Genomic DNA, 72,089 nt, shown 5'->3' with positions numbered 1-72,089 from the left:
CTTTAATTAATTAAAATCAAATTAAATCTCGACAACCGATCACCACATTTTAATGAACAATTCATTTAAAATCAATGTCGCTTTTCGCATCAACACTTGATACTTTTAAAGCACTGAGTTAGCCGAACGGGTGAATTTTGCCTTGCGTTAACCGGTTAACCATATGCGTTAACCGGTCAACACTGTTTCAAATCTGTTCAAAAATTGTTTTCTGCCTCGCGTTAACCGGTTAACCAAATGCGTTAACCGGTTAACACTGTTTGAAAATGTCTTGGAAAACTGTTTTCCGTCTTGCATTAACCGGTTAACCAAATGCGTTAACCGGTTAACACTGTTTGAAAAATAAAATAAAAAATTATTTCGTATTGCGTTAACCGGTTAACCATACGCGTTAACCGGTTAACACTGTTCCAAAAAGTGTTTAGAAAGCACAACTCTTGTGCAGTCACAACCCCAATCGCATAACTCTCTGACAACACAACCCTTGTGCCGTCACTAACCCTGATGCACCAATTTCAGACTGTCAAACACATCTCGATTGTTAATTCAGTATGATTGATCAACACGTCATTGCTTCACCATACTAATGTCGGATCAAGAAGCAAACGACCATTAATCGCTCAAAGGAAAACAATCATTGAGTGTTTGAATGAACGAAACGAGAACACTATATCACATATAATGTATTTTGCATCAGGATTACATATATCATATATATGTAACTTGATCGATCTCAAATTAATCTTTGATTCATTCTGTCTTTAATCATATTATTAATGAACAAAAACAGTTATCAGATTCATGGTTTTGTAAGTGGCTCTGATACCACTGAAGGAGAATTGCCATCCAAGGCGCAGCGGAATTTAAAAATTTCTCCATTTATTGATCCTTACGAATGGGCATGATCAATGATAGAATCGTTACCTCTTGTGGCAATTCAAACCTTTGGTGCAGATCTCTTGTAACGATCAATACCTTGGATACAAATCCACGGAGCGACCACGAACGTTGAACGATGACAACGTCTCTACTCAGTCCACACGAACGGATTCCTTCAATCTCAGTGCTAGCTGGTACGAATGAAAGCTTTGAGTGAGAGAGAGTGGCAAACGAAATTCCAAGTCTTTACTTGAGTTTCAGTCTGAGTGGAGTGACAATGCTTCTACCCAAGGGGTTCTATTTATAGAACCACTTGTGTGGGCTTCAAGCTAAAAAGCCCACTTAAGTGTATTTTGGCCCATATCTCATAATATGCCAAAATCACTTAAGTATTTGGTACCTTACCATATTTCGTATTCCACTTAAGTGCATCGTACCTTACGGTGTTCCTTAGTTACTCTATTTCCCATCAATCCGTCCTTTGTGTGTGACCCTGTAGGTTTTCGCGACGTTGGCAATTATATTAAATCACGCATTTAACATAATAAACAGTGAGCGGTATCTAGCAACACATCACTGCTACCCAAGTCACGAAAATGTCATGTGATCTGACAAAACCTCTTGTGATAATAATTATGTGTATAATTACCCCTTTGCCCTTATGTCTATATTTAACACAAGGTATAGACCGTGTCATCCTTGTCCAGTTCAATATTGGGCCCATAGACATTTATCCTGTTATGCAGGATGGGCAAATTCCATCTAGGACACTCATGTCCCTCAGCATGCTTTGTGGAGTACCCATCAACTGTCTTTATGGTTATCCAGTTACGGACAATGTTGGATCAACAATAAAGCACTCGACTCTACATCTAGGATCCATAGTGGTTTCAGGTCGAAGAGTGGTATACACTATTATCACCATGAGAATAACTTATGACACTTTGCATAACTTTCTATATAGTATTCTCATAGCGGGTCAATCCGGTATAAATATTACTCTTAATATTCATACCTATGTTTAAGACTTGATAACTCTTTATCCATGATCCATGAGATGTGATCATCAGTCTACAAACATAATAGTCTTAATGCTTTAATGTTATCCCACTTCACACTAAAGGTCGACTACGGATACTTTAAGAATAGTGCCCTTATGTTTAATGTGTTCTCATGATCAAGTCACACTTGATACATTAAACGGACTATCTATTCCAGGGACTTTATTAAACAACCATAATAAAGAAAATTCCTTTTATTATTAATAAATAATTCGATACAAGTACCAAAAGTATTGGCCTCTATGGCTTACACCAACACAAGGGTCAACAAGTGTTGATCATCAATTATTAACTATGGAACTGTGAGACTTTTACATGGTGCTTCTTCTACCAATTCAGGAATAACTTCGTCATCATCTCTAACTCATTAGCTCCCTGTGAATTATATTGGCTATTAGGTTGGGATATAACAAAAAAATTCTACAATGTATAACATTTGTTGTGGCTGGTTGGTGCCACATATTATCTTGAGGGATTTGGAAACCATGTTAAAGTTGAACCTAAGGTGGGGAATTTCCTCATGGCTTCTCTTGGTTCATCTGTGATCCATGGAAGTACACCAACGTAGCTAATGGTTGCTCGAGGTGTCGTCAAACCCACCAGGGTTGTACAAATACATCAGTTTATGGCATGTATGTTGTAGGATTAGACGACACAAGTGGGAAACATGCCCATGACTACATAATTGGATAGTCTTTGAATTCATTCTTCTAGGTCGAAGGTGTGTTTCCTAGTGGAAAATATGTTGTTCAACTACAAATTACTACCATAAGGTGATACTCACGAAATACCAATTTTCATTGTTGCCATAAGTGGCCTCATTTCCATATACTTGTATAGGTTGCATTTTTTTTTTATGTATCATTTGCCATTGGTTTCCCCTAGATGATTACTGTGGAAACAATACTAGGTTGTTAATAAAAGGGAGTAAAATATACATATTATATATAAATCAACTTGACCTAGGAAGGACACAACATCATATAAGTTATTTGGTTTTGGATAACAACTTCTTACTGGCATTGGCTCCCTTGACCTTCTTGATTAGTTGACTTGTAATAATTGTCATGTGAGTGTCGTGCCGTTGTTAGCTCATATTTTCGACGTCCATCTTAAATTATCAAAATTGGAAAATATGCACAGTTAGTTTCGACCAAAAAGTAATATTCGATCAGCTGGAGGTGAATCAGCTTGGCTAGTTGGATAAAGATCAAATTCATAGTTGAAATTTCGGAGCAGTTCTTTAGAGAAGCGGTTAAAAAACGGTTTTCGATCAAAGATTAAAAATTTAAATAAATGAGGGAATTTCGCCTTCGTCAGAAACCGCAAGAGCACACGTGGAGCAGGATGAACGAATGCGCGCATGCAGGGCGCCACGTGTATCAACATGATTGAAGGACCATCAAAACGGTTATTTCGATCCAGTATAAATATAGGATCGTAGTGTTAGAAAAGTGTGTGTCAAATTGTGTACAAAATCTGCAAATTTACTAAGTATTCGTGTGAAGAAGAATTGTAAAACGCAGAATGTACGTTGTCTACACCATTGTTATTTATTTCAAAGCAATCTAAATTTGTCTTTACTTGCTTTCCAGAAACATACTTCCTTGCTTCTTCCTTTCAAACACTTTATTTTTACTTTGTCATTTGCAATTTTAAAATCCTTTCGTTCCTTTCCCTACATTCAACGTTTACTTTACAGTCTCTAGATTCCGGTACTTGCAAACCTTACTTTACCATTTTAAACCCTTTATAATTCTTGTCGTTTACTTCGTTTTTCTTTACTAGTTCCAAACGCCAATTTAAGATCTTTTTCATTCAAGTCCCCTTTGTCCTTAGTTTCCTTTCAAACTCTAATCTGACGTTTAGTCTTGATTATTTATTACTATCACGTTTACAAAACACTTAGCACATGTCCTAGGATCAATCTGATCGATCCTGCGAGCAACCAAATTTAGAACTTTGGAAGATCAATGGTTGTTTACCAATTTTCAAGGTAAACAAATTGGCATGCCCAGTGGGACCAGTGCTAACGTCACGTATCGTGTAAGATTTTGATTGCTAAGTTTTGTTTGGGAAAAGATTCATTGTATGCTTTTAAGAAGTGGTAAAATAGCCACAAACGACGAACGACGAACAGGGAGAGAATCCTAGACGAGGATGGCAAATATGAATCCGCCAGACACTCAAAATTTTCAAAATCCATCAACTAGCAACATAGCGCCCCCTTCTTCTGTGATAGGGGCAAACACGACCACAACGCATGCGTCCGAAGTAGTTCCGTCTATGGTGAGTTTGATGCCTACGCATTCGATCTCCCGTTCTGAACCAAATTTAACTTACATTGGACCTAGGGGACCTCCTCACACCCCTTCACCAATTAGGGATATCCCAAATAGGTCGTTGGTGCCCCCTGGTTTCTCAATACCATTTAGTGGTCGAGAGCAGCCATATGGAATGTGAACTTCAGTGATGGCTAATCTATAGAATGGGGTTCTACTTTTTCGGAGCCGGCGGTTAACATAAATTCACCGGTGCAAGGGTCCGGGATAAACGTGGGTCGAACCAATCAATCGTTAGGTCTGAGACACCCAGCACAACTACCTAATCTTATTAATAATTCTGCAGCGGCATGGAGGCAACAGATGGACGAAAGCAATCATGAAATGGTCCAAATGTTAACTCAGACTTTGACCACTGTGCTAAATCCTATAATTCAGAATACGACTCATTCGAATCAACAGATGACAGCACAAGTGGCTCAAATGTCTGAGTTTCTTGGTATACCTCAGCACCAGCGTCCCCTTCCTAGGGATTGGGTAAGAGAGAATCAAGAGCCCACGTTTGAGGAAGACCTCACCATTAACCAGATCCCACAAAACCAAGGGGGAGTAGTAGTACCCCCTAGGATTGAACCACATATACCCAGGGAACCAAAGGTGTTAATGGTAAATAGGAATCAAAATGCTGATGATATTATACGTCAAGTTCAACATGATGATTTAGCAGCAGATAATAACCTAGCAGCTATAGTCGAAAGAATTATGGTTCGAAATGGGGTAAATTTTGGCCTTAGAAGACCAAATTATACGTCGCCTTTAGCAGAGTATATCTTACAAGCGGAAGCACCCCTAAGGACCAAAATCCCCAAATTCACCAAGTTTGTTGGGGATACTACTAAGTCTATTGTTGAACACGTGGTGAGATACTTAATCGAGGCTGGAGATATGTCAAATAATGAGAGCCTTCGATTGAAATTTTTTCCAAGTTCTCTTACAAAGAATGCTTTCACATGGTTCACAATTTTGCCCCAAAATTCGATCCACTCATGGAACCAACTGGAAAGAATGTTCCATGAACAGTTCTACATGGGGCAAACGAAGATAAGTTTGAAAGAGTTTGCTAGTGTCAGACAAAAATTCACTGAGCCAATCGATGACTATCTGAACAGATTTCGACTACTCAAAGCCGAGTGTTTTACGTAAGTGCCAGAGCATGAACTGGTCGAAATGGCCGCTGGGGGTCTTGACTATTCGATTAGAGTTCGACAGGTAGAACGTTTAAAAGAAGAAAAGGCTAGGACGAACAAAGGTAAAAGGGTAGCCTATGTCGAGTTCAGGAAAGATGACGAAGGTTCATGTCATGAAGTTCTAGACTTCGATGACAATGAGATCGACCTTGCCGAACTAACACAAGGACCACCATATGCGTGCAAAGTTTTAGCTCCTTCGAATGGAAAAAACCCTGTCGAACCTGAAAAGAATGACAAGTTTCCTAAGAAAACATATATCTTCGACGTTACAAAATGTGACGAAATTTTTGACTTACTAGTCAAAGATGGTCAGATGATAGTACCTTCGGGTGCTAAAGTACCCCCTTTAGAACAAAGAAAGAAACGAGGGTTTTGTAAATACCATAGTTTTTGGGTCATAAAACATCTCAATGTTTTATTTTCAGGGATCTTGTGCAGAGTGTCATCCAGGAAGAAAGACTCAAGTTCGATGACAAGACACGGAGCCAGATGAAAATCGACTTCGATCCTCTACAGATAGCTAAGGCTCATTATACTGAGCCAGAGGAGGTGAACCTCATTGAAGTTGCTGATGATTTCTGTATGACCGAAGTCACTGAAGATTTTGTCAATGGGCCTGTCATGGCTAGACTTCGTGAGTACTTCGAGCAAGCGCCTCTTGGCAATTTCGCCCAAAAGGATACAGAGGATGTCAGCAAAGAAAATGTTGAAGTCTCAGATATCGAGGGTGCTGGAAATTTAAAGTTAATGATGATCACTAAAGAAACCGCTGATAATTTCATTCAGATGGACAAGGCTACTGATGGCCTTCAAAAACAATTCCAAAGGTTGGATATTATTGAGGATATCCACATGGAAGTTAACATGGTGGAGTTATTTCGAGAAATCTCCATGGAGGTCGATGATTAATGTCGACAAGAGGAGTATAACAAGGTCGCCTTCCCTAAGGGGGAAGAAACGCTGTCGGACTTCCTCCGAATGTGTCAGAAAAAGAAATCGGAAGTCATGTTATGCCCCAGGTGCAGTGTTGTCTTCGACAAAAAGGCAGCTCAGAATCTGGAAGGAGTTAGGAGAGTGAATCACCAAGATGGCCATAAAGTCATCCATAATAATCAAGCGGGTAAGCCAGAAAGGTTTTTTGATCCCAGGAGATATCCTGATCCTAGGCGCCTCATGGTGAAGTTGAGCGAAACCAAGCAAGTTGGGTGAAATTTCAAACCCATGACTTTTAAGCCAAGCATCGAAGGATCAAATGGAAAGTGGGTCAAGAAAACTGATGGCAGGAAACGTGGTCATGGAAAGTGGCAGAACTTCGAGGTCGAAAGAGGTTCGTCGCTGGCGTACCGCCCAGAATTTCGGTCCGATAAAAGGACTTCACATGTGTCCGAAAACTATAAAGGAAAGAATCCCATGACGAGATCTCAGTGGAAAAGAGAACAAAGAAGGAGAAAAGCCAAAAGAGAAGTTGGCGAGATGGACCAAGCTGAATCAAGTACCAACGTGATGGTGAAGAAAAAGGATGGCCCAAACTTCACCAAAAGAGATCCCAAGATTTCAAGTAAGACGGCCGAAGAAAATCAGGTGGTTGCCGAAGATGAATTATTAACTGACAACTTTGACTCTAGTTTGGAGGATTCCTTATACATTTTAGTCGGAGTAGTATCCATAATTCCTAGAGAATTCGATCGGATTACTAAAGTCGGCGACAATGACAGTATCACCGAGAAGGAAATGGCCGCTCACAAGCCGGTATGTTACTATGTAATGAACAATAGCTATGTCGAGGAGCAGAATTCTTTTTTCGAAAGACCCAATAAAACCATGAAGAGCCACTTGAAACCCCTCTTTATCACTGGAAAAGTCGAAAAAATTCCAGTTAATAAAATATTGGTAGATTGTGGAGCGACTGTGAATTTGATGCCCCATCGCATGTTGGCGAAAATTGGCAAATATGATACTGATGTCAAACCTCATAATATGGTGTTAACCAATTATGAAGGTAAAGTAGGTTCCACCCTGGGGGCTATCCAAGTCGAATTGACTGTGGGGACGGTCACTAGGTCCACAATGTTCATGATTATGGAAACAAAGGCAAACTACAATTTGTTGCTGGGAAGAGAATGGATCCATGGAGTCAGAGTCGTCCCATCTTCGATGTACCAGAGAATTATAATTTGGCGCCTAGATGGCATCGTCGAAAATCTAGAGGCGGATCAGGGGTACTTTAAAACCCCTATCAATCATGTTGACAGGCGCCAATTTGACAAGCACTTAGCCACTATAGCTTCTTGTAATTCGGCTGAGTTTGCATTTACCCTTGACGACAACGCCTATTGTTCCTTGTCACTACACCCTCAATATGGTTTTCGGTGGGACAGAGAGATAGTAGGCGAAGACAACTTCGGATATTTAGGAGTATCTGGAATCGACCCCATCGGATGGGGAAGTGAATTCAGTGATGATGACTGAGTTTGCAGCTTTAAAGAGGATTTAGGATTACATAGCTGAAAGCAAGCAACAATTGGCCTTAGAGGCCGAAGTAAAAAATATGGATGTTGAAGCCAGTGAAGTTTCCCCATCAATAGGTCCCAGGAAAGAGTTTTACCCAAGGCCACCTGACGAAGGTCAAGACGAAGAGCAATACCAGAAGCTTGATACGATCTACAACGATGAGCCTTTGGGTTTCGAGAAGGATCTGCTAGCAGCAAATATTAAGATGTTGGCTCAGGATCTCCTTGAAGAAATGGACTTGGGAGAAGGGGTACTAAGAAGGCCAACTTACATCAGCACCAACCTTCATCCTCAACTCAAGAGCGAAGTGGTCTAGTTGCTGAAAGAGTTTAAAGACTGTTTCGCATGGGACTATGAAGAAATGCCTGGTTTAAGCAGGGAGTTAGTCGAATTGAAGTTGCCGATCAAACCTGGAAAAAAGCCGGTGAAGTAGAATCCAAGGCGATTTGCTCCACCAATACTGTCGAAGATCAAGGAGGAGGTTGAAATGCTCCTTTGTTGTAATTTCATTCGCACTACCAGGTATGTCGAATGGTTAGCTAACATTGTGCTAGTTGTAAAAAACAATGGTACTTTAAGGGTTTGCATAGATTTTAGAGATTTAAATACTGCAACCCCAATAGATGAATATTCGATGCCAGTGGCGGAAATGTTGGTCGATTCTGCCGCAGGCTATGAATATCTAAGCATGCTTGACGGGTATTCTGGGTATAATAAAATATTCATTGCTAAAGAGGATGTCCCAAACACGACATTTCGTTGCCCCGGAGCCTTAGGCACCTACGAATGGGTAGTAATGCCTTTCGGTTTGAAAAATGTTGGGGAGACCTACCAAAGAGCGATGAATTCGATCTTCCATGATTTCATAGAAACTTTTATGCAAATCTATATAGACGATATTGATATTCTGGTATCATATATGAGATGTCGAATGTAATGTCACGACACTACTATCTGAATTACACTAACAGAAGAAAGATATAGAAAGGTAAAGCAAAAAACACAAGCAATTGTTAACCCAGTTCAGTGCAACTCACCTACGTCTGGGGGCTACCAAGCCAGGAAGGAAATTCACTAAAATAGAATCAGTTCAAAGACTCTCCGTACACTTCAACAAGTTACAGTCTTTCTCACCTAATCTCTACCCGTGCAATTTCTACCTAAGCACTTTTAGATATGAGAACCCACTAACTTCCCTACAATCACACATGTGATGTTAAAAAACAATCCCTTGAGAAAAGAAAACTCTTTTCAATAACACACTCTTGATTTTACTTCACAGTTTCAATCAAGAAGACACACTCTCGATCTTGCTTCACAGCTTTGATCAAGAAGACACACACTTGATCTTGCTTCACAGCTTTGATCAAGTAGACACACACTCTTGCTTAACAGCTTTAGAGTGACAATTTACAACCACAAATCAGTCCAATTCAATCATCAAGAGATGACTTGAATGGCTTACAAGTCTCACGACTAAACAAACACAAACCCTAGCTCTCTCACTATATTTCGCTCAGTATTGGTTGTGTGTGAAAACAGGTTTTCTAAGTCCCTTTTTATAGAAGCTTTCAGCTGGGCTTGGACATCTTGAAAACCCTAAATCTGTTTTCCAATCAAATCTTTTTATAACAGCTGGTTAGATCTCCTTGGAAAATAAGTAAATCAGGTTGTAATCCATGATTGAATGCGCCAGCTAATCAGATCTTCAATCATACATAGATTGCCATTAATTGTGCAATCACAAAACACCAGGCATTCACACTGAATGTTCTGTGTACAGGATGTCATGACATCGGGTCTGACATCCTGGAAAAATCCTGCATAATTCCATAATTCCTTTTATAACTTCCAACAGGTACAACCATATCAGATGCCATGACCTTGAGTATGACATCTTGAAACAATCCTGCATGAACATGTCTTTCATTTAGGCTCCAGCAGGTACATACTATATCAGATGCCATGACCTTGTGTATGACATTCTGAAACAATCATATATGAACATGTTCTTGAACTCCAGCAGGTACATAGGATATCTTATGTTAAGACATCACACATAACATCTTGTGAACACTCTTTGTTTTACCAAAATTGCTGCCAACACTTAGAATCAACAAACTCCCCCTTTGGCAAATTTTGGCTAAAACATATATTTGTCCTTTTTGTTCACAAGGTAAACTATTAGCAGTTAAACAACATAACAGTAGTTTAAACAGCAGCAGAAGCAACACAATTACTAGTTTATACTTACTAGTAATACACACATGCACAAGGGTACTTCTCCTCCCCCTAAATTTATGCAACAAAAATAGAATTACTAGTTATGGATGCAACTAGTAAGACACACAAATGCACAAGGGTACTCCTTCTCCCCCTAAATCTGTGCACACATCAAGCATCTTCCATGAACATAACAGCTACTGTAACCACAACACCTGTACCAGCCAGAATGTCATTCTGACATCTGCTTCAACATCAACACCTGTGCACCATCTCAGACATCCTCTTTGACATCTGTAAACAGAACAACATTCTGTTTTAACACCTGTGCACTTCCTTCAATAATAGTTGTCCTTCAGTTCAGCTACATACATTTCACAACTCCACATCAACAACTGCTTCCACATTAACACTTTTCTCCCCCTTTTTAGTCAAAATTGACCAAAGGTGACCAATTAGACAAAATAAATTTCAATTAGCCTAGCAGAGAATGTCAGATCAGATGTTATAACATTAAACATGTTAAAACATAATAGTTAAGCAGTACAAACCATCATTATACACAGCTGTGATAGCTGAGATAATGAACAAATCCAAGGAACTCATTAAGAGCCCAAAATATTACAAACAGGCATCAATGAGGACTGCTACAAAATACATATTGTCAAAAACCAATAAAACTTCAGCATCTAAACAGCAGCACCAGAACAGCTTCCTAAATATCATCCACCACAATCTTCACAACACCATCTTCAGTCTTCAACACACAAGGGGGGGAACCATCAATCAGAGGAAGAAGTATCACCTTCACCTTCAGAGCTTTCAGAGTTGCCACTGGATTGGGCTTTTGCATCTGAATCCTTACCAGCCTTCTCCATTTCTTCCTTTTCCAGGCTACAAATAAGAACCTCCAAAGCTTCTTTTCTTGCCTTGGCCACCCTTATACCATTATCCAATTCCTTGCAGGTATCTTTTAGTTGATCAATTAAGCTCCCTTGAGATGCAGGCTCCCTTCTGGCAGATGTCATGACAACATCATTGACATGACTACCCTCAAACAGCTTATAATGAATGGATAGAGGGGGTTTTCTTCTGCTTGGCATGTCCTTTGCATTGAGTATGCCTGGTTGTTGACTCAAGATAATACCACAAATAATGGATGGGAAGGCAATGGGTAACTTTACAGCATTTGTGGAGGCATGTCTGATGGTTTGATCAAATATAAACTTTCCAAAGTCATAGTTTATCTTGGTTCCAATTGCATGAATGACTCTTCCAAGACTGATGGAGATGGTATAGATATGATTAGTAGGCACCCAATTAGCTGAACCAATCTTGTGCAAGATGGCATATTTGACAGTTAGCTTGCTAGCTGAAAGGTGATTCCTACTAGGCCATTCCTTAACTTGTCCAGCTGTAATGATCCTACAGACCTCATTGTCTGTAGTCTCTAGATCCATTCCTCCATCAGTTCCTCTCCCTAGGAACTTATTGATGATGCTTGGTGAGAATCTCACACACCTACCTCTTACAAAAAATTTGCAAAATTCTCTGCTTCTCCTTTCAGAAATCTCCTCAAGGATATTTACAACAAATTCTTTCACCAACCCCTCATAGCATTGGGGCAGAGCAACCACAATCTTTATTAATCCAACATTCTTGATTAAATCCATGACTTCCTTTACTTCAACATCCTCTTTTCCCAGCTCTCTCTCAACCGCTACCCTCCTCTGAATGACAAACTTCCATTTAGCAGCACCGTCTTCTAACTGAAAATAAATGTTGTCTAAATGTACAGCTGCAGCTTTGCCTGGACACTTCTTAACAGCCTGCCTTTTTGCAGGGGAGATGTCTGGAACATCGTCTTCGACATCCTCATCAGACTCAGAACTCTTACTTTCTTTCCTCTTCTTAATCTCAACCTTGCTCCATGATTTGGAGGGTCATACACCAGCAGTCTTCCTCCTAGTCCTGGATGCCATCATTTCAGCCACGATTTTTCCTTTCCTACTCTTCAATTTCCTAGCAGCACTTGGTTTCACATGGTGAACCAAAGTGTCCTCCTCTTTGAAATTCTGGTATCAGATATAAGATGTCGAAGGTAATGTCACGACACTAATATCTGTTAACACACAATGGATAAAAAACAGAATGGTAAAGCAAATAACACAAGCAATTGTAAACTCAGTTCGGTGCAACTCACCTACGTCTGGAGGCTACCAAGCCAGGAAGGAAATTCACTAAAATATAATTAGTTCAAAGACTCTCCGTACTCTTCAACAAGTTACAGTCTTTCTCACCTAATCTCTACCCGTGCAATTTCTACCTAAGCACTCTTAGATATGAGAACCCACTCACTTCCCTACAATCACACACCAGTGATTTTAAACAACAATCCCTTGTGAAAAGAAAATACTTTTCAATTACACCCTCTTGATTTTACTTCACAATTTCAATCAAGAAGACACACTCTTGATCTTGCTTCACATCTTTGATCAAGAAGACACACACTCTTGCTTAACAGCTTTAGAGTTACAAATTACAACCACAAATCAGTCAAATTCAATCATCAATGGATGACTTGAATGACCTACAAGTCTTACGACTAAACAGATATAAACCCTAGCTCTCTCTCTATATTTCGCTCAGTATTGGTTGTGTGTTCAAACAGGTTTTCTAAGTCCCTTTTCATAGAAGCTTTCAGCTGGGCTTGGACATCTCGAAAACCCTAAATCTATTTTCCAATCAAATCTTTTTATAACAGCTGGTTAGATCTCCTTGGAAAATAAGTAAATCTGGTTGTAATCCATGATTGAATGCGCCAGCTAATCATATCTTCAATCATACAAAGATTGCCATTAATTGTGCAATCACAAAACACCAAACATTCATACTGAATGTTTTGTGTACAGGATGTCATGACATCGGGTCTGACATCCTGGAAAAATCCTGCATAATCCAATAATTCCTTTTATAACTTCCAACAGGTACATCCATATCAGATTCCATGACCTTGTGTATGTCATCTGAAACAATCCTGCATGAACATGTCTTTCATTTAAGATCCAGCAGGTACATCCAATATCAGAAGCCTTGTCATTGTATGTGGCATTCTGAAACAATCCTGCATGCACATGTTCTTGAACTCCAGCAGGTACATAGGATATCTTATGTTAAGACATCACACATAACATCTTGTGAACACTCTTTATTTTACCAAAATTGCTGCCAACACTTAGAATCAACAAACTCCCCCTTTGGCAAATTTTGGCTAAAACATATATCTGTCCTTTTTGTTCACAAGGTAAACTATCAACAGTTAAACAACTTAACAGTAGTTTAATCAGCAGCAGAAGCAAAAACAATTACTAACTATGGCTACTAGTAATACACACATGCACAAGGGTACTTCTCCTCCCCCTAAATCTGTGCAACAAACAGAATTACTAGTTATGGATGCAACTAGTAAGACACACAAATGCACAAGGGTACTTCTTCTCCCCCTAAATTTGTGCACACAACAAACAGTCTTTATGAACGTAACAGCTACTGTAACTCCAGCACCTGTACCAGCCAGAATGTCATTCTGACATCTGCTTCAACAACAACACTTGTGCACCAAATCAGACATCCTCTTTGACATCTGTAAACAGAATAGCATTCTATTTTAACACCTCCTGTGCACTAACAATAGTTGTCCTTCTGTCCAGCCACATACATATCACAACTTCCATATATCCACTTCTCCCCCTTTTTAGTCAAAATTGACCAAAGGTGACCAATCAGACAAAATAAATGTCTATTAGCCTAGCAGAGAATGTTAGATCAGATGTTATAACATTAAGCATGTTAAAACATAATATTCAGGAAGTACAAACCATCTTTATACACAGCTGTGATAGCTGAGATAATGAACAAATCCAAGAAACTCTTTAAGAGCCCTAAATATTACAAAACAGGCATCAAAGAGGACTGCCACACATTACATTTTTCAAAAAAACAGTAAAAACATCAGCCTTCCAAACAGCAGACCAACTTCCATCACTCTTTCCAGCACTCCTCACAGACTTCACCTTACCAGTCTTCAACACAGTCAGGAACCATTAATCAGAAGAAGAAGTATCACCTTCACCTTCACTTTCACCTTCAGAGCCTTCAGAACTTTCAGATCTGCCACTGGATTGGGCTTTGGCAACTGAATTTCTAGCAGCCTTCTCCATTTCTTCCTTTTCCATGCTGCAGATAAGAACTTCCAAAGCTTCTTTTCTTGCCTTGGCTACTCTTATTCCATTTTCCAGTTCCTTGCAAGTCTCTTTCAGTTGATCAATTAAGCTTCCTTGAGATGCAGGCTCTCTTCTGGAAGATGTCATGACAACATCATTTACATGACTTCCCTCAAACAGCTTATAATGAATGGATAGAGGAGTTTTTCTTCTGCTTGGCATGTCATTTGTATTGAGTATGCATGGTTGTTGACTTAAGATAATACCACAAATAATGGATGGGAAAGCAATGGGTAACTTCACAGCATTTGTGGAGGCATGTCTGATGGTTTGGTCAAACAAAAACTTTCCAAAATCATAGTTTATCTTGGTTCCAATTGCATGAATGATCCTTCCAAGAACAATGGAGATGGTAGAGACATGATTAGTAGGTACCCAATTTGCTGAACCAATCTTGTGTAGGATGGCATATTTGACAGTTAGTTTACTAGCTGATAGGTGTTTCCTACTAGGCCATTCCTTAACTTGGCCAGCTGTAATAATCCTACAGACCTCATTGTCTGTGGTCTCTAGATCTACTCCTTCATCAATTCCTCTCCCTAGGAACTTGTTGATGATGGTTGGTGAAAGTTTCACACACTTACCTCTCACAAAAACTTTGCAGACCTCCCTGCTGCTCCTTTCACAAATCTCCTCAGGGATGTTCACAATGAATTCTTTTACTAACCCCTCATAGCACTGAGGCAGAGTAGTCACAGTTTTCATAAGACCAGCTTCCTTAATTAACTCCATTACTTCCTTTACTTCCACTGCCTCTTTTCCCAATTCTCTTTCAACTGCTACCCTTCTTTGAGTCACAAACTTCCATTTGGCAGCACCATCTTCTACGTGAAAAGAGATATTGTCTAGATGAACAGCAGTCACTTTGTTTGGAGACTTCTTTACAACCTTCCTTTTAACAGGGGAGATGTCTGGGACATCGTCTTCGACATCCTCATCATATTCAGAGCTTTCACTTTCTTTCCTCTTCCTGACCTCTACTTTACTCCAAGACTTGGAGGGACCTATACCAGCAACCTTTTTATCTCTCCTAGCTGTCCTTATCTCAGCCATACTCTTCCTTTTTCTCAGTTTATTAGCTACACTTGTTTTCACAAGATTGACCAAAGTGTCATCTTCTTCCTCAGACCTTTTTTCCTCAATATCCTGAGCAGTACCAGGAGACCTGCTAGGTAAGTTTTTTCCAAGAGAACATAGTCCCTCAGCGGCTACTTCCTTTTCAGTCTTAGATGAGTCATCATCTTTCTCAGCTTGGGTTTCCTCCTCAGGAGAGGGATCCCTTCTGAACAGAGGGGTAAACATATCCTTGACTCCATTTTCTTCATTTAGTATCCTAGTAACTAGGTTTCTTATGGTGTGATCAGTAAAGTACATGTCCTCTTTATCAGAAGATTTTTCAGGAGTGTTACCTTGCTTAGCTCCAGCCATGGAAGAGGAGCCTGGGACACCACCTGGTATCATACGCAGAGGAGTCACGTCCATCAAGTCTTCATCTAGAAACTCCATGGAGGGAGTTCTTGTATGAAGGGGTTTTGAGCTAGATGATGATGGATGTTGAGACATTTTGTTGAACTTTTGAGGAAAATTTCTTCGCCCTAGCAGAGGTTCTCTGAGTAGTTTGACGAAGATGGAAAGAATTGTGTTCAGGCAGAGTGTGCAAATGAAATAGATATTATTTCCAATACTAGGTGATGATTCATTTTTAATGTGGCTTTTTCTTTTCATTGGGCAGACAATATTTTTGTTACCTTTTCCACTCCACATTAATTGCCATATTTTCTCAAGAAATCAAGCACCTAATTTCCCCCTTTCATATTTTAGTTGGACATCATACAAATCCCTTGCAGCCTTGTTAGTTAGTTGCATTTCATGTTGTAGAACTATGAGTTTGTTTTCCACATATTTTCTAAATGAGTGATGACAACAAATAATGTACTTGGTCCAGTTGTGCTGAATATGATCTTTGGACATAGTTGTACCATACAGGTTGTCATAATACAATGTCATGACATCGAGTGTGACATTGTATATAATTATCAGTAGTTTCATCCAACCTAGTTGAGAATTGCTGCTTTCATCTGATATACTTTCTATCTCAATAGCCCCTTGTGTCCCAGTTCCAACAAAGCTCTCACTAACTTCAGACTGCATACAACCAGTCACATGTTCCCTTTTTTTAGATGTTTGGGCCATCATGACCTTCTCTTCCTTGAAGTTAGATCTTAGCTTCTGGTGTAACATCCTTGTTTGACATTTTTCATTTCCCTTGAAGGTTCTTCTAGCAACTGTACTCATCTTAGAGTGGTCATCCATTTGAGAGCTCCACATGTAACAGTTATTTTTGGTCCTGATTCCTTCCATAATTACTTCACTGTCTTTGTTAACAATCATACATTCAGTTTTAGTGAAGATGATATTCAGACCTTGATCCCCTAGCTGACTGATGCTTATTAGATTTGAAGTTAAGCCCTTGACCAGTAGAATATTGTCAAGTTTAGGAGCTCTAGGACACTCAAGCTTGCCTATCCCCTTTATTTCACCCTTTGCTCCATCACCAAAGGTTACATAACTTATGTCATGAGGATGAAGATCAGTTATCAAGTCTGAGTTTCCAGTCATGTGTCTAGAACATCCACTATCAAAATACCACTCTTCTTTGTGAGCTATTAGACTTGTAACATTAGTCTTAGGAACCCATTGCTTCTTGTTGATAGGCCTGTGCTGTTTGGGTCTGAGTTGATAGTGAGTTTGTTGATGAACAGGGGTAGGGTAACCATAAGGGCCTTGAGTGTCCAAATTTCCCACAGTAATGACATCTCCATCTTTGGTGTTTGCCTTTCTGCTGTTTTCTCTTCTGATGATGTGACATATGATGTGACATCTTATGACTGCTCTTACTATTGCTGCATTTAGGTTTAGCTTGAGGTTTGCAACCAGTGTAACTGCTTTCAGCCTTAGATTTATGGTACCCTATTCCAGATTTGGCTCCTGTGATTAGTCCAGTTTGGAGAATCTTGTCTAAGGAGTCAGATCCATTGTTTAGCATCCTTACATACTTGGTTGTCTCTTCTAGTCTTGAGTTTAAGAGCATAACTTCAGTTTTTAGCTTGGAGATGGTTTCCACATGTTCTGCCTTTTCATTCTCCATTTGTATTATCTTCTGGCTCTCAACTTGTTGACTCTCATCTAGCTTGACTTTCAGAGCCACAACTTCTGTTTTCAATTTGGAGATGGTTTCCAAGTATTCTACATTCTCATTCTCAAGTTGAGTTATTTCTTTCTTCTGGTTTAAAACCTGCTTGTTCAGCTCTACACTTTTATGACACAGCTCTCTATAGGTAGAGGCCAATTCCTCAAAGGTTACTTCACCATCACTTGAGTCTTCATCAGATCCCCATCTTCCTGTCAAAGAAGTCACAAGATTTGCAGCCTCCTCTGTATCACTCTCATCTGACCAGGTGGCAGCAAGACTCATCTTCTGCTTCTTGAGGTAGGTTCCACATTCTGTTCTAATGTGTCCATACCCATCACATTCATAGCACTTTACTTCTTTTCCTTCTTTGGGCTTCTCCTCTGACCTTACTCTTCTTCCATTGCTGATGTCAGATGAGATGTTCTTGACATTTTCCTTGGATCTTACATCCATTTTCTTTAACAATCTGTTGAACTGTCTCCCCAACATTGCAACTTCATTGGCCCATTCTTTATCCACATCTTGATTGTCTTCCTCTTCTGTGTTTGATATGAAGGCAATGCTTTTGGTTTTCTTTTCAGTTCCATCATTCAATCCCATCTCAAAGGTTTGGAGGGAACCAATTAGCTCATCTACCCTTCTGTTGGAAATGTCTTGAGACTCTTCTATGGCAGTCACCTTCATTGCAAATCTCTTAGGGAGTGACCTGAGTATTTTTCTTACCAGCTTTTCATCTGTCATCTTCTCTCCCAGGGCCCCTGAAGCATTAGCAATTTCAAGGATACTCATGTGAAATTCATGAATGTTTTCATCTTCCTTCATCCTTAAGTTTTCAAACTTGGAGGTGAGCAGCTGAAGTCTAGACATCTTTACCCTAGAGGTGCCTTCATGAGTGGTCTTGAGAATGTCCAAGCATCTTTGGCCACTTCACAGTTGTTTACCAACCTGAAAATATTCTTGTCTACCCCATTGAATATTGCATTCAAGGCTTTAGAGTTTCCAAGAGCAAGATCATCCTCCTCCTTGGACCATTGTTCTTCAGGCTTCTTCTCAGTAGTGGCTTCTCCTTCTTTAGAAATAACAGGATGCATCCAACCTGTTAACACAGCTTTCCAAGCCTTGTTATCAAGGGATTTCAAAAACTCTACCATTCGAGGTTTCCAATAGTCATAGTTAGAACCATCCAAAATTGGTGGCCTATGAACAGATCCTCCATCTCTCTCCATTGTACCAGAAAGTATTTCCCCTAGATCTCACCCAGAACCAGAGCAGGATGCCTGCTCTGATACCAATTGAAATTCTGGTATCAGATATAAGATGTCGAAGGTAATGTCACGACACTAATATATGTTAACACACAATGGATAAAAAACAGAATGGTAAAGCAAATAACACAAGCAATTGTTAACCCAGTTCGGTGCAACTCACCTACGTCTGGGGGCTACCAAGCCAGGAAGGAAATTCACTAAAATAGAATTAGTTCAAAGACTCTCCGTACACTTCAACAAGTTACAGTCTTTCTCACCTAATCTCTACCCGTGCAATTTCTACCTAAGCACTCTTAGATATGAGAACCCACTCACTTCCCTACAATCACACACCAGTGATTTTAAACAACAATCCCTTGTGAAAAGAAAATACTTTTCAATTACACACTCTTGATTTTACTTCACGGTTTCAATCAAGAAGACACACTCTTGATCTTGCTTCACAACTTTGATCAAGAAGACACACACTATTGCTTAACAGCTTTAGAGTGACAAATTACAACCACAAATCAGTCCAATTCGATCATCAATGGATGACTTAAATGACCTACAAGTCTTACGACTAAACAAACACAAACCCTAGCTCTCTCTCTATATTTCGCTTAATATTGGTTGTGTGTTCAAACAGGTTTTCTAAGTCCCTTTTTATAGAAGCTTTCAGCTGGGCTTGGACATCTTGAAAACCCTAAATCTATTTTCCAATCAAATCTTTTTATAACAGCTGGTTAGATCTCCTTGGAAAATAAGTAAATCTGGTTGTAATCCATGATTGAATGCGCCAGCTAATCATATCTTCAATCATACAAAGATTGCCATTAATTGTGCAATCACAAAACACCAGACATTCATACTGAATGTTCTGTGTACAGGATGTCATGACATCGGGTCTGACATCCTGGAAAAATCCTGCATAATCCAATAATTCCTTTTATAACTTCCAGCAGGTACAACCATATCAGATGCCATGACCTTGTGTATATCATCTGAAACAATCCTGCATGAACATGTCTTTCATTTAAGATCCAGCAGGTACATCCAATATCAGAAGCCTTATCATTGTATGTGGCATTCTGAAACAATCCTGCATGCACATGTTCTTGAACTCCAGCAGGTACATAGGATATCTTATGTTAAGACATCACACATAACATCTCGTGAACACTATTTGTTTTACCAAAATTCCTGCCAACACTTAGAATCAACACTCTTCCTCTGAGCTTTCTTCCTCCAAATCAATACTATCCTCAGTAGTATCAGGAGACATGCTAGCTGGTTTCTTGCTAGGTAAAATTTTCCCAAGAGAACATAATCCCTCGGCAGCTACTTCCTTTTCTGTCTTAGATGGGTCATCATCTTTCTCAGCTTGGGTTTCCACCTCAGGAGAGGGGTCCCTTCTGGACAGAGGGGTAAAAGTATCCTTGACTCCATGTTCTTCATTCAGAATCCTAGTAACTAGGTTTCTTATGGTGCAATCAGTAAAATGCATGTCTTCTTTATCAGGAGATTCTTCAGGAATGTTACCTTGCTTAGTTCCAGCCATGGAAGAGGGGTCTGGGACGTCACCTGGTATCATACGCAGAGGAGTCACGTCCATTAAATCTTCATCTAGAAACTCCATGGAGGGAGTTCTTGTATTAAAGGGTTTTGAGCTAGATGATGATGGATGTTGAGACATGTTGTTGAACTTTTGAGGAAAATTTCTTTGCCCTAGCAGAGGTTCTCTGAGTAGTTTGATGAAGATGGAAAGAGTTGTGTTCAGGTAGAGCGTGCAAATGGAATAGATACTATTTCCAATACTAGGGAATGATTCATTATTAATGTGGCTCTTTCTTTTAATTGGGCAGACAATATTTTTGTTACCTTTTCCACTCCACATTAATTGCCATATTTTCTCAAGAATCCAAGTCTCTAATTTCCCCCTTACATATTCAAGTTGGATATCATCCAAATCCCTTGCAGCCTTGTCAGTTAGTTGCATTTCATGTTGTAGAACTATGAACTTGTTTTCCACATATTTTCTAATTGAGTGATGACAGCAAATAATGTACTTGGTCCAGCTGTGCTGAATATGATTTTTGGACATAGTTGCAACATACAGGTTATCATAATACAATGTCATGACATCGTGTGTGACTTTGTATGCAATTATCAGTAGTTTCATCCAACCTAGTTGAGAACAACTGCTTTCATCTGATATACTTTCATCATCAACATCATTTTTATCTTTCTCATGTGTAGGATCAGGAGTCCTATCACTCTTCATCTCAATCCTCTCCACATTGTTCTTGGCACACATAGCCCCTTTTTGCTCAGTCACATGTCCACCTATTTGATCTAACCTCTCAGCCATTTGGGCCATCATGACCTTTTCTCCCTTGAGAGTAAGGTTAAGTCTGAGCTTCTGGTGTGACATCCTTGTCTGACATTTCCCACAGGCTTGGCTTTCATTACTCTTGAGGGTTCTTCTAGCAACTATACTTATCTTCATCCCTTTGTCATAGGTACACTTTGAGAAATGATCCAATTGAGAGATCCATATGTAACAATTATCTTTGGTCCTGATTCCTTTCATAATCACTTCACTGTCTTTGTTACTAATCAGACAATCAGTTTTAGTGAAGTTGACATTCAGGCCTTGATCACATAGCTGACTGATGCTTATTAGATTTGCAGTCAAACCCTTAACAAGTAGAACCTTGTCAAGTTCAGGAACTCCAGGACAATCAAGCTTACCTGTTCCCTTGATTTCACCTTCTGCTCCATCTCCAAAGGTTACATGGCTTATGGCATGATGCTGCAGGTCAGTTAGCAGGTCTTGATTTCCAGTCATGTGTCTGGAACATCCACTATCAAAGTACCACTCTTCTTTGGCTGAGACTCTGAGGGGAATGTGAGCTATTAGACTTGTAACATTAGCCTTAGGAACCCATTTCTTCTTGATGATAGGTATGTGCTGTTTGGGTCTGGGTTGATAGTGATTCTGATGATGAACAAGGATTGGGTAACCATATAGCTTATAGCAGAAAGGCTTTAGGTGACCAAATTTCCCACAGTAATGGCATCTCCATCTTTGGTGTTTCCTTTTCTGCTGTCTTCTCCTCTAATGTTGTGACATCTCAGGACTGATCTTACTATTGCTGCATTTAGGTTTGGCTTCAGGTTTGTAACTAGTGTAACTGATATCAGCCTTGGATTTATTATATCCTATTCCAGATTTGTCTCTTGTGATTAGTCCAGTTTGGAGAATCTTGTCTAAGGAGTCAGATCCATTATTTAATATCCTTACATACTTGGTCATCTCTTCTAGTTTTGAGTTCAAGAACAAAGCTTCTGTTTTTAACTTGGAGATGGTTTCCACATGTTCAGCCTTTTCATTCTCCAGTTGTACTATCTTCTGGCTTTCAACTTGTTGACTTTCATCTAGCTTGACCTTCAAAGCTACTGCTTCTATTTTTAATTTGGAGATGGTTTCCAATTGTTCTACCTTCTCTTTCTCAAGTTGAGTTATCCCTTTCTTCTGGTTTTCAACCTGTTTACACAGCTCTACACTTTTGTGGCACAACTTTCTGTAGGTAGAGGCCAACTCTTCAAAAGTCACTTCTTCATCACTTGAGTCTCCATCAGAACCCCATTTTCCTGTCAAATCAGTCACCAGATTTGCAACCTCCTCTGTATCACTCTCATCAGACCAGGTGGCAGCAAGACTCATCTTCTGCTTCTTGAGATAGGTTCCACATTCAGTTCTATTGTGTCCATACCCATCACATTCATAGCAATTTACGTCTTTTCCTTCTTTGGGCTTTTCATCTGACCTTGCTCTTCTTTCATTGCTGATGTCAGATGAGATGTTCTTGACATTTGCCTTGGATCTTACATCCATCTTTTTTAACAATCTATTGAACTGTCTCCCCAGCATTGCAACTTCATTGGTCAAATCTTCATCAACATCCTGACTATTTTCCTCTTCTGTGTTTGATATGAAGGCAATGCTTTTGGTTTTCTTCTCAGAACCATCATTTAATCCCATTTCAAAGGTTTGGAGGGAACCAATTAGCTCATCAACCCTTATGTTGGAAATGTCTTAAGACTCTTCTATGGCAGTCACCTTCATTGCAATCTCTTAGGGAGTGACCTAAGTAATTTCCTTACAAGTTTTTCATCTGTCATCTTTTCTCCCAGGGCTCCTGAGGCGTTAGCAATTTCAAGGATACTCATGTGAAATTCATGAATGTTTTCATATTCTTTCATCCTTAAGTTTTCAAACTTGGAGGTAAGCAGCTGAAGTCTGGACATCTTTACCCTAGAGGTGCCTTCATGAGTGGTCTTGAGAATGTCCCAAGCATCTTTGGCCACTTCACAGTTGTTTACCAACCTGAAAATGTTCTTGTCTACCCCATTGAATATTGCATTCAATGCTTTAGAATTTCCAAGAGCTAGATCATCTTCCTCCTTGGACCATTGTTCTTCAGGCTTCTTCTCAGTAGTGGCTTCTCCTTATTTAGTAATGACAGGATGCACCCAGCCTATTAACACAGCTTTCCAAGCCTTGTTATCAAGAGATTTTAGAAAGGCTACCATTCGAGGTTTCCAATAGTCATAGTTAGATCCATCCAAGATTGGTGGTCTATGAACAGATCCTCCATCTCTCTCCATTGTACCAGAAAGTATTGTCCCTAGATCTCACCCAGAACCAGAGCAGGATGCCTACTCTGATACCAATTGAAATTCTGGTATCAGATATGAGATGTCGAATGTAATGTCACGACACTACTATCTGAATTACGCTAACAGAAGAAAGATATAGAAAGGTAAAGCAAAAAACACAAGCAATTGTTAACCCAGTTCGGTGCAACTCACCTACGTCTGGGGGCTACCAAGCCAGGAAAGAAACTCACTAAAATAGAATCAGTTAAAAGACTCTCCGTACACTTCAGCAAGTTACAGTCTTTCTCACCTAATCTCTACCCGTGCAATTTCTACCTAAGCACTCTTAGATATGAGAACCCACTCACTTCCCTACAATCACACCTGTGATCTTAAACAACAATCCCTTGAGAAAAGAAAACACTTTTCAATAACACACTCTTGATTTTACTTCACAGTTTCAATCAAGAAGACACACTCTAAATCTCCTTGGAAAATAAGTAAATCAGGTTGTAATCCATGATTGAATGCGCCAGCTAATCAGATCTTCAATCATACATAGATTGCCATTAATTGTGCAATCACAAAATACCAGACATTCACACTGAATGTTCTGTGTACAGGATGTCATGACATCGGGTCTGACATCCTGGAAAAATCCTGCATAATTCCATAATTCCTTTTATAACTTCCAGCAGGTACAACCATATCAGATGCCATGACCTTGAGTATGACATCTTGAAACAATCCTGCATGAACATGTCTTTCATTTAGGCTCCAGCAGGTACATACTATATCAGATGCCATGACCTTGTGTATGACATTCTGAAACAAGCCTGTATGAACATGTTCTTGAACTCCAGCAGGTACATATGATATCTTATGTTAAGACATCACACATAACATATTGTGAACACTCTTTGTTTTACGAAAATTGCTGCCAACACTTAGAATCAACAGATATTGTTGTTAAGTCAATTTCAGGGAAAAGTCATATAGACCACCTTCGAATATCTTTCGAGAGAGTGAGAAAATATGGTCTTAAAGTGAACCCTCTAAAATGTGATTTTTGTGTGCAGGCTGGGGATTTTCTAGGTTTTGTGGTCCATAAAAAAAGGGATCGAAATAAACCAAAATAAGACCAAAGTCATCATGGAAGCGAAAGCGCCATCAACGAAGAAAGGTTTGCAGTCGCTGTTGGGCAAGATTAATTTCTTAAGGAGATTCATCTCCAACCTTAGTGGGAAGACGCAAGCATTTTCTCCTTTGCTTCGACTTGACAAGGAAGTGTTTGAATGGGGGCAAGCTTAGCAAGAAGCGTTCGATAAGATTAAAGCGTACTTGAGCCACCCATCAATCTTAGCGTCACCTTGCAGAAATAAAAGTATGAGATTGTACATATCGGCATCTGACAAAACCCTAGGGAGCATGTTAGCACAGGAGGATGGTAATGATGTCGAAAGAGCCATTTACTACCTCAGTAGGGTTTTAAACGATGCCGAAACTAGGTATAGCATGATCGAAAAGTTATGTTTATGCTTATATTTCTCCTGTACAAAATTGAAGCATTATATCAAACTTGTTGACGTGTATGTTTCATCTCATTATGATATTATTAAACATATGTTATCCAAACCAATTTTGCATAGTCGAATTGGGAAATGGGCATTAGCATTAACTGGTTTTTCTTTAACATACATGCCACTAAAAGATGTGAAAGGACAAGTGGTAGCAGACTTCATAGTCAACCACTGAATTTAAGCCAACACATTGAACTACGTTGAATTAGGGCCGTGGAAGTTGTACTTCAACGGATCTAGTCATAAAAATGGCACATGTGTCGGGATCGTAATTATTTCTCCTAATAAAATTCCAACAAAATTCCAGTACAAAGTAGAAGGGTCTTGTTCAAATGAAGAGGTTGAATACGAAGCCCTCGTATCAGGACTTGAAATGTTGTTGGAATTGGGGGCAACTCGGGTTGAGATAATGGGAGACTCGAAGTTAGTCATAAAACAGATCACGAAAGAATATAGATGTGTTAAGGAGAAGTTGATCATGTATTTCACAATCGCTAGTAGATTGTTAAAAAAGTTCGAAATGGTTTATATTCGACATATACCACGAATAGAAAACATGATAGCTAATGATTTGGCTCAAATTGCATCCGGGTACAAAATTTCGAAGGAAAAGTTACACAAAGTCATAGAAGTTAGGGGAAAGGTGGTGGAGACCAGACTAATTCCTTCAGATTTAGAAAAGACTAAGCTAGGATGTGCTGATGAAGGAAATTTTGAAATATTGGCAATAGACAGTTTGACGGATGGAGATTGGATAAAGCCAATAGTGGTATACCTGCAGAATCCCACAGCATCTACTGATCGAAAAACCAGGTATCGAGCATTAAGTTACATTCTTTTGGGTTCATAGTTGTTTAAGAAATCTCCTGAAGGAATTCTGTTGAAATGAGTTAGTGAGTCAGAGGCATACTTCGCCCTTTCAACTGTGCATAGTGGAGCGTGCGGGGCACACCAAGTCGGTCATAAGATGAAATGGCTCTAATTCCTTCAAGGGGTGTATGGGCCTACCATGTTGGAAGACTGTGTTGAATTCACGAAGGGTTGCCAAGAGTGTCAGGTGCATGCAGGCATACAACATGTCCCTGCAAGTGAATTACATTCTATCATCAAACCTTGGCCATTTAGAGGTTGGGCTTTAGACTTGATTGGAGAGATTCGACCTCCATCATCTAAAAGTCAAAGATATATATTGGTAGGAGTCGATTATTTTACAAAGTGGATTAAAGTCATACCCTTACCAAATGTGAACCAAGAGGATGTGATCGAATTTATCCAAAAACATATTATCTATAGGTTTGTAATTCCAGAGACAATCACAACAGATCAAGGATCAGTATTTACTGGTCGGAAAATGCAGGAATTCGCCAAAGAAATGGGTTTCAAATTATTAACGTCAACAACCTATTATGCTCAGGCCAAGGAACAAGTTGAGGCTGCCAATACGATGATCATTGGTTTGATCAAAAAGCATGTAGGGAAGAAGCCTAGGAATTGGCACAAAACTCTGGACCAGATTTTTTGGGCATGTCGTACGTCCCATAAAGAGGCTACTAAGTCGACCCCCTTTCGCCTAACTTTTGGCCATGATGTTGTCTTGCCAGTAGAAATTCACTTACAATCCCTAAGGATTCAAAGGCAACATGAACTCCCAACTGAATCATATTGGAGCATGATGTTGGATGAATTGGTTGATCTAGACGAGGAAAGGTTAAATGCTTTAGAATTACTAAGGCAACAAAAGAAGAGGATATAAGTCTCTTATAATAAGAAAGTGAAAGTTAAAAGTTTTGCACCCGAGGATTTGGTCTGGAAAGTGATCCTTCCAATGGATCGAAAAGATAGAGCCTTGGGGAAATGGTCCCCAAAATGGGAAGACCCTTTTCAAATTTTATAGATATTCTCTAATGACGCCTATGAAATCGAAGAGCTTAGTGAAGATAGAAGGATTCTAAGAGTAAACGGGAAATATTTGAAAAAATATAAATCGAAAATCCAAGAAGTAAAAATAAGAGACGAATAATCACATAAATTAAGCAAAGCCAAAATGGTAAGAGTTCCAAAATGGTAACAGAAGTCATAGGGCCAGAAGACCAATATTCATTACAAAGAGAAATTTTGTTACATTGCCAAGTAAATAAAAATAGCACTACAAGGGAAGGTTAGCCTTAATCTGAAGATACTTGACCTTAAAGAGCTCCAGTCGTTTTTCGTACAAAGACCTCTTTGATCGCAGGAGTTTAACGTCTGACTCAAGTTGTCGAGCTTTTTCGATAAATTCCATGCCAAATGATAACTCCTGAGCCATCAAAGCTTCGTCAAACTCCAACAGTTGATGTTTGTCTTTTTCGGCAACAGAGATCTTTGTCTGAAGTTCTTCTATTTGTTGTCTCCAAGAAGCAATGTTGCGATCGTGAGCGTCAACCTTTTCCTTATTCTTTTGTTTGGTCTGTTCCAACCGCATTACCTTATTGGTGGATTCGGTAGCAGCATTCCAGGCTGCAGCCTCAGAACCAGACTTTTACTCTATTTCCCCTGTAAGTTGAGGTAGCAACTTATGATCTGCAACAACTTGGTCGATCATGGTTCCTATCTCAAAAATAACGTTTGCCACTTCGGGGGAAGCCTCTAGCAGGTCAACTTGGCTGAGAAGAGTTTTAAGAGTCAAAGGGGCAGAAGGATCAGTCAACAGCAACAGAAATAAGTCACCCTTGAAGACTTTGTCTTTGATCTTAGAAAGGACTTCGCCGACAGGGGTGCTCGAAGGTTGATCTTCAGACACTGAAGTATTATGGCTTTGTTCAGAAGAACTCTCCCTGCAGTTTAGCATAGCCTTCAAATACTCAAGTGGCTGACTTCGCTTCAAGATAGCCAATTTTTCTGCAAAAAGGGCCCCAATGTTTGGTCCGAAGCATCGGTGGCCTTCGGCTGTGACTTCCTTTTTTAGAAGTGAGGTCGAGAACAGGCGACAAGTCATCTTCGTCGGATTCTACGATGATGGGGGCAGCGGCAGGTTTTTGGATTCTTAGGGGACTCATCGGAGGTTTTCGAGAAACCTGAGCCAAGAATGAAATATTATATCATCAATGTATAACACGGACAAAAGAATAAGGAAAAAAGAGGTACCTTTACAGGTTTGCTGCTTCCTTCGGCCTTCGACTCGATGGGTCTTTTACTGGTGTGTTTCTTGGGGGGGATCTTGATAGCTAAATAAGAATAATATAAAACGATCAGTGTTAGCTGAAAGCAAATAGACTGTCAAAGGGAATATACTTCGAGAGAAGCCCCATGTGTCACACCTTCATATATGTCCGATTCGATTCAGACATCTTCGATCCCTATATGAAGATGCCCCTTGAAACTGCCTAAAGTATGCTTAGTCACAACCACCCGCTGAGCCTTTTTCTAAGATTGTTGTCGGAGTATTTTAATAGAGTCTTCACAAATGAACCAATCTGGAAATAGGGGGGCAAGAGCCACTCCGAAGTCAGCATTTGGCAGTGGAGGAAATTTTGGAGGAAATAGTTCAAGAGCCATTTCATAGCGTTTCTCGTGAGGAACGTATGAGGGAATCTTTAAGGTTTCCATTTTCTTTGAAAAATTCTCTTTGAGCGTAACAGCTGTTTCACGGATGGTTCGACTAAGATCATCAGGTCGATAGGCAGTTTCAAAGTAGTTTTGAAAAGCTCGAATTACTTTTATAAGCGTATAAGTACCTTTCCCGGTCTTTTCCTGCACAAGAAGAAAAGCTTTGTCAAACAGTTAAATAAAGGAAGTGACGTCGCATAATTCCTCGACGTAATACTTAGCCCACCACTTCCCAAATTCTCGACTGCAAAGGAAGTTGGGCTCGAAGTTGAATGGAGTCAACTGGGTTCTGCCATTATACCTGGCTATTTGTTTGAGAGCAGTAGTTTCAGTATGGATTGCATTATGAAGGAGGAGGTTACTCTTCTTGTCATATAGGCATTTCGGGAGGACCTGAACCAACCAAAATTGTCGAGCAACAAGGTTGGGCTGGTAAGTTATCAGCGTGACTTGGACCTTCGAAGGGTTAAATCGAAGAGTTAGAATCCTGGGTGTCAAGAAGGCTTTCCAAATTAGCAAAGACTCTGTCTCCTGTTTTTTAGATGGAAAGGGGAAGGTCCTAGTGAACCACTTAGGGCCAACTTTCCTGAAGGCAAATGGGGCCATACTCGAAGTAAAGGTATGACGCTTAGCAAACATCATGATATAACTCATGAAAGTTGGTTGAAGAGCTTGTCCTTCGTCCCTAGGGGTTAGTTGAGCTAATCATGGGACTTCGACCCTTCTATGACGGATTCCCTCAGCATCCTCATCGACGAGGCCCTTGTTTGGCAGGTTGGCCTCGAAGGTGACATTAAGCCAAAGTTGTAATAACCGAAAGGGGCCAGACAGAAAAAGGTTCCCTTTGTCCCCCAGATTCTTCAGTTGAGCCACTCCGTCGCTCAATGATTCGTAAAGGCTTTCCAAATTCATCTCACTTAGATAGACATCGTGCCCCCGCGTGCAGTTGGTTGGCCAGGGTAAGATATTTCTTGGCAACTTGTAGGGATTTTGAGCAGAACACAGAGTGTGACAACCACAAATCCAAAAAAGCTATGTGCTTCACGTCGGAGACAGCTTCAATGTCTTTATCATGGTAGTATGCTATGTGTGTTGAATACGCCGCTCTGGTAGTCGAAAAGGAAATAGTATCCATAGAATCAATATCAAGATCATAGGTATATCCAGTGGGTTTCAGCCCTGTGATAGAGGCCATGTCGAAGAGAGTTGGTGCGACCATTCCGCAAGGAAGATGGAAGGTATAATGTGTGTTATCCCAGAAGTGCAGCAAAGAAATTAACATAGGGGTGATGTAGTCTAAATCCAATTTCGACAGCATAATGAGGTCATATATCCCTATATCTTTCCAGGCCTAGGCTTTTTGCTTCTCTATCTTGGTTAACCAATGTGAGTAATCAGTGGGATCTTTAAAAGTTGGGCTAGCGCAGAAGGCTCTAAAACCATTGTTCATAAACCTCAAATCTATAGTATCCCCAGCCTGAGTGTTTTCGGTAGAAGTAGTCTTAGGGTTTCTAGCCTGCCCTATGGGTTTACATTTATGGTAAGAAGGAAAAACTCTCTAAGTTTGCTGGTATCAGCGTCTAACTCAGCTAAAGGTCCAGATAATGCATGAGTTTTATCAGAGACAGAAATAGGAATGAGTGTCTGAGAAGCGTAAATCCTGCGCTGCTCCTTTGTCCGGGGTTTTCTGGTATGTATTGACGATTGTCAGTTGCGGATGGAGCAGATATCGTAGCAAATGGAGGAAGTTCAGAGATCTTCTTCGGAGCTTTAGACCTGTTGGCGGTGGTTTTGAAAGAGACTCATGTTCCCTTAAGAGCTTTGTTTGAAGCGTCCATTGTTAGGGTTTGAAGACAAAATCTGGGTTCAGTTAGAAAATATTTGAAGAGATGAGAGTTTAAATTCTTGAAGATTCAGAGAATGTGAGAAAGTTTTGAAATGGGTAAGTAATTGGGTTTTATAGGCCTGCGTGGAAGACGTTTCAAATCAACATTAATGGTGGACGGGTTAATGGGACACGTGTATCCCTTGGGCAGTATAGTGAAGATGGCAATTAATGTTGTAGCCCATGATTTCCTAGAAGCTAGGAAACGTGATGAGCAAAAAATATTCTGTTGTGGGCTGAAAAGACGTGGGTAGGAAAAGCAATGATGACTCTGACGTCACCATACAAGTAGAGGAACTGAAAAGTTTTTACCAACATTGAGACACCTAGCACAGTGTCAGTCATTAAGGCGTCGAAGTAAGGTCTCAAAAAATGTCTTTCTCTCTCGCGTGTCGAAAATGACATTTTTTTGGGGGCAATTTGTTAGCTCATATTTTCGACGCCCACCTTAAATTACCAAAATTGGAAAATATGCACAGCTGGTTTCGACCAAAAAGTAATATTCGACCAGTTGGAGGTGAATCGGCTTGGCTAGTTGAATAAAGATCAAACTCATAGCTGAAATTTCAGAGCAATTCTTTAGAGAAGCGGTTAAAAAACGGTTTTTTCGATCAAAGATTCAAAATTTAAATAAAGGAGGGAATTTCGCCTTCGTCAGAATCCACAAAAGCACACATGGAGCAGGACGAACGAATGCGGGGCGCCACGTGTATCGACGTGATTGAAGGACCATCAAAGCGGTTATTTCGATCCAGTATAAATATAGGATCTTAGTGTTAGAAAAGTGTGTGTCAAATTGTGTACAAAATCTGCAAATTTACTAAGTATACGTGTGAAGAAGAATTGTAAAACGCAGAATGTACGTTGTCTACACCATTGTTATTTATTTCAAAGCAATCTAAATTTGTCTTTACTTTCTTTCCAGAAACATACTTCCTTGTTTCTTATTTTCAAACACTTTATTTTTACTTTGTCATTTGCACTTTTAAAATCCTTTCGTTCCTTTCCCTACATTCAACGTTTACTTTACAGTCTCTAGATTCCGGTACTTGCAAACCTTACTTTACCATTTTAAATCCTTTATAATTCCTGTCGTTTACTTCGTTTTTCTTTACTAGTTCTAAACGCCAATTTAAGATCTTTTTCGTTCAAGTCCCCTTTGTCCTTAGTTTCCTTTCAAACTCTGGTCTGTCGTTTAGTCTTGATTATTTATTACTATCACGTTTACAAAACACTTAGCACATGTCCTAGGATCAATCTGGTCGATCCTGCGAGCAACCAAATTTAGAACTTTGGAAGATCAACGATTATTTACCAATTTTCAAGGTAAACAGCTGCGGAAAATATTTGAGTGCATCGCACACTCAAAAATACAACAGAGTCGTCACCGAACTTTATTTATTTCCGAAGGAAAAGAAAAATATCGATAAAACTCAATGAGAAGATAAACAGGGTAAGAAAGTCGGTTATGCAAGGGGAAGGTATTAACATCCATCACATCGGTTATACTTAATGGGAACCATTTTGGTTGTTCTTTGCGCGAATGAGTGTTATTATCTAAAGGTTACTTGCGAAAGGGTAAAAAATAAGTTTATTAATTAGTGTGCTCGCCAAGGATTAGAACCTTCGTGTCTACGTATTCTTATAGTGCAATGAGAAAATCATAGCTTTGTAGTTCATGGTAGAAAATATGGATGTGTTGGTTGATTTTAGAGAATAGTTATAATCGTATCCTATAAGTGTGTAGACGTTAGCTGATTCTGATCCTTGTTCGGATGCTCTAAGTTTTTAGTCTGACTGCTAAGGAACGAATTATAGCGATTCTTTTATGAAAAGAAAGAAAATTATTTTTAAAATATTTATATGGTAAAAGAAAAATAAAAAGTTACTTGAATTGAATTAAAAAGAAAGAGTTGCTTTAAATACAAAAGAGAATTGTGAAATGAGGAAAGTGTTGTGGTGAAAGTGTTGTTTGTATGTTGTGAAAGTATTGTTTGGACCAAGGTTGTGTTGTTTGAATCCATAAGGTAGGTGTATCTGAACCAAAGGGTGTGCGGCGTTAACCAATAGATGGTGTGGCTAATGCAGAATTGTAGGATTTTTGCTTAGATCCGGGAGATCAAGACCTACAAGAAAGGGGGCTACCAGAGCATGGAGCTCCATAGGGAAATGCATGAGGGTTGTCAGAGCACAAGACTCCAGCAGGCAATGCATGAGAGTTGCCATATCACATGGCTCCACGGGGTAACGCATGAAGGTTGCTAGAGCATGGAGCTCTACAGAGAAAAATAAAATAAAAGTGTTTTCCAGAGCACAGGGCTCCACAAGGCAATGCATGAACGCTTTTAGAGCATGGGGCTCCACAGGGCAGTGCATGGGGGTATTGATTCAGAGATGTGTGTTTTATCTTGAGGTGCTTAACCCAAAGAATGTATGGATGTCAAACAATATTGTGTGTTTGGTCCAAAGAGAAAAGTATTATTGATGAAGATTGTTGCAGTGTTGTCTGTAGGGAGAGAGCTTGATAGTTATTTGATTTGAATATCACTAAAATCTATGAACGTATGCAAATACTTTGAATAATTGGGGCCTACGACTTGTACCCAAAGATACTCAAAACAAGGATATGAATAATCCCTCTCATTCATCTTCGTTGCCTAAGGCTCGTGGCGCACAATTCTTTCTTGATTGACAAGTGTTAAAGATGAATCTTTTTGTTGTGCTTGAATACTCAGAGTCTCAAAGGTTTTGCATGATGTCTTGATCTTGAAGAGAGACTTAAGATCCAGTGTGATAGAAGTACAAAGGTCTAATCTCATCAAGTGATCAAGAGACTTATGATCACATGACTGGACAGGAGATGAAGATAAATGTCAGGTGATTAATTGATCAAAGAAGACTTTGATCAACTCATCAATCAGGGATGTGATCTAGATATACAAGCACATAGACTTTTTTAAAGACTAACATCACAAAGAAATTAAAATGATAACACACCTATTAACTTCTAAAATTAAAACTAGCTTATTAACTACTAATCAACATCTAATATTAACATGTTTATCAATTTCTAGAAGTCTAATTGAAAATTATTCTAAAATTAATCCTACTTAAATTCTAATTAAAACCTAGTGTATTATTATTTTTCTTTATTTTCCAAAGTGTGTCTTTTTTATGACAAAGTAAAAATGTAAAAAAAGGTATTAAAAATATGTACTAATTAAGATGTATATAAAAAAATGCTAAAACAAATAAAACACAAAGTATTATAAATGAAAAAACTAGAGGAAGGGGGTGCAACACTGTCCAGGGGTGCATGGGAGAAATGGTGTTGGCACAACATCATTTGGCTCAGCAAGAAGCCCAATATGTTTGTTGTTGCTTCAAGAGAGGGGGTGGGAGGCTGGCGTGGGGTGTGAAAAGAATGTTCATGGGATTGTGAGCTTTTGAAGCCCAATGTGTGGCCAAGAGTTGAGGAAAGGGATCATAGAGTTCCATTTCATGCTATTCTTCATGTCTCAAGTCCTTCTCAAAAAGACCTCACCGGATCCAAACCTCATCGCGTCGGAAATTCCCTCTGGCGGAGGTCCAAATGACTTCAACCCTACCTCAATCCATGCGTCCTTACTCCCTTTCTCTCAATCTAACTACGATTTCCTCTATTTCCTACACAAGATTCCAAATCGAAGTAAAGTATTCAAGAACCCTAAGAAAGAAAACTCAAGTTAAACTACAAAGATGAGGTAAATGGAGCCCAAACCTTGGGGGTTCGGCTCCTTAGCAGAATAGCTACATCACAGTGAATACTTTTGACACGGATCAAAGATGAGAAGAAGGATAGCTCACCTGCCGGAGCAACTCTGACAGTTCTTCAAGGTGTAAGTGTTGATAAAAGACGGTCTAAGAGTCGTCTACTTCCTCATGTAAGCTTTGATCTGATTTTCCAATTCACATGTGAAACCTCTTCTTCTTCTTCTCTGTATGTTATAGTATGTAGGATTATTGCCTTGTGTTCTTGTTTTGTATTATGGTTATTGCCTATACGTGTGAGGAGATTGATGGAGTAGAGAGGAAGAGTGCATAAAGAGTTTTAGAGAGGAATCTCATAGTGTTTGAGAGTGTTCAGAGAGTGTCATTTTTGGTGATTTGTGGAATGTGAATGGTGAAGATGATGGAAGATTATGATTGAATTTATAGAGATGGTGATGTAACTGAATGGGGCAATGGTCCGGGCAGGGAGTTAGCAGTTAGGGCACGGTTAACTGTTAGTGAAACTAGAGAGAAAATCAGTTTGGAGTTATGACCCTGTTACAATTCTATTATGAACTATTAAGTGTTAGTTGTTGGTTTGAATTTCAGTTAGTGAAGAATTGTTAACAGCTTGAGTTAGTAAGGAATTAGTTGGACTGTAAGTTAAATAGTTTTAATTGTTAGTGAATTAGAGTTTTTGTCAGTGATTAGCATAATACGAATTGAATTTTATTGTGTTAATTGGATTTGAAAGTTAGTTAGAGTATAGGTGATTAGTTAGGTTGTTAGTAATGCTAGGAATTGTCTGATTAAAATGTCAATGGATTGGAATAAAACACATTTAGTGATTGTTAGATTATTTGTTTGAATGTGAAGTTTAATCTAGAATTAGGTTAATGAATTGAAGAATTGGTTATAGTTGGTTTGAACTAGGTTAGTTAAGTGAAGTTAGTATAGTTGTTATGTTAATGAAAAAAGATCTATTAGCAAGTTAACATTATATATGGGGTAGGTTAGCTTGAAATGGATTAGGATGTAGTGAATTCAAACTGTTATGAGTTAATGAGTTAGATTTGATTGAAATGTTTGGTATTGTTGGAAATCATCATTGAATAAATGTGAAACTATGATAACTAGTATGTGTTATTGAGCTGTTAATGAAACTAGGCAATTGTTTTGAGTTTGGAAATTTATTTTGAATTAGACAGTCAATTAACTTTACTAACCATTCTAACTGTTGCGTAAGTTGTGAGTTGAGTGAAACTATGGATTGATCATACAAATTCTTTGTTAGTTAAAGGAAATAATTGTTGGAATGGTATTTCATCTTGGTTGCTTTGTTCTAATTAGGCACATGTATGCATGATTGTATGGCTGTAATGTATGCATCAGTTTGTAAAAAAAGGAAGTTGAATTAAATGTTAGTAGTGGTGGTATGCTTCATTGTTAATTTTAAACTGTTGTGGATTCAGAGTAAATTGGTTCATGTATCAATTGTTTGGATGGAGCATGACAAATAGTGCATGGCAATAAGTGGTATTTGTTAATGATTTACTGATGTTGTTATTTGGACTGGTGTGTTCATTGTATGTGGAAACTATTATGACATTCAGTTTGAATCTTGGAAGTTAGTAGGTTAACTAATGGAATTAAGATGAATTTAGGACAATGGAATGAATTTGTAATAGTGAATAATATATTGAAATATGTTAATGAAACATGGATGAGTTGTGAGGTCTGAAACATGATTTGTTTGATTGTGTAGGTGTATGTGTAGTGCCAAGAGACTTTGAGGTTATGATATCATGACCTTGTGTTTTCTAATTGTGTAAGTGTATGATTTGCAGGGATGGCACATGGTAAGAGGGTGGACTAGGCATGGAACAAGGCATGTCATGGATTGGTCATGAAGAAACTTGGTGTAGCATCAAGACTCATCAAGCACTTGAAGGCTTTGGAGGAATATCTTGTGAATGAAGAAAAGTTGAATAGGGTCTAGATTAGATCAGTTGACTTTGGTCAACTATTTGACCAAAAAGTCAACAGTTGACTTTATCAAAATATAATTTTTGTATGCAATTTTGTAATTTGGATCTTTTGTAAGGTGACTTAAATGTTTCTGTAATAAAAAGGCCTTTTAAAATGAATTTCTTGTGTTATAGGAAAGAGGTTTCCCTTCCAAAGAATGAATTTGAATTAGGACTTAAATGAACCTTGAATTTGATTTCTTTGTCTTGAATCCAAGTTGCAAATCCTTGAATTAGATGAACCACAAAATAAAATAGCCATGTAGGATTTCCATAGAGAATGGTCAACCTTGAAGCATGTATTCTATATCCATTGTCCATGAAGTAATCAACATACCTAGAGCATATACCAAAGATTAGGGTTCCAACAAAACCTAGCCCAAAAGACAAACCTCTTATGTCAAATGTATCATCAAGCTTCCATAAGTTTGACCCATAGAGAAATGTTAGCTCAATGGTAGGCATAAATAGCAAGGACTTTTGAATCAATGGTATTTATTTGAAAAATGCAATTATAAACAAATGCCCTAGATCATTGTGAATATGAAGATGAAGTGAGGATCATAAACCAGATAAAAATGAAAAAGGTATGACAAATTTTAGGGTATGACAGTGAGTTAACTAGTTCGCTCTCCAACTCTCTGCCTTTTTAAACATTATTATGAATCATGTGTCTTACAATTTTAGAAAGTTATTGAGAGAACTAATACATAATGTCATGTATCCCCAAGTCTAATTGTTGTCTAATAAAATACTTAGCAATTACCATTGACTCCTCAAGTGGAACAATCCTCACATCTCTAGAAGCATTGGGAAAAGGAACATTTATTGGCATACCCACTGAATGTGAAAGTTCACATGATCGTTGTTGACTTGACCTCTATATAGATGATGGTGACGATTGATACATACAATTAGTCGTTTTCAAACCCTATGTGCATACTCGAAGCATAGTCGTGACCTGGTGATTGAAATATCTAGTGGTATTGATCATAGTATCCTATAGAGCATGCCAAATTTATTGTCAATGTGTGAAAGTTTAGCTGAGATTTGGATGGTAGCTCTCAACAATGATTCCTTTTTTCTTCAAGTGATTACGTTGAGGAGGAACTCTCTCCCTCCACTGTGGAATCCTTAACTATACAAAAGATTATTAAGTATAAATATGAAAAGTTGAACAACTAAACTAAGAAATTCATAAAAATAAGGAAAAGTAAAAAAAAGATAAAGTGTATAGTAGTTTGTTGATTGATCAGATGATGTTATTAATTTATAAAGTGTGATATTTATAGAGAAAACTATCTTATTGGTCATAACATCGTGACCTACATAAAATGCTTACTCATTTGGCCATTTACGCATGTAGTGCATGATTGTTCCCTCCATTTTGAGATGTGTGATATCTTTCATTCGACTTAAAGTCTTCTGCTTCTTGGCGTGTTTTATTGACCACATCCTTGCGTGCATAACTTGCCCGGCCTATGGTTTCACAATCTTCACCAACTTCCAATATTAACATTATAAACATGGAATGTGACCATAAACCACAATTATTCAACCCTATAGTGTTTTTACTGATTCTTGGCGACCAAGATAGATCACACATGACATAAGAAAGATATGTTTAACTCATGTTTAATTGTGTTTATACTTTCTTAACCTCGTCTCAGATGGGGATCATCTGCTAAACCTTAAACCGCTTGTATGTCGATTTCATATGACACTTTAGTTGTTTTAAAGCGTAAACATTTAGTAAAGTGAGAAAATCAAGATTATTATTTTAGTCATCTATAATTTCTTATTCAATGCATATAATACCAACCATTAATCAATTTATTTATCAACCATTTAATCTCAAAATTGAGTTGTTAACTTGAGTTTGATTCATATAATAAAATAGTCATTTTTGGTGTCATGCCAAAAAAACATAGTTGTATACATTAAAAATCAATGTTAAAACTTGTTTTTCACATCATCGTTCAATAATTTTATGTTAAGAGTCTTAAGGCCTAAAAATATATTTATAAGTGGAATAGTCATCAACTTATAAGTTGACATAAGATTGATTTAAGTTCAACCCATAATTTAAGATGATATCAAACTATATTCAAAATTGATTGGAGAACCTATCGTCAGATTTAAGCTATTGAACCACTCAGATCACTCTCTAGATATTCACTTTTGAACATGAAAGATGCACATGAATTTTCACATTAAATAAAATAGATTTGGTAATGTGTTCATAAGTGGGGAAATGCGGTACTCATTTTACAAGTCTAATTAACTAGGTTGAGTTAATATAATCTAAAATCTAAAATGATATCAAAGTCTATTCAATATTTGTTGGACCACAAAATATCAAAACTATTGAAAAGTCAAGCTTTAGATGTTCAATCTTATATCAGAGGAGTGTGTATCGAGAGTCTCAAATAAGATGTGGTAAAACTTAAAAATGTGTTTATAAGTAAGACCAAATTTCACTTTATAAATCAATTTTATAAAATTGAGTTAGATCCAACCCACTTTTTCCAAATTACTTTCATTATAACATGTAATGATCCTTCACAAAAATTAGTTCTTATCTTTAAGGATGGTTTGATATTTAGATAAAAACTTCTCATTTAATATACGAAAATAAAAGTGCGGTGGTGACTCTTGTTTTATGAGTTAAGTTAATTAATAGTTTAATTTCAAAAAATTTACCATTACAATACCCAAATAAGATTAGACAAAAGTGAAATAAAATACATAAAATAGTAGCATAAAAAATATTATAATATTATAATAAAAAAGAAAAAACGGAAGAATGGAGAGATTGGAGAAGATGAAAAGAAAGAACATTTTAGATGCGAGATTAGAGAAGAAATGTGCGATAAAAACTTATTTGGAAGGGAATACAATAAAATAAAAATGAAAAGATAAAAAATAAAAAAATATAAGAGAGAAGAGATTAGATTAGAAGAAGTGATATGTACATGACAAAGAAGATGAAAATAATGCGCGATACTACTATGAAAGATTTGAGAAGGTTGAAACTAAATTCATAAGTGTGAATAAGAGAATATTCGTAAGGTTAATGCATAATAGCTTTGGGTTTTTGTTGGATATGTGATAAATAAAGTTTGAGTTGTAACATTCTACAAATTGGTTTGGTTTTGTTTAATTTGCAAAATGCAAACCGCAAACCAAATTGAACCGCGATTTTGTTAAAAAAATGGTTCAATTACATCTAAATCAAATTCGATTTTTTAAGATTTCAATTTGATTTAATTTAGTTTATGATTTTCAATTAAATTGATTTGGTTTTCAACACCCTATGATTTTGATATTTGTTTCTTTCACTTGGCTATGAATATCATGCAATTAAAGGAAAGTTCTCTAGAAATAAGAATCTTCCAAAGTTTCCCACTTGACAATGAATGGTTATGATAACCCTATAAGTCATGTTTTCATGCACTTGCAATGTTCATCCCAAAAGAATGAAGGGTTGTTTCAACTTTTAATTCGGTACAAACTACCTATCCTATATGGTCCAAGAAGAATTTTGAATCATATACTATTTCTTTGGGTTTTATATTTGATTCTCTATTTCCACGATAAAGCACATAAAGAGGTTTGGCACAAGCATATTAAAAGTATGTGCGTGCGTGGAGGGGAATGATTCGTGTTACACTCATGTTCATCTTATAAAATTGGTAATGCCTTCTTGGTAAAGTTTTTATTCAGAATTTATGCTTCTCTTGGGTTTTTCATAAAAGAAAAAGGGAAAGATAAAAGTAGTTTAAAAGGAGGGATTCCTTTTTAATTATTTAAAATGTGAATTAGATTAGATAGAACACTTTTATTTCATTTGAAAATTTATCTTTAAAGTTAGTTTTATTCTTCTATTTTTCTATTAAAAAATAAAAGGAGCTCCATGTATTTCTAATCACTAATTTTCTCTTTGCTTAATTTTGTTTCTTATTAAAATGTTTGATATTATTGACGAAAATCAGTAAATCCCAATTATCTAACAAATTGCTAGATAAAGCATAGGGCCATAGTGAAAGTATTGATTAGACTCTTTATTTCACAATAAATAACTTAGTAAATAACTTATTTGTTGAGCATTACAATTGACGATAATTTTTTTAAAAAAATATTTAATAATATTGCACGATTAAAATTGAGTTCGAATAAAGTCTTTGAGTATTGTGTCATGAAAATATACAACTTGTATGTAGTGGATAGAATAGAATGTACCTTCATTAGAAGGACAGTATATATTTAGGTGTTCTGGGGCCTTGGCCCTCTTCAATATATAAAAAAAATTATCACATCCTATAAAATGAAAAAACATCCATTACAAAATTAAAAATATTTTTTAAATTTTGAAAAGATCCGTCATCAAACGCATAATACATCATTTTATGACGTGCCAAATGAATTTTATGTTATAGCAAAACAAAATTTTATTTTAAAAAAACAAATATATTAATATTTGAACAATCAAATAGATATTCTAGAAATATATCTATTAATGTTTAAAACAGAATTTTGAAATAGCTATTGATTTAAATTATGTGTATTTAGGGTGTATTCTATTATATATCTCCAAAATTAAAAAACATTTTTATAATTTCAACAGTATTCTAATATAATAATATATTATATTAGATGCATTAAGAAATTTAAAAAAATTGAGTTGGCACAAAAGACATGTTAAATTAGAAAAGACTATTCCTATGTCATTTAAGAGTTCCTAAATAATAAATAAATAATTTATTTGATTATTGCAATTAAATTAAAGGAAACTGTATAAATAAAAAGAGAAATAATATAGGTTTGTATTAAATTTCACTTATTAAAGAGTTTTGGTATATTCCCTTTTTAATTTAATGTTATTGCAGTGTTTACTTTAACATAATATAAATTAAAAAACATTGATCAAAAAGTGATAAAAATATAATAATTAGATAATACAATAAAATAATATGAATATTGAATTGAAAATTAAAAAAATTAATTTATTTTAAGACAACTTTTTTATAATGATATCCGGCCACAAACTTTTTGGCTCTTAGGGGTCTTTGAGTTAATTTTTTTTTGTTAAAATATGAATTAAAAAATTATTATTCGAATTCGACTATTTACAGATTTTAGAATACTTAGCCTTAAATAAAAAATTTAAATAAACTTATACATATATAAATTTAAATAAAATCTCATAATATTTATTATAAATATAATTAAAAAATTATATTTTTATATTATATTTTTTAAATACTATAATATATTAATATAATTTTTAAATTATATAAAATAATACTCAAATATTTAAGATAAAAAAAACTAATAAAATATAATAAAATTATGAAAAAATACAAAATAATTAATATAATTTAAATATTAGTATATAGTATTAATAAAAAAAAGACTGAATATAATAGAGATAAAATATAATGAAATAAAAACAATTAACATATTATTTTAGAGTGAAATTATATATATATATATATATATATATATATATATATATATATATATATATATATATATATATATATATATATATATATATTATATATATATATATATATATATATATATAATTAAACGGATCTAACCGATTTTCCGGATCCATAAGAATGATTTCAATGGGTACTATATTTTTAAGGTTAGGTTGAAAAATTCTAAAAAATATTTACTCTAATTTTAGAGTTCAATCCTGTAATTTTTCAAACTTAGGCTCATATAGACTAGTTTATTTTGAAAGCTCCAAATAGAAAATTGGATGAAGTAACTCAATTAATAAATAGATATAAATTATTGGTCTAAAGTTCAATTTACTTATTTAGAGTTTAATTTATAATAGTAATATTTATTTATATTTATATATTAATGTACATAAATAATTACATTTATAAATCAACCACTTTAATTTTAAAAAAAAATGAAAGTGTAAATGTTGAGAATATGATTTGAAATTGGAATTAAAAATTGAGTTTTAATTTCATTCCAAAAGTTAGTTAAAAAGATAAAGATATCAAACCCCATATATAAAAGTTAACTACCCAAGAACCTTGCTAGCATAAAATTCCAAAATACAATTTTAATATTTACTCTATGAATAGCATGAATCTAATTTTCACATCACCATCCATAACTCGACCATGATATCATGAAAAATAGGAATAGATCACATCCTCAAAATTAGTTCAAATGATGGAAGTTTTAATCCTACAATTACGTTCAATAGTTTGAGTTTAGAAACTTTATTATCAATTATATATACATAAAATATTATCAATTTGAGAATCCAATACAACTTCAATAAGTAGGAGTAATATTTATTTTTCTGATATTATTATTTATATATTTATAAAACACTATAGCATCATGGATCCCTATAAGGATATGCTTGATTATGAAAAAGACTCACATCACAAACAGTTTAGTAATGATTAGCCAATACGAAAATTTGGAATTGACTTTCTAATATATATATATTTTGTTTTGGAAATAGACTTTGTGATATTTTGCATTGTATAGATATTTGTTTGTGGCTGTAGAGTGATGGGATAACGAAGAATTTATTTTACACTGTCCTTTCCATTGTAATTGGGGCACTTTTGTAAAGGGTACTTTTAACATGAACCTCTCGTGTATGTGTGTTCTTGAAACTTTTGACCTTAAAAAAGGGTCATGAGATGAGGCATTAGCACCTTCCCTTTTGGGCGGTGAAATCGATCTCTTTCTTTATTCCTCTCATTATGTCTCGTTTTAATCTCACCTTAACTTATCTAAGTTGCTTTCAAGTCATCATCAGTCAAAATGTCAAACGATTATCAACATATTTGTAGCAATTTAATTTAGACTTAGTTATCTATTCACATAAACGGTAAATCTTTTAAGAAATGGAATATCTTTTGCTCGGAATAAGAGATATTAGAATTATAATAGACGAAGATCACTGATGGTAAAAAAAAATTTAAGTCCCTTAAATTGAGAGAATGACAACTAATAAAAAAAAATTAAAAAATTAAACATCACTTAGTAATTAGACTAAGTTTGAACTCGATACTTAAAGTTAATTAAAAAAGACCTAGTACAATTACTAACATAAATTATTTTAGAAAATTCACAGAAAATAAATTACTACTTTAAAATTTAGCTTCTTGGTTCCTCTATTTCACAATCCTTACAATTTCTTTTTCACATTCACTTTTATACACGTGACTTTAAATGTGGCACTAACAAGTCATGGACACCAACAATATAAAATTTAATATATCAATTAATTAAAATAAAAAATAATTTTATAATATTAATTAATATAATTAATAAATAAAATAATAGTTTTTAATTCATCTTTTTCCATTGCCCAAACACTTATCAGATTTAATTTCAACATTCATTTCAAAATCCACGTCAGATTTTAGGATTCTTTACAATAGTTTTGTTTAGCGATGATAAATACCTACTCACTATTTGAAATTTATACACAACAAAATCTCAAGGCGAGCTACACCACCGCTACAAGTGTACGACTAAAGCAATCAACTTTCATAATGCCAACACATAAATAAAGTAACACACAAAATGATGAATAAATGGTTCATCCTTTCTTGACAGCTAGTCATTCCAAAAAACGAGATGAACCCTCATTACGTCAACCTCAAACCAGGTCTTCAGTTGGAGGTAGGAACATGATACTGAGCCTTTGTTAGGCACGATTTCCAACGACGCACAATAAAATTTCTAGCATAACCTCGAGAAACAAGCTACCCCAGAGCAACAACTCATGATCTAACATAAACACCATAACATGTAAAAAAATAGTAAGTGAACATATGTTGTTAAAACAAGTATTACGAAATTTGTACAAACATCAAAGGCATGTCGGCCATGATCGACCCGAGCAAAAAAATACACAAGGACTATAGCTTTGGATAATTCTGAAGGGAGGTCAGTTTCTCATGCTTCATTATCTGATCGACGTAGACTTTCTCTTGAGAGATATGCATAGTGGGATAGAAATGTTCCACTTGTTGTAACGTATTTTCAAAAGAATCGTGCGCAATAGAGAAATTGTCCTCTACTGACTTCATGTACTCCTTGCAGAGAAAGATTCTCAAGGTGCGTCTCTCGAAGTCCTTTCTAAACCTCCTTCAAAGATACCTCAAGTTTTTCTACCCTCTTAACATAAGGGCACAATGCCTAGTTTACTTTCAGCATGAACGACATTGGTCGTTGAAATCGAATCTTGAATGAAGGACAAAACTTCACTCTTCCTCATTATTTCTTGCACAATGTCGCAATGCAAAAAATACCCGAGCGTACTCATGCTCAAAATAACTACAGAGTCTCCACCAAAGTTTTTATTTTTTGTAGGAAAACGCCGATAAAACCCTTGAAGGAAGAAAAACATGGTCTTCACAACCAATTTCAAGTTTGGGAGTCGGTTATGCAAGGGGAAGGGATTAACACCCCTCACATTCGGTATACTCACCGGGAACCTTCTAATTAGTTTTGAGTGAAGTGTTTATCATAAAATGTTTGTAGTTTTTATATTTATTAAAAGAATACAAAAGGGGAAAATTTTAGTTTTTTATTAATAAGTCTGACGAGATGTTGAGTCTCGTTCCTCTGTATCCTCAAGTGCGATGGGGAATCCAATGGTACGTAGTTATATGGAAAAAAAATGTGTGTATTGATTGTTTTTAGATACTAGTGTTAGATTGCATTCGAGCGATTAAACATCTGTCTGTATGCTCGCACTATAGAGGCTAAAGCATTTGTTTGTATTTCGCGTTAAAATGAGTCAAACATTATCTTTTTTATGAAAATTTTGTTTTAGTTGTACGAGGGAGGGCAAAAATATAATTTGATGAGTTGAGATTAATTTTAAGTGTGGAGGATGAATAATCAATTCAGGCAAAGTGTACGCTAAGCCTTTGATTGTTCGAGAAACAAATGAGCATTCATTCATCCATTCCTCTTTTAATCCTAAGTTTATTGTGAAAATTGTTTGTGGAATGAAAATGATCGTGCTGACGAAGCGTGCGCTAAGGCCTCGATTATTCGGGAAACATGTGAATGTGCATTCACCCATTTCTTCCAAATTAATTAGAGTATTTTAAGGAAAATTTAATTTAAAAAGAAATAAACTATTTTTGCATTTTAATAAAATTTATTTTTAATCTTTTTGGTATTTTTATTTTGACCTTTTTTGTATTTTATAAATAATATTAAAAAAAATCTAAGTTCTTGAATTAAAATAAACTAACTAAAATAAATTAATTAAAGTAAATGAATTGAATAAATTAATAAAATAAATAAGCTAAAAATGAATAAAGTCCATGGGGTGCAAGTAGGATTGCAGGGGTTATGAATAAAAGAAATTCAAGCCTCAAACCCTAAGAGGCACAAAGGAATAAAAAAATTAAACTGAGGGAAGTGTGGCCATCAGATTGATTAAGAGGCATATGCTTAATCTTGGGTGAAACTCTCTTAGCCGTTTGATTGAGAATCAAAGGCTTGGGTGGGAGCCCCATGATGGGAAGGATCACATAGGATCAAGGGAGATGGGAAACCAGATAGCCTTGGGGAGGCCACATGTTAGCCATAAACGCTGAGGAGGTAGAGTATTTAAACTCATACTCTCTCAGATCCTCCTCATTTCCTTATTTTCTTTCTCTCTCTTATCTCTCTTTCTCCCTCTCTTCTTTGATCCTCTTCTATTTCTCTAACTCTCTCCACCACCAAACACTCTGGCCACCACCCAAAACTCTAACGCCACCCTTAGGTCCATTGTCCCAACCACCACCTTCATCTTGTTCATCATGAACATGATGAACACTTACCCATAAACATGAACATCCACCATCAAACTACCATGAGCCACCGTGACAAACCCAGAAACCACCGTGAATCTTCATCATGTTCATGTGAAGATGATAAATGTTCATATTCTTCCTCCAACCAAAACTTAAATATGCCCAAAAACGCACCTAAACTGCTTAAAATCAAACCAAACCTCCTTTAATCCATACATCGCTCCAACCCAAACCAGAATCAAACCTCAAAATACCAAAAACAACCAACAAGAACCAAAACCCCAAAAGCCCTAAATCCATTATGATTCAACCAAAACAGCCTTAAATCAATTCCAAATAACCTAAATCAAATCTCAAACACAAATTGAAAAAAAAAATTAAACCTATTCAATGTCAAAAACAAAACAAAAAACACATTCAGAGACAATTGAGAATTCAAGAAAAAGGGCACCAACCTGGAGTGTCGTAAATTCCCCCAAGGTAAACTCTCTCCTTTCTTTTTCTTTTTTTTCTTTTGTTCTTTTTATTCCTCTCTAACTCCTTCCCTTTTCTTCTCTGTGTGCGAGGTTCAATGGTAATGGTGGTGGAAGGAGGCTTTAGGTGTAATAGAATTTGTCTTTGATATGAAGACAAGCTCTTAAAGATTTTCTTTCTGTGATTTTTCGTCCCCTTTACTTGTAAATCTCTTAGGTATATATAGGTAAAAAAAACTAGGTTAAACATTCAATTGGATTGATATGGTTTTATGAAGTTTTGATTAGATTAGGGTTGATTTGGTTGAGATTTGTAACTTAGGGCATAAGTTTGTGTAAAACAGGAAAGATCAAATGTAATTGAATCTCTTTGTAATGAAAACTTGATTTTGTGTGATTTGCTCTAGTTTTGGTATATTTGGATATTTTTTTGGATAAAACGAAATAAAAATAAAACTAAAAAAGAAATTACAAGACTGGATCAATAATAGTAATCAAATAAAATGACTAAATGACTAAATAAAAATGATTAACAAAAAATTATTAATTAATAAAAGAAAATAAATAAAAAAGGACTATATTAGAAATAAATAAATTAAAAAGAAATGAATGAAATGTCAAAATGATCCCTTTTGAGTTTTAGTCAACTGGGTTGACCTTTTGACTCAGACTAAAGCAAACCATTTAGGCGACTCAGATGAAAACAAAATGACCCATATGAATCAAAATGACTCAGTCAAGGACCAAGGACAAAATGCATAGTACATAGTCAAAAGCACATGTCTCAGATAAAAGTGATTGACCTGGGAATAATCAAAAGACATAACAAATGACCCAAAATAGAAATACTGATAAGAAATGGTGTGCAAAATTTAGAGTGTGACACACAAGTAACTTCACTTTATAAACCAAGGTGTCGGGGTACCCAAAAGCGTCCACGATAGCTTCCATATCTAAAACGAAGTAGGAAATCCACTAAAGCTCCTCCAGATACCAGACTCGTTCGATGGTGAAAGAGAGCTTTGACATGTCCTTAAAGCACCTCTCTTTCCTTTTGAATGTGAAATGTCATAAAAACGTCTCATTACCCTCCACCACCAAAGGCCAAGACGGCTAATGCCCGACAAGTATAATACATTGGGTTTGACAACTCCTTTTCACAAACAACTTCATCCTGATTTATAAGGTAAGAATAAAGGTGTGAATCTCCTTAGTTGTACGAGGTACGAGGCGTTCCAGAAGTGAAGTGGGCAGTGCATTTGAAATCGATGTAGAGCTCTATGTAGGAACAAACCTCCTTAGGTTTAGACCAAGTATCCCAGGACACCTAGCGAATGATCCTTCTTCTTAGGGAACTTTGAGTTCAACTCTAAGAGTTGGACCCGTCATCGGTTTGCGACGAGCACGAGTTATCCTCCACCATAACTCGGTCAAAAGAGCTTTGAATTCCCAATTGTATCGGTGGAGGGGTAATCAGAGTAACTGACCCATAAGACACCCTTGATGATGAAGCTACTTCAGTGAAAATATTATTGAGAACACCTATTATAAGAGATATAGCCAGTGAATTTGTCTTCATCCAAAAAATTGTTTTGTCACACTTCATCTTATCCACAACATCAAAAACCAAGATATTATATAAGAAATTAGTCAAGTAAACATTAAGAAGAAGAAAGGCGCTTATACTGCTCACAAATGATAATATTTCTAACCTCTTTTGTGCTAGTATCACTACGGAAAAAAACCTCTTACGTCGGTTAGAAAATGGGTTTTACCTCAATTTCAAAGGCGAGGTAACAAAGAGTGCCATGAAAACTTGTCACTTTCCCCTCAAATAAAGTTCCATCAAGGGGAAAATTATACTGGTCAGGGGTTAGATCCCCAATAACAACATTTTTTAGATTTTGAAAGCTGCATTAGTTTTTACCTCAGTTGAAAATAATACCCGAGGTAAAATAATTTGTTTACATTTTTTTGGTTTTTATCCTATTTTCTTCGTTTCAATCTGCAAAACATCAAATTTGTTGACAGACTTTGAATCTTCCTCCTCCTCCTCATCAACAACAACAAAAAATAAATAAATAGAATTATTGAATATTAAATCTCAACAGCAACAACAATAACATGATCAATAAAATCTTTAAACATTAAATATCAACAATGACAACAACAACAACAACAACAACAACAAATAAACAAAATAAATAGAATCTTTAAATATTAAATCTCAACAATAAAAACATTAAACATTTTACTTAACAGAACAAGAACAACTAACATTTCTAAGTTACATTCATACTTTCCTAACTAACATTAAACATTTTGAACAAAAAATTAGAAGTGAAAGATATTACATTAAGAAACAAACCTTGAAATATTTTCATGCTCTTGCAATCAATCCCAATGAAAGGTGTTGTACTTCATTATGTTGCTTTCATTGTCTTTTTTTTTCATTACTTTAGGTTTGTTTTCAACACTTTGCATCCAAGATGGATCGTTAAGGCATTGATGTTCTAATTGGTTAGTGGGGGTTTCATGCATATAAATGATGTTTCATGTGGATTGATGAGTTGTCAATATTTTGACCGTTGTTACTATATAAATGGATGGCAAAGATTCGTTACTTGATTTTTCATCAAATTGGATAAAAGTTTTTCCCTCGGTTAATAGGTCATAAGGAAAGGTACTAAAATGTATGTAAAGGAAAACCCCATAAAAAAATTTCCCTCGATTTTCAGCTCAACTAAGGTAATAGGTAGTATTTTTTAAAAAATAAATAAAATGTGGGGTGAAGGATTCGAGGGCGAGTCCCCTGAATACTTTTCCCCTCGGTTGTCAGCTCCACCGAGGGAATAGGTAGTATTTTTTTAAAAATAAAATAAAATGTAGCGCGCCTTTGATTTACACCTTAGTTGTTCGTTGGCTGATGTGAAAGATTTGTTATAGGAATTAATATTTATAGTAGTGTATCCACCAGTAGTTGAGTCTCAATGAACCGCTTTAGGAGTTTCATCGACGTTGCATCAAGAGGGGTGATGACCTTGTCACAACCAAGCTCCTCAAAGAAATAAACTAGTTACCTCTTCAGATACATCTCTTTGTTAGACAAGTCTTCCTCCCTATAGATATAAGATCTAGACTCTGTTAGGAAATGATTATGTCGCTAGAACTTGAAAAATATGGATGTACATGTACATGGAAATCTGACATCTATATTTCATATCTTTGTGTGTGCTTCTTAATTAAGGAGAGTAACTAGGAAGTGTTAGTCCTTAAAATACCTCACGTAATTTGAATAGGACTCAAAAGACCTATTACCCCGACTCAGAGAAATCAAGCCTTGACCTCGCACATGATGAGTTCAATTGTGTTAAACCTTGAAGAGATGGAAAAAGATCCCAAAGGTCGGGAATTTTTCTTGTACTCACACAAATGTTGGAATACCTTGAAGTACTCCTACCTCACCAGATGAAGTTGGGAATGAGAAATTACCAAGTGGCTTGGGGCGCCTACCTCAAAGTCATTCAAAGTAAGTTTGAAATCGATGAAAAAGAATATGCACTCATGAAAGGGAATGACGCATCCATCATATTTATTGGATATCCTCTTATCTTCATCTGGAGGGAGAACCTCGTGATATGATGAAGACCTTACTTCAGTAAAAACATGGTCCAGACCATCCACGCTAGCAAATGCAGAGACAATATCTAACATCTCTTGATCTACCAATCTTTTGAGATATATCTTTTTCCTTCCGAATCACGGTTGGTGCTACCTACATAGAATTATACTTTGTCATAAGGAATAACAAGGTTAAGTCAGGAACTTAAAGCAAGTTCAAACTTAAATCCAACACTTCTTGTTAAAGTACACCCATGGCGAAGAAATTAATTAAAGACAAAGAAAGAACGTATAAAACCCTATAGAAAAGAAGCGACAATAAGAAGAGGGAAAGCTCGAGTATTACCTTAGAAATAATCAAAGGTAGAGATTTCACTACGCCAAATAAGGGAAAAGAGAGCGCTTTTTTTGGCCTATAACAGCGCTTTAAAGCGCCCTCTAATCTGGCGCTGGCATAGGTAAAGACAGCGCTTTTTTTCCTGGTGAAAGCGCTCTCTAAAGTGGCTCTTTAAGCCCTTTAAGGGCCACTTTAGAGGGCGCTTTTTAAAGAAAGCGCCCTCTAAAGTGGAAACTTTTAAGGGTTTAGAGGGCGCTTTTACTGGAAAGCGCCCTCTAAAGTGGAAACTTTTAAGGGTTTAGAGGGCGCTTTTACTGGAAAGCGCCCTCTAAAGTGGAAATTTAAAGGGTTTAGAGGGCGCTTATTTTGGAAAGCGCCCTCTAAAGTGGGTGGTTATTTAAATTTTTTTTTTTAAAAGCGCTATATTTTTTATTTATTTTAGACAACCTGTATATTGAAGCAGTACACCTAAAACTGTATAATTTGAAGCCTTTTTCACACATTGCATTCAACAAGCCTTATATACAACAATCCATACATATACAACAATCCACTGATATATAATCGTTTAACTTCTAAAGATTCTAAATATACAACCAATTCATACAAGTAATAATTTCAATAAATGCATACAAATCCTATAACTTCATCCAATCACGTGGATCTCTCTGCCTTGATCTACTGGCTTGTTTATCTACACTTAGTATATTCCTCAAAACTTTTTCACTTGAACTTGCTTGCCCTGCCTTGATCCAAATTTAAGCATTGCCTCTAAAAGAGCAACGTCTCTCGCACCCTCGACAAAAGAGAGGCGGTGCTCGGGTACAAACTGACTACCCTTCTGCAAAATAGAAATAAATTAGACTAGAGAATTCATACTAGCATGGACATTTAATTGAGGATAAGAAAGGAATGTAATGAACAAAAATATATGCTACGAGTTTGACACAAAACTACAAAATTAGAAGGTGGAATTGTGGAAGCATTTTGCAGGAATCTTAATACCTTGAGGGTGTTTTCAGAAACATCATTAAAAAAAGCTTTTAATTCTTCAGTTACTCCACTGAATGGGAAAAATGAGCTTTTGCATTGTCCATTAGCATCATATAATGAAACCTATATAGCATCATAACGTCAGAAAACAATAAAGATAACTGAAAGTGATTTGAATAAATTAATTGCAACTTTAGTGGATATTGAAGGAGAAGTTCAGATCTACCTAAGCTATTACTTTTGAAAACCTATAGTGTAACTTATAACTATAGTATATACCAGGTATCCGTGTTGTCCTTGGAATCCTCGCTCAATTTGAAGGGTTCCATTCGTGCCAACAACTCGCCACAAGATCTATAATGTGTTTAATGCCATGATTAAAGACTTGAATGAAAAATGCATGAATAATGAACATATCTACTGTTTGGGATGTGTAGCACGCGTGCACGTGTGTGTTTGTAAGATGAGGGATCATTTACCACATGCCTTGGGGGATCTGGAGGAGACAACCATTACAAATACTCCTGAGCATCCATTCTCCAAATAATGAATAACTTCACATAAGGAACCAAATAATGTTGAGAAAAACAGGATAAAATTGGTATGCAAAATGCTAATAACACAGGAAGTTAATAAAAAAATTCAGAATTTTAAATAGCCAGTGCTAGTATAGCCTGATTTAGGAAATACAGAAAACCATAATGAGTGTTAATGAATATAGGCCAGAAGTTCGTAGTACTCCATCGGCGATGTCAAATAAACTAAAAAGAATTCATATCTGAGAAAGAAATCTCAGCCTTATTTTGATAAAGTGTGTAAATTTAGGAAACATATTCAATTATTAAATTATAAAGTAGATTTTCCCCCCTACATTTTTATGCCAGAATAGTAGAGTTGATTAAGTGATTCAAAGCTACGCCAGATACTCTCCTGTACTAAAACAAATATTGAATGTGTAACTTAATTTCAAAGCACATACAGTAAAACTGCGTCTCCAAGAACTTGAAAAGTATGGGTTTGAACTGTTCATTGATCCTTCTACAATAACTTGGACACTCATCATTTTGCCAATGTCAGCAATTAGCTTCTTGCCCTGCCAAACAAACTACGTAAATGGACAGGCAGATTCATAGGTTAAAATGTCAAAACTGAAACAAAAATACCTCATTAAGGCGGGTTCAAAACGATAATTTTCAGCCACAGACCAAATTATTTGGCCAGGAGCATCAGCAGAAATCGATTTGTACGTAGATAATGCAGTTTCCAGCTCATTTATACCTGCAGTATCAGATTAATGTTAATCAAGTTGAGAGTTTAGGATAAGGTAACTGAAACTTTCATATAGTAGGGAAGGAGAGAATATATGTGGATCACCTAATAAAAAGAAAGAGAACGGCAACAATATTAATAGTAAAAGAGAATCTCTACCAAGGGCCAGCAAAAGTTAGAGCTACTACTTACAAGATGCTGCAGGTTTCTCTTCATATCCATAAAATCAGCCACCAACACACACAATACATTCAAATAAAGAGGAAATATAGTCAGAGGCACAAAAAGATTAATAACAAAATTATGATTATCAAATGTTAACCCATAATGCCTACTTTTTCTACATCGAGAAACAAATGGAACAGTTGGTGAAATTTAACCCATAATCCCTAGTCTCCATTGCTAGCATTGCAACACAATAATTATTGTTGAGAATACTCAATAAATGTATGAACCAAGAAAAATGAAACCAAAAATGAACAGTAGCGAACGTCAGAAGAGAAACCAAGTAATATGAAGATTAGAAAAATACATATGGTGTCAAAATCGAACAGCTAACAACGAATTAATAGAAGGAGGAAACGTCGTAGATCTAACAGAGGTGGAAGGAGAACGCCTTAGAAGTAGCGAAAATCGTAGCAGTGAGAACCCTAACGTGAAAAAGAACGAAAATAACAGAGAGTGAAATAACAAAACGCGCAGTATGCTATAATTTTAATGTTTACTAAAGGGGACCTTAGAGGGCGCTTGTGGAAAAAAAGCGCCCTCTAAAGGGGGCCTAAGAGGGCGCTTATGAAAGCGCTCTCTAAGGCTTTCCAAAAGCGCTTTATAAACTGGAAATGCACATGGACTTATAGAGCGCTTTTTTAAAAGCGCCCTCTAAGGGTAACCTTAGAGGGCGCTTTCTAAAAAGCGCCCTGTATTGTTGTCCCTCTATCTCCTCCTTATTTTTTCGCTTCACCTTAGAGGGCGCTTTATTACAAAAGCGCCCTCTAAAGTGCGCTGTCTATTCCAGTTGTTCGCTCCTTATTTTTTCGCTTCACTTTAGAGTGCGTTTTTGTAATAAAGCGCCCTCTAAGGTGCGCTGTCTATTCCAGTTTTTGGCGTAGTGTTTGTTACTAAATAGGTGGTGCGAATAAACTTGAAACAAAGGCTTGCATAGAAAATTTAACAGCAAGTGAGAAAGCTACAAGCAAAAAAGAAGAAGAAGAAGAGTTTCCTGAATTCCACAAGTGGCTAAAGAAGGAAAGTGGCAAGTTGGAAGGTCCTTATGTGTATCCCTAGTGTGACGATCCACACGATCTCCTATATTAGGAAGCGATACATACACTATCATTGGTCATAACAAAAAGAAAAACATTACTGACACGTTAGGTACGTGTATCAAGACTTTCTTGGAAAATGTCATATATAAAAAGAAAACCATTTAATGCATATGTTCTCAACATCAGCAATGATGTCTCATTATAACTCTTCACTTACCTCGATTGGAATCCGATTTAGGAGTGTACATGACAAAATCCTTATCCCGCGGAGTAGAGACAAAGGTTGGGGGGAACTATTTAGACTATCCAAAAGGCCCAAGGTGAAAGGTCCATAGGCAAGAGTTAAGGAAGCAAATGGGAGAAACAGATGCTCCCTCTCACCTAAAATATATAGCTTCACTCTCTGATTCATCACCCACCATCTAAATTAATCGGATGATTGTCTGCATTGCGCATCGCGTCCCTTGCAAAATGTTTTAACCGCTCCAAACATATATAGAGAAAAGTATGTCATTATCAAGTATTCAAATTCATTTCCACTCTCACACCACTTTGATTTTCTAACTGACTTGGTCGTTGGAGTGCTAACCTTGCAGGTTCACCCTTGTATCATCATATTAGATGTGCAGTATATATATATATATATATATATATATATATATATATATATATATTATATATATATATATATATATATATATATATATATAATATATATATATATATATATATAAGGTTATATGTGTTTGTATCTTTTCAAAAAGACAAATTTTTTTATTGAAATACAAACTAATCATTTAGAATACATAGCCTTAAAATAAGCTTCTTAAAACTCGAGTTACGAAATTATCAAGAATGGAATTAAAAACATTTATGACTATATCCAAGAACGTAGGGTTCATGTGATCTTTAAATGCAAACATGATGTATATGGGATGAATGGAAAGAAAAATTCATAGTGAATATGATAGTTACACGAGGGTAGGGGATCTAAAAAGGGAAATTAACAAGAGTTTAAAACAAATAGAATCAATACAGGGGATCTCGTGATTGCTTTATTTGTTTCTTCACCTTCAAGACAGGCTTGGATAATTGGAAAGATTCAGAAGAAGAAAATCTAAAATTGGTTGACACAGTGATGATGAAGATAGTTTAAAGAAAAAATGATGGTACAAAGAGAAACAAGTTAAATGCAAAATTCTATTAAAGAAAAAAATTAATAGAATTTCAATTTCCACGCTTATAGGTATCTTTACAATCACAATTAAAATGTGAGTGATGCGTTGTAGAAGAAGGGAAGCTTGGGAAATTATGCTCCGAACTTCTAGAGATGGGTGTTTGAAGAAGATGATGAACCATAATAATGCTCTCTACTAAGAATAGTGAGTGTTTGAAACAATAACGACTATTTTTCTAAAAGTTCAAAGGGTTCCAAACAATCTTTGAAGTATTGGGAAAAAATGTCAATGACAAATATGTCTTTGTCAGTTAATATTTTGGGAGACCTCTATTATACTCGAACTTTGAAGATTCGAAAGTATCCTTGAACGAGATCAAAGGGAAGATCATAGTGATAATGAAAAGATAAATTTAAAGTGAAAAAGAATGAAAACGTAAAGGAAGATACACTTGTTAAGTATGAGATAGATAATTAAAGGTCAAAACACACTCAAAATGTTAAACGTCAACTACCCTAGAGACTTGTACAAAAAAATGTAAGCACTTAAGATAATTTTTGCCTAAACATGTGTCATACATACAAACAATATTATTTAGGATAAATAACAAGATTAGAGTTCATAGAAGAATAAGTTTTTATGACAATTTTTATCTCCCTTAAACTCAAACCGGAATTCCCGAATAATTCTCTTCTCCGCCCCCGTCTCTAACGCAGATGGAAAAATAAAAATCAAATTCGTCTCAAACGAGTTCGGATTGAATTCGTATATCTCCGTTCCGCCACCATCCATTTTATGAAATCAATTTTTTAATAAAAATATTTTTTTTTCAAAATAAAATTACAAAGAATAAAATAAAACAATCTCAAAAACTTTCATACATAAGTTTCAAATATTTTAAATAATAAATATAAATCAAAATATTGACACATATTTAAGACAATAAATTACAAAAAACAAACTGATAAAAATATATAATCAAATAAACGAGACAGGTTTTGGAAGGGTTCATAATGGACACTAGTGTTCTCATTAGTCGACTCGTCCTTATATTTTATAATCAGAGAAATCCAAATTCAAACTCAAATCCAACTAAAGTAGATTTTCCTAGTTAAATTTGGAGTGGGTTCGGACGGATATTTGCGGATACGAGTTATATTGTTGTGCCTACTTTCAAGTCAACAACTTAAATTCTTACACTTTAGAAACAGTGACTTCCGTATGACTTCTTCTCTTTGCTCCCCCCTTAATTCTTACATTCATAACAAAAAAATCTATGTTGGGTAGTCAAGTTGTCTCCCGAAATTTTACAGTCCAAGCAAATCTTCATATCGGACCTCTTGATAAGAAAGAAATCTATTTGAGAACCATGTCACCCCATTTTTATATGTGATAAGATGTTCGTCTCTTTTCTTAAACCATGTATTTGCTATAATAAAATCTAAATCCGACAGAAACTCCAAGATGAATTTACCTCTTGATACGCTACCTACATGTCCAGTAAGACCCCCTCTTAGGAAAAGTTTCTCTCCTTGGGGTATATTTGTAAGTAAACCTTCTAAATTCTCCCAAAATTTTACCTCAAGGTGTTCTGATAACCCAATCTGACGTGCATAAGCACTAATAACATTAAATTTGTCTTGTTCCACTATTAATTTCAAGATTATGATTCAATATGTTACTCTTTTCACATCCACACTATCCTTCTTCCACTTCTTGCCCACAGTAAATCTCACACCATTTTTCAATCTAACTTTTCTAGTGTAATAAAGCTTAAAACTCGAGTTGTCTAATTGTTTCATTTTTCACCTGTCCACTTAGTTTCTTATAGGCATATAAAATTGATCTTCTTCCTTACCATAACGTCCACTATTTCCATAGATTTTTCTATAAGTCATGATCCAAAATGAATCCTCCTTACCTGAACTAACTTCTTTACCCACTGACGTTCATGAAAATGTGAGAACTCTTATTTATTTTTCACTACATTCGGGCAACGAGACTGCGGCCCTTGCTCTTTTGACATTGTACTCGAACCATACATTGTGTTGCTTATCAGCAACGATCAAACATTCACATTATTTCATAGTTGATCCATACCATAGAGATTTGACAAAATTTTACTTTGACTGTCGACTATCTAAGACAACTTTCTCTTTTTATCCGAACATGAAATCGACTATGAATAACAAAGCTAATCAAGACAGAATTATTTTAAATAAAAATTGCAATCGTCATTAACTTATTCATGTCTAAAGATTCGAAAGGGTAAACATATTAATCTATAACCCCTTAAAATCTTACTTGAATCACATACTGATGTTGGAGATACTTTCAAGTCAACCACTTAAATTCTTACTCTTTAGAATAGTGTCTTCACCTCATTAATTTAAACTTATTAATCACCCTATCACAATTAGTTATTAATACGTTAATTTTTTATCGACGAAGGGGTGGATTTTGAGTTTTAAATAAAGGATTGACTTTTCTTTATATATAACTTTTTATTGTAAGAGTTGGTTTTTCCTGTTATATATATTTTTTTTTTATAAAATAAATTATATCCCAAATTACTGACTACATGCGTAATTGCAAGTTATCTATTAACTATATTCGTGTAGCAGTTATTTAATTTTGATATCTTCATTTTCGAATTGCTGTGCTTTTTAAATTTTAATATTCATGTCGGTTCTGATAGACACATTAGAACCTTATAAAAGATATTTATATTAGCTGTAGAAAAAGAATCTAATAATTGAAGCCAGTAAAATTAGAGATGGACAATTATAAATAATTTAAAATAAAATAAAAAAGAGAGCATGCCCTTTTCATGTATTTCAACGACCAAAAAGAAAATCTCAAAAAACAAACAATTAAAAATAAGAAACTTTCCTCTTCCTTGCATAGTAAAAAAAAATGAAATCATATCATTTTTACTTTTTATTTTTTATTATTTACGTGTGTTGTCAAATATTATTTTTTATTTGAATGTAACCAAAAAAATATTTTTTACTTCAGACCATATCAAAATAAGTATTTGTCTGTTAATTATTGACAATTGGCATGCCTTGTCATTTTCGATTTAATATTCCACGATGGTAAAGTGACATGAAATACACATTACAATTAAAATATGTAAAGGATAAAAGGTACTATACTATATATTATAAAAAGGTTAATGCCCCAATAATGTAATTGAATTATATAAAATAAAATAAAGTAATGAAGATTGCAACTTCATCAAAATAAAATAAAATGAGATTAATTATTATATATTATTTATAAAAATGTATACATTTAATTCATATTATTCATTTATATTATTTTATAAATAATTAAAATAAAAAATCAAATTTCTTTTAACATTCAATATTTATGAAATTGAAAAAGTGCATTTTAATTAAATTTAAATAAAATAATATCAATTACACGTATGGTTGTTTGCAGCAAAATTTAACTGCATTTGTGTTAGGTCCAAATTTAAAAAAAAAATCAAGAGTATCCTTTCAAAATAATATTCTAGAGAGTACAACGTGCTGCTAATTTCTTTTTTAAGATCTAAAACATATATAAAAAGTATAAATACTAAACTATCATTGTGATATAACTCAAGTTATAAGTTAGTTATTTAGTTCCCAAATTAATCAGTTTATTTATTTATTATGTAAGTTATCTAGAGTATAAGTACTTTATATATTATAAATATATGTATGATATAATTCAGTTTTATTAATTCAATAATACAATTATTTTTCATTCTTTCTCAATCTCTTACTAATTCCTTCATTATCCAAAGCGTTTATACATTAACAAATTGGTGTCTAGAGTTTCTAGTTCGTTCTTTTTGATCGGAAATTCAAAAATTGTATTTGTTGGATTCAATGAAGAAAACATATGCAATCATTGTTTGGTTTTCATGAAACCCTAGAAGTGGTTACTAATGGCGTTCTCGAGCTTGCTAACAACTCAAATGATGCTCAGAGAATCACTCACAAGGAAGCCAAGAAGAAGGATTGCAAGGTTGCGTTTATTATTCAATCTATGATAGATATGGAAAATTTTGACAGGATTTCTCATGCTGAATCGGCGAATGAGACATGAGATATTCTTATCAAGTATTATGAAGATGGTGATAAGGTTTAAATTGTCAAGTTGCAGACACTGCGAAGGTAGTATGAGTTATTGCAAATGAGAGAAGATGAAAAGATTGTAGACTATGTCTCGAATATGCAAAATCTTGTTCATCTCATGAAAGGTTATGGTGAAGTCCTAACTAATAAGATTATAGTTGTGAAGGTAATGCATACATTGACCCCTGACTTTGATCATGTTATCGTAGCCATTCAAGAATCCAACAATCTTGAAACCATGAAACTGGAAGATTTGGTTGGTTCGTTAGAGGCACATGAGTTAAGGGTTGTTGAGAGAAAAGGGGTTCAAGATTCGATACAAGCATTGCAAGTCCAGACATGGAAGAAGCATGATGGTCCCAACAAGTTCAAGGGAAAAAGATACAAGGCTTAGAGCAATCAATATTGGGTGAACCATCAAAAGCATAAGGTCGATGATAGGGCTTCTAAACCTTCAAAAAGAGGAGAACAAATATCATATCCAAAAGACAAACAGGAGAAGAAAAGTGTCCAGTGTTATAACTGTGAAAAATTGGGTCACTTGGCCAAGAATTGTTGGTACAAGAAAGACAAAGGAGCGAAAAAAGGCAAGGATGATGAAGGAGAAAACCTTTCACATCAAGATTTAGATGATTCTGATGGTATGGTGCTTATGGTTGTAATTGCATAAGAGTATGTCGACTCCAATACATGGTTCCTCGACACAGGCTGCTTGAATTATATGACTGGTTGAAGAGTGTGGTTAGCAAATTTCGACGAGTCGGTGAAGACCAAGGTCAGGCTTACATATAATAGCTCATTGCAAGCAGAAGGTACTGGCAACATAGTTATTCAAAGGAGTAATGAGACAAAAGCTATGATCAAAGATGTATTATATGTACTTGGCATGAAGTGCAATCTGCTAAGTCTTGGACAACTGTCGAAAAAGGTTTCTCAGTGATTATGAAAGATAGAGCCTTTAAATTGTTTGACACCTAAAATTACTTGGTCTTAAAATCTCCTATGTCGAAGAATAGGACATTTAAGACCGTGATCACTTCGACTGAGGTACAATGCCTAAAAATAGTTGTCGACCATAAGCATAGCTGGTTGTGGAATTTAAGGTTTGGCCATTTGAATTTTAGGTCACTCAATCAACTTATCATTCAAGATATGGTAACCGGTATACCAAGTCTTGTGATGCCCAACAAACTCTATGAATGTTTCTTAGTAGGGAAGCAATCCAGGAAGTCTTTCGTTTCGACTATGCCAATAAGATCCTCATGCATACCAGAAGTAATACATTCAGATGTATGTGGCCCGTTTGAGGATCATACCATTGGTGGAAATATGTATTTTTTCTTATTTGTCGATAAGTATAATCAAAATCTTTGGATCTACGTGATCAGGCGCAAAGATGAAGTATTTTCAATCTTTAAGAGATTCAAAATGCTTGTCGAAAACCATAGTGAAAAGAAGATCAAGGTTTTGCAACAAGGTAGAGGTGGCGAATACACATCCAAGATATTTGAAGATTTTTGTGCAGAACATGGTATTGATCATGAGGTAATTGCTCCTTACACACCTCAACATAATGGAATAGCAGAAAGAAGAAACCGGGTCATATTGGATATGGCAAGATGCATGTTGAAACAAAAGAACTTGCCATAATCCTTATGGGGTTAAGCAGTTACTACTATTGTTTATATTCTGAGCAGGTGCCCTACCAAGAAACTGAAGTACAAGGTTCCTGAAGAAGTATGGAGTGTTAAACGACCATCAGTGAGCCATCTGAAGGTGTTTGGCTCTATTTGTTAAATGCATGTTCCTTATGCTAGGAGAAGGAGGCTCGATGATAAGAGTGAACCTATGTTTCTAGTAGGATATCATAAGACCAAAACATACAGACTATTCAATCTAATGAATGATAATATCATGATGAGTCGAGAGATTGTGATTGATGAGAACTCTGCGTGGGATTAGAATTCAGGTGATGCAACTAACAAGTCATTGATGATTTATGGCATTGATGAAGAAAGTAGTGAGCATGAATAAATTCTAGTTATTGATATTCCAGTCACAATCGAAATCAAAGCATACAATAAAGAGGGTGTGGCTAGCACAAGCCAAAGACCTCAAAGAACCAGAGTTCTCCCAGCAAGGTTTCAAGACTGTGAAGCGGTTGGTGATAATGAAGTCACACCAGATGGAGATTTGGTTCATTTCACTTTACTTATAGGTGTTGAACCAATCAAATATAGTGAGGCCTTAAAGGATAAACAATGGAATGCATCTATGTTTTAAGAGTTACAAGTGATTCAAAGAAGAAATACATGAGAGCTAGTCGAATTGCCAACACACGCAAAAGCTATCAAAGTGAAGTGGGTGTTCAAGATGAAGCACAATCCTGATGGGTCGATTGCAAGACCCAAGGAAAGACTAGTAGCTTAAGGATTTTTTCAGAGAATAGAACTCTGAAGGTGAAAAAAATACACAATAAGGGGGGTTGTTTTATGTATGCCCAAAAATAGATTTAACTTATGAACCAACAAGTTCAGATTCTGAATAACATTCAGACTCTGATGTCACAATTTTAACACAACAACAAAAATAAAATGTTCAGAAGCAAATGCAAGCAACATGCAAAATTATCTTGGTTCCTCTCCTCAACTGAGAGTTATCCATTCCCATTGCCTCAACAAGAGCTTTTCACTATAACCAAACAAGTTACAAATTGCTCAAGCACGCTTGCAAGAGACTTCAATGCTCAATCAACCTAGAAAGATACTTTTACTCAAGTCCTCAAACAAGAGACTTCCTTGCTCAATCAATCTATAAATAGACTTCCTTGCTCAAGTCCTCAAACAAGAGACTTCCTTGCTCAATCATGCAGGCAAGAGACTTACTCAACTTTAAACCGAAGTTTAGTATAAAAGATAACTACTATACTTTGATACATAATCATAAGTATAACATTTGTGCAACAATCACAAAGGTTTTACAACCTCTTAAGATTTCTAAGATAGACTAAGATAATAAATCTTAAGATCTTTAGGCAATAACAATTACAAGAAACAACAACTCGGGGTTATGCTTAAGCTCTTTCAAATGCATTATAATGTTGTAACCTTCCTTTGAGTCTTCAGCTTCCTTTTATATAGACTGAGAAAGATTCGTTATAGGGTTTGAACATAACAAGCAAACTTAGTGAAGAAGTATGCCAAGAGAGACGTTGGAGACTAGCATTTGGTCTGAAGCTTTGTCCACTGAATAATAATATTACTCACAACATCTTTCAAAGTACTAGGTGTCTACCAAAAAGTAAAACAAATTAAAGATGTCACATCTTTGTTTCTTGATCCTTGTAAAACAAAATCCTAGTTGACTTTATCCAGAAATTTGGGGCTTTGATAAGACAAGACTACTTTGGTACAATGTACGGATCAAATGCCCTTCATCCTTTCAGAATATGAGTTGTCATCAGAAGCTGAGTCTTGAGACCAAAGTTTGAACCTTCATAGTATGATGCCTTTAGATGCTAATGAATCAGTTCAGATTTTGATCAATCATAATTAGACAAATAATGCTTCTTTACATATGCTAACAATCAGGATTAGTTTTATGCTTGTTATCCTGCACACTTAAACAAAATATTAGCATATAACCATTTGTTATTTAAATACTCGGTTATCATCAAATCCATAAGAGATATGAGAAACCTTGTTCCACTAGACTCAACTACTCTAAAGTATATCCACCAGTAGCAAGATTGGAGACTGTCAGATTTGTGGTAGCCTTAGTATGCAAGCAAGGCTAGTCGACATTTCACATAGATGTTGAAACATTACTTTTTTAGTATAAGAGCTTCTAATTTTTGAGATTTTCTTCTGTATAAACTGTAATTGTTGTTGTCGGTAATTTTTATCCGTCTTTTATTACATACTATTGTTATTTTTTTCTATAACCTTTCTCGGGTCTTCACTATTTGGCGTTCTTGTTTTGTTTCTAGGCTTAGCTTAACCTATATCACTGTCCATTCTCATATGGACTACTTAGAAACTATTTTCTCCATTAACGACCATACCATGTGCCACGGTAGTCACCTTTATTTTTCGGTGATCCAACTGTTAGTTTCCTTGTTCGACCCTCCTCTTTCCATCTGTGTGGTCAAACTCAAGTTTTGATATACTTGTTTTTTGAGGTATTTTTGTTACGATTCATTTATTCTTTTATTTGTTCAACGCTTATTGTCTCATCAATTGAAGAAATTATAAATTATGGTACATCTTCGATAATTAATATTAAGAGTGTTCACTCTCAATCTTTTACTTTTGAGATAATATTCTTACGAATGTTTGGATTATTGACAATGGTGATACTAATCATATGACATTTGTTTCCATGTTACTATCCCCATTTACTTCACCGTCGAATATTCCTTATGTTATTGGTTGAGGACTTTCATGCTCGTGTTGTTGGCACTGTAAAAATTGACTTACAACCTTCATTCAAGTTACAACTTTACTTAAACTTCTTGAGCTTTCGAATAATTACTTTTTATCTAAAAGCTTAACCTTGATCATAATTGTAATGTAACATTTTTTTACTTCTCATTTTTTTTGAAGACCTTTCCACGTGGAAGACGATTGGAATCGCTAAAGAAAAGGATTGGTTATGCTACTTCTTTGAGGAGGCAGATGGTCCAAAGGTATTTTCCACTTGTCTCTAGTGTGAGTCTTGCTCTTATCACTCATAAATTTGGTTTTATTACAAGCATCTTGGACATCCCCAATTAGCAACATTTTGGCAAAACACAATTGTGTCTCTTTTTCTATAATTAAGCATGTGTTTCTATATTTGTTCTTACAACATTTTATTGAGTCTTTTCAGTGTAATATTTTCCTATTAGCAAAACACAATTGTGTCTCTTTTTCTTCAAAAATTAAAAAAGGGTTAAATCATTTATTGTTATTCATTATAATGTTTGGGGGATGTGCCCCTACCTATAATATTTTTTATGTAAAATAGTTTGTCTCATTTATTAATGATTGTACTCGAGTAACTTGGATCTTCATGATGAATAATAAATTAGAAATACCATAAATATTTATCCTATTTTATAATATGGTGCAAACATAATTTGAAAGTGGTATAAAAATAATTCAATTTGACAATCATGTGTTTTCTAACTTCACTAAGAAACATGGGATTGTCCATGAATTCACACATGTCAACATCCATCAACAAAATGGTGTTGCAGAAAGAAAAAAAACCGTCATTTCCTTTAAATTGTTTGTTATCTCTTATTTCAAATGTTTGTTCCCAACTATTATTGGGGAGAGGTGGTTCTTAGTATTGCCTATTTGATTAATTGAGTATCATCTCGAGTCTTAGGTAATGATAACCTTGTTTTATTTATGCTCTCATGTGTTTACATGTTCCCATATTACAAAACCTTGAGTCTCGTATGTTTAGATGTGTTGTGTTTGTTCATGTTTATAAATAATATTGTAACAACTTGGATCACTGTGTTGACATATGTATCTTTTTGGGTTATGGATCCAACAAAAGATGGTACAAATGTTCACCCTCATAGTTGTAAATTTTTTGTCTCCAAATATGCCATCTTTCATGAAAATGTATGATAATTCACCCGTACTTAGTCCCAGAGGAAGAACATAAATGATATAGAGTCTAAGTCTGAGTTCCTCACCCTTGGTCATAGCCTCCCTATAGGACATATCCATGTTCCAACTCCTGAACTCAAGTCTATAAATATTTATAATTTTATAAAAGTTAAACCTGAATTTGAGTCTATGATTGTTTATAGTCCTCCAAAGTCTCATGTTTTACATGAATCAATGCCTTCAGCACCAAATATGGTATTGTTGGTGTAAGCCCTAGAGGCCAATACTTTTGGTACTTGTATCGAATTATTTATTAATAATAAAAGGCTTTTTCTTTATTACGTTTGTTTAATAAAGTCCCTAGAATAGCTAGTCCGTTTAATGTATCAAGTGTGACTTGATCATGAGATCACATTAAACATAAGGACATTATTCTTAAAGTATCCGTAGTCGAGCTTTATTGTGAAGTGGGATAACACTAAAGCATTAAGACTATTATGTAGATAGACTGATGATCACATCTCATGGATCATGGATAAGGAGTTATCAAGTCTTAAACATAGGTATGAATATTAAGAGTAATATTTATACTGGATTAACCCGCTATGAGAATACTATATAGAAAATTATGCAAAGTGTCATAAGTTATACTCATGGTGATAATGGTGTATACCACTCTTCGACCTGAAACCACTATGGACCCTAGGTGTAGAGTCGAGTGCTTTATTGCTGATCCAACGTTGTCCGTAACTGGATAACCATAAAGACAGTTGATGGGTACTCCACGAAGCATGCTGAGGGACATGAGTGACCTAGATGGAATTTGCCCATCCTGCATAATAGGATAAATGTCTATGGGCCCAATATTGAACTGGATAAGGATGACACGGTCTATGCCTTGTGTTCAATATAGACATAAGGGCAAAAGGGTAATTATACGCATAAGTATTATCACAGAAGGAATTGTCAGATCACATGACATTTTCGTGTCTTGGGTAGCAGTGATGTGTTGCTAGATACCGCTCACTGTTTATTATGTTAAATACATGATTTAATATAATTGCCAACACCGCGAAAACCTACAGGGTCACACACAAAGGACGGATTGATGAGAGATAGAGTAACTCAGGAATACCGTAAGGTACGGTGCCCTTAAGTGAATTATGGAACATCGTAAGGTACGGTGTACTTAAGAGGAATACAAAATATGGTAAGATACCATGGGCTTAAGTGATTTTGGGCATATTATAAGATATAGGCCAAAATACACTTAAGTGGGCTTTTAGCTTGAAGCCCACACAAGTGGTTCTATAAATAGAACCCTTGTGCAGAAGCATTGATAGCGGTTGCATTATTTTCGTTTTCTTTCTCTCTCTCTCTATCTCTCTATCTCTATCTCTCTCTCTCTCTCTCACTAAAAGCCTTCATTCGTACTAGCTAGCACTGAGATTGAAGGAATCCGTTTGTGTGGACTGAGTAGAGACGTTGTCATTGTTCAACGTTCGTGATCGCTTCGTAGATCTGCATCAAAGGTTTTGATCGTCACAAGAGATCTGCACCAAAGGTTTCAATCGTCACAAGAGGTAAATATTCTATCACTGATCATGACCATTCGTAAGGATCTCTAAAGAAGAAAATTTTAATTTCCGCTGCGTTTTGGACCGCAATTCTCCTTCAGTGGTATCAGAGCCACTTACGAAACCATGAATCGGATAGCTGTTTATTTTCTGTATTAATATGATTAAAAGACAGAATGAATCAATTAATTAAACGGGTAATTAAATTTGGCATCATGAGTGTACGAGTTGGATGATTGATGTTGACTATGCTTCGGAACCGACATTAGTATGGTGAAGCAGCGATACATCGATCGTCCATAGGTTACGCAATTGAGACCGATCAACTTATATATGATATAAGTAATCCTAATGCAAAGTACGGTATATATGATATACTATTTCGGTTTCGTTCATTCAAACACTAAATGGTTGTTTTCCTTTGAGCAATCAATGGTCATTTGCTTCGGAATCCGACATTAGTATGGTGAAGCAATGACCTGTTGATCAATCATACTGAATCAACAATCGAGGTGTGTTTGACGGTCTGAAATTGGTGCGTTAGGGTTAGTGACGGCGCAAGGGTTGTGCCATCAAGGAGTTGTGAATTGAGGGCTTGTTGGAACACGTCTGCTGACTGTTTCAAAGCGCTGGTTTTTGGCCGCGTGACGATCGTCATGGACTTGTGACGGTCATAACAAGCTGGACGTGACGGTCGTCACGTGCTTTGTGACGATCGTCACATTCACAATCCAGAATTCTAGGCGTTTCTATTTTGGTCGCGTGACGTTCGTCATGGGCTTGTGACGGTCGTAACATGCTTGTGACGGTCGTCACACTCACAGAGTCAGAATTCTCGGGGTTTCTGTTTTGTGACTGTGCAAGAGTTGTGTCGATGCAAAACGATGCCGATTTCAAATGAATTGTTCATTAAAATTTTCGGCCAAGGGCGCTGCCCCTTCAACCCCGCAAGGGACGCTGCCCCATTGACCCCCGTCCGCTGTACGGGAACCACCGTCCGCTGACCGGGCAGCGGAACACCTGTTCCCGCTGACCGGGCAGCGGACCCCCAGCTAACTCTGCATAGTGTGATCGGTCGCCGAAATTTAATTTGGCTTCAATTAATTAAAGGAATTAAAATTAATAATAATAATGTGTTTATTGTTATTGTTATTGTCTTGTGGTGATCAGTTATGGCCTTAGTTTTCCTTTATTTTGTTTTGGGTTTTTAAAATACGACCTGCGTGTCGTGCCTCTCCTTTTGATCTCTTAATGTAACTTCTTTTCTCATCTTACTCCCTCGTATGTAAAACGAGTTTCTTCTGTAATGTAATGTTATGAAGAAAGAGAAGAATTCAATATCAAAGGAGGACAAGGTTATGAAGAAAGAGAATAATTCAATATCAAAGGAGGACAAGGTTATGAAGAAAGAGAAGAATTCAATATCAAAGGAGGACAACCTTGAAGATCTTGCTTGGAGAAGCTTAGATCGTTTTTAGATTAGCTTAGGTTCTCTCATTGGCTTGGGAGAACAATTGCGCTAGGGGCCATAACTGTTTCATTATGTATGTCGATGCATGTGAATGTATGTTGATGCATGTGAGAGACGATTTATATGATAAACAAGCCGGTGAGATCAGAACAATTGCAATTCCCTCAAACTAAATATTAAGTTTATGCTTTCCAAGTTTTAGCACCCATCAAGACTAGTATCGGATAATGTAGGTTTTGCCTACGCGAGGTGCATGTTCTATATTAGTAAGGTGCGATGGGATAATTGTAATATCCAACTGCTAAGACAATGGGTCAAACTTAACTAAACAAATTATAATAATATTATATATGTTTGCTTTCCAAGTTTTAGCACTCATCAAGACTAGTATCGGATAATGTAGGTTTCGCCTACGCAAGGTGCATGTTCTATATTAGTAAGGTGCGATGAGATAATTGTAATATCCAACTGCTAAAACGATGGGTCAAACTTAATTATAATAATATTATATATGTTTAGAAGCAAGAGTTGGGAATGATCCATATGATGGATTGGAATAAGGAGTTATTCACCCAACTAAAATTTTCGAGAGTTGTATGAGATACAATTGGAAGGAGTTCCTACCTAAATAACTTAGTTTTGTGTAATCTGCCTACGCGGACTTAGAACGAAGTGAAATATGGATCTCGACCCACTAGAAAATCTTCCAACGGAATTTTCAGAATCAAATGATGAGGGTCATTTGTTTTGAGTAAAATAGTGGGAGCATATTTAATTAAAGGCCTAATTAAATATGTCAATGATACTTATATTTTCATTAATTCTTATGTAGATTACCATGACAACAAACACCTCTAACAACATCTTGCGATCAATCCTTAACAAGGAAAAATTGTCTGGGATAAATTTTCTGGATTGGCACCGAAACCTGAGGATTGTCCTCAAACATGATAAAAAGCTGTATGTCTTGGAGAAACCTGTTCCTGAAGAGGAACCTCCTAGTTCTGCACCTAAGGCAGAAAGAGATACTTATAAGAAGCATGTCGATGATGCCAATGAAACTGCTTGTCTCATACTAGCTACCATGAACTCAGAATTGCAAAAGCAACATGAGAACATGACAGCGTTCGATATGATCGAACACCTGAAGATGCTCTATCAAGAGCAAGCAAGGCATGAGAGGTTTGAAGTTTCAAAAGCCCTTTTTCAAAGCGAGTTAGCTGAGGGAGCCCCTGTAAGTCCCCATGTGCTCAAGATGATTGGGTACATGGAAAACCTTGAAAGGTTGGGTTTTCCCCTCGGAAACGAACTTGCGACTGATGTGATCTTGCAATCGTTGCCAGATGGATTCATTCAATTTGTCCTAAATTTCAATATGAATGATATGGACAAATCTCTTCCTGAACTGCTAGCCATGTTAAGAACTGCTGAGCAGAATCTGAAGACAAAAGGGAAGTCCATTCTGATGATCGGGAATGGAAAGAGACAGAACAAAAGGCCCACCAAGCAGGGTGATAAAGGGAAAGGCAAGGAAGTTGCCAAACCCAGACCCATTATTGCTGCTTCGAAGCCTAGTGGAGGCATAGCAAAGCCAGGCACCTGCTTCCATTGCGGTAAGACCGGACACTGGAAGAGAAACTGCCCAAAGTACCTGGAAGATACGAAGAATGGAGTAGAGACTTCAACTTCAGGTATTTTTGTTATTAAAATAAATTTATCTACTTCTGCATCATGGGTATTAGATACTGGATGCGGTTCTCACATTTGTACAAATGTGCAGGGGCTGAAAAGGAGTAGAGATTTGGCAAAAGGTGAAGTTGACCTACGAGTTGGCAATGGAGCAAAGGTTGCTGATTTAGCCGTAGGAACTTATGTATTGACTTTACCTAGTGGTTTAATAATTCAGTTAGAGAACTGTTATTATGTACCTGCAATTAGCACGAATATTATTTCCATTTCTTGTTTGGACGAGTTTGGTTTTTCATTCATAATAAAGAACAATTGTTGCTCAATTTATTTGAATGATATATTCTATGCTACTGCACAAATGAGCAATGGACTATATGTCCTTGATCTCGAAATGCCTATTAATAACATTAATACTAAAAGGGTGAAACCTAACGAGTTAAAACCAACTAGGTAAGAATATTAAAAACTCTTCGATCAGATTGAGGTGGTGAGTATTTAAGCCTAGAGTTTGATGACCATCTGAAAGAGTGTGGGATCCTATCCCAACTTACTCTTTCTGGAATACCCCAATGGAATGGTGTATCTGAGAGAAGAAATCGAACCCTGTTGGACATGGTCCGATCCATGATGAGTCACGCCGATCTTCCAAACTCTTTTTGGGGACATGCACCATTGACAACAACTTACACACTTAACTGTGTTCCATCCAAAAAGGTTGAGAAGACACCATATGAGATATGGAGTGGTAAGAAACCACATATGCCTTACATGAAGATTTGGGGTTGTGAAGTTTATGTGAAACGACAAGTTTCAACTAAGCTTGAGCCCAAATCTGACAAATGCTTATTTGTGGGGTATCCTAAAGAGGGTATTACTTCTACAATCCTTCTGAGGGCAAAGTGTTTGTCGCCCGAACTGGAGTTTTCCTAGAAAAGGATTTTATTTCTAAAGGAATCAGTGGGAGGAAAGTAGAGCTTGAAGAAATTCAAGAATCACAAAGCATTGATACACCTATGGAGGAATTAGAGCAGGAAACACAAGTAGTTGTGTAAGAGCAACCTGCTCAAGTAAAACAAGACCAGCGTAGGTCAGGCAGGATACGTCACCTACCTGAGAGATATGGATATCTCATAACTGATCAAGGTGATGTATTACTCATGGATCAAGAACGAAGATGAGCCTTATGTCTACAAGAAGGTTAGTGGGAGCATGATCGTTTTCCTGGTATTATATGTAGATGACATATTACTCATTGGAAACGATGTCCCCACCCTGTAACAAGTAAAGTCTTGGTTGGGGAAATGCTTTTCTATGAAGGACCTAGGTGAAGCAGCCTATATATTAGGAATCAGAATCTATAGAGATATATCACAAAACTGCTTGGCCTAAGTCAGAGTACATACATAGAAAAAGTGCCGAGACGCTTTAGTATGCATGATTCCAATGGTTATGTGTTTTTGCTTAAATGGTGGCACTGTGAGCTGGAAAAGTTCAAAGCAAGATACAGTTGCTGATTCTACAATCGAGGCCGAGTATATTGCTGCCTCAAGTGCAGCAAAGGAAGCTGTTTGGATCAAAAAGTTCATTAGTGAACTTGGCGTGGTTCCTAGCATTGTGGATCCCATTGGTCTCTATTATGATAACAATGGTGCTATCGCACAAGCTAAGGAGCCTAGATCTCACCAACAATCCAAACACATACTTAGGCGTTATCACCTTATTCGAGAGATAATAAATAGAGGAGATGTGAAAATATGCAGAGTACCTACACTTGACAATATTGCAGACCCACTGACAAAGCCTCTTGCGCAGCAGAAGCATGATGGCCATACTAGACCTATGGGCATTAGGGGTATGCCTGATTGACTCTAGTGCTAGTGGGAGATTGTTGGTGTAAGCCCTAGAGGCCAATACGTTTGGTACTTGTATCGAATTATTTATTAATAATAAAAGGCTTTTTCTTTATTACGTTTGTTTAATAAAGTCCCTAGAATAGCTAGTCCGTTTAATGTATCAAGTGTGACTTGATCATGAGATCACATTAAACATAAGGACACTATTCTTAAAGTATCCGTAGTCGAGCTTTATTATGAAGTGGGATAACACTAAAGCATTAAGACTATTATGTAGATAGACTGATGATCACATCTCATGGATCATGGATAATGAGTTATCAAGTCTTAAACATAGGTATGAATATTAAGAGTAACATTTATACTGGATTGACCCGCTATGAGAATA

General features: G+C 36.2%; 2 protein-coding genes, 1 long non-coding RNA gene and 1 pseudogene across 3 annotated transcripts; 3 read left to right on the top strand and 1 right to left on the bottom strand.

Moving 5' to 3' along the window:
• Positions 1-4,885: 4,885 nt before the first annotated feature.
• On the top strand, positions 4,886-5,425 carry LOC127095712 (uncharacterized). The gene has a single exon (XM_051034362.1). It carries the CDS (start codon positions 4,886-4,888, stop codon positions 5,423-5,425), a length of 540 nt encoding a protein of 179 aa, XP_050890319.1.
• Positions 5,426-25,694: 20,269 nt separating this feature from the next.
• LOC127095710 (uncharacterized) lies at positions 25,695-26,927 on the top strand. Its single transcript, XM_051034360.1, has 2 exons — positions 25,695-25,987; positions 26,468-26,927. Exons 1-2 carry the CDS (start codon positions 25,695-25,697, stop codon positions 26,925-26,927), a joined length of 753 nt encoding a protein of 250 aa, XP_050890317.1.
• Positions 26,928-33,895: 6,968 nt separating this feature from the next.
• On the top strand, positions 33,896-36,541 carry LOC127090967 (uncharacterized). Its single transcript, XR_007791836.1, has 2 exons — positions 33,896-34,567; positions 36,242-36,541. It is a non-coding gene; the product is annotated as an uncharacterized LOC127090967 (long non-coding RNA).
• A 14,841-nt stretch (positions 36,542-51,382) lies between these two features.
• LOC127095709 (uncharacterized) lies at positions 51,383-54,445 on the bottom strand (annotated as a pseudogene).
• Between the last annotated feature and the right edge of the window lie 17,644 nt (positions 54,446-72,089).

Source organism: Lathyrus oleraceus, chromosome 6 (genome assembly GCF_024323335.1).
Source record: "Lathyrus oleraceus cultivar Zhongwan6 chromosome 6, CAAS_Psat_ZW6_1.0, whole genome shotgun sequence".
Classification (NCBI taxonomy): domain Eukaryota; kingdom Viridiplantae; phylum Streptophyta; class Magnoliopsida; order Fabales; family Fabaceae; genus Lathyrus; species Lathyrus oleraceus.
This window is presented reverse-complemented; position numbering and strand designations above follow the sequence as displayed.

What these genes read in the sequence shown, in the direction of transcription:
- LOC127095712 (XM_051034362.1), top strand. Translation starts at nt 4,886, where the DNA reads ATGGTAAATAGGAATCAAAATGCTGATGATATTATACGTCAAGTTCAA.
- LOC127095710 (XM_051034360.1), top strand. Translation starts at nt 25,695, where the DNA reads ATGGTTTATATTCGACATATACCACGAATAGAAAACATGATAGCTAAT. An exon ending in TCTACTGATCGAAAAACCAG is followed by an intron (nt 25,988 to 26,467) that starts GTATCGAGCATT and finishes TATTATCTATAG; the next exon opens with GTTTGTAATTCCAGAGACAA.